The 56,695-nt window shown below is 29.0% G+C and overlaps 3 protein-coding genes and 1 non-coding gene across 12 annotated transcripts; 3 read left to right on the top strand and 1 right to left on the bottom strand.

The window, feature by feature from the left end:
* The first annotated feature begins 5,991 nt into the window (after positions 1–5,991).
* Positions 5,992–9,678, top strand: LOC110673082 (uncharacterized). Of its 7 annotated transcripts, none has more exons than XR_009147539.1 (9): positions 5,992–6,225; positions 6,317–6,495; positions 6,569–6,629; positions 6,756–6,804; positions 7,494–7,548; positions 7,624–7,711; positions 7,911–7,999; positions 9,114–9,235; positions 9,406–9,678. XR_009147539.1 is itself a non-coding variant. In XM_021836107.2 (9 exons), exons 1-9 carry the CDS (start codon positions 6,054–6,056, stop codon positions 9,408–9,410), a joined length of 792 nt encoding a protein of 263 aa, XP_021691799.2. In that variant the 5' UTR covers positions 5,993–6,053; the 3' UTR covers positions 9,411–9,678. The 7 variants fall into 7 exon arrangements, 4 of the variants coding, with proteins under 4 accessions (XP_021691806.2, XP_021691799.2, XP_021691787.2 ...); XR_009147538.1 differs by having other exon boundaries at positions 5,993–6,225; positions 7,881–7,999; XR_002498432.2 differs by having other exon boundaries at positions 5,993–6,225; positions 7,881–7,999; positions 9,172–9,304.
* Positions 9,679–13,561: 3,883 nt separating this feature from the next.
* Positions 13,562–16,137, top strand: LOC110673668 (ent-kaurenoic acid oxidase 1-like). The gene is made up of 8 exons (XM_058131368.1): positions 13,562–13,903; positions 13,997–14,474; positions 14,563–14,826; positions 14,910–14,999; positions 15,089–15,167; positions 15,295–15,401; positions 15,511–15,632; positions 15,791–16,137. The coding sequence occupies exons 1-8, from the start codon at positions 13,671–13,673 to the stop codon at positions 15,906–15,908; spliced, it is 1,491 nt and encodes a 496-aa protein (XP_057987351.1). The 5' UTR covers positions 13,562–13,670; the 3' UTR covers positions 15,909–16,137.
* A 17,612-nt stretch (positions 16,138–33,749) lies between these two features.
* LOC110652612 (ent-kaurenoic acid oxidase 2) lies at positions 33,750–38,510 on the top strand. Of its 3 annotated transcripts, none has more exons than XM_058143693.1 (9): positions 33,750–34,091; positions 34,390–34,765; positions 36,009–36,486; positions 36,609–36,872; positions 37,028–37,117; positions 37,199–37,277; positions 37,575–37,681; positions 37,807–37,928; positions 38,154–38,510. In XM_058143693.1, the coding sequence occupies exons 2-9, from the start codon at positions 34,533–34,535 to the stop codon at positions 38,251–38,253; spliced, it is 1,473 nt and encodes a 490-aa protein (XP_057999676.1). In that variant the 5' UTR covers positions 33,750–34,091; positions 34,390–34,532; the 3' UTR covers positions 38,254–38,510. The 3 variants fall into 3 exon arrangements, with proteins under 3 accessions (XP_057999676.1, XP_057999674.1, XP_021663919.2); XM_058143691.1 differs by having other exon boundaries at positions 33,750–34,060; XM_021808227.2 differs by lacking the exon at positions 33,750–34,091 and having other exon boundaries at positions 34,106–34,765.
* Positions 38,511–49,367: 10,857 nt separating this feature from the next.
* LOC131169517 (small nucleolar RNA R71) lies at positions 49,368–49,474 on the bottom strand. Its single transcript, XR_009140459.1, has one exon. It is a non-coding gene; the product is annotated as a small nucleolar RNA R71 (small nucleolar RNA).
* Positions 49,475–56,695: the final 7,221 nt, after the last annotated feature.

The following is a 56,695-nucleotide window of genomic DNA, read 5'->3' on the forward strand; positions in this document are numbered from 1 at the left end:
CTGCTCCTTCTATTTTTCTTCATTTTTAGGTACTGGAGTTAGCTCGGCCATGAAATTTGTGAGTACATGTGCCTTCAGTGCTGTTCTTGGCACGTATTTGATGTCATACACTCCAAGGATAACAGACCATGTTGCTAATCATTCGAACGCTTCTAGTCTGTGTAAGATTTTTTATAATGGGTAATTTGTTCAGACTTCAATGATGCGGGCTTTAAAGTAAGGCTTTAGTTTAGTTGCTGCTGATAAGATTGCGTAGGTGAGCTTTTCCAAGGTTGGATAATTCAGTTTAGATCCTTTTACTCCTTGGCTTGTGACTATTGGCCTTTGCTCGCCTTCTTCCTCTCTTAAAAGGACTCAGCTAACAGTCTCTTTATCATTGCAAGACAAAGAAACAACATCTCGCTCGGTTTTGGCAAATCAAGTAATGGAGGTAATGATAAGAATTGTTTCAAATAATCAAAAGATGTTTGGCATTCTTTTACCCATTTGAAGTTATTTCTTGCTCTTAAAGCTTAGAAGAAAGGCAAGCATTTTTTAGTTGAGCAGCTTATGAATCTTCTGAGAACTGTGATTTGATCGTTAAGTCAGTGTACCTCTTTTATGTTGCTTGGAGGCTATATATCGAGGATCGCTCAGATTTTCTCAGGATTTGCTTCTATCCCTTGTTTGGATATCATAAAGCCGAGGAATTTCCCTGCTTTCACTCTAAAAGTACATTTGTCTGGGTTCAACTTCATCCCTGCTCTGTCCAATATATTGAATGCTTTAGCTATATCTTTGGCATGGTCTTCTAGCCTCTTTGATTTGATTATCATGTTGTTGACATATACTTCGACTGTTCTCCCTTTTTATTCTCTAAACATTTGATCTACCAGCCTTTGGTATGTGGCTCCAACATTTTTATGACTGAATGGCATGACTCTATAGCAGAATACTTCTGAGTCTATCATGAAGGCAGTTTTCTCTTCGTCTTCTGGATCCATCCTTATCTAGTGGTATCCTAATATAGCATCAACTAATGACACCGCTGCATGTCTGGCTGTTGCATCTACCAACTTGTCGATGTTCAGCAATGGGTAGTGGTCCTTTGCCATTTTCTGTTTGCCTTCTTGACTAAAACAACATTGGCTACTCAAGTTGGGTATCTAACTTCCTTGATCAAACCTACATCAAATAATTTTTTAACTTCACTTTCAATTTCCTGTTGGTGCTCTGATGCAAATTGCCTTTTCCTTTGTTGAATTGGTTTTACTTCTAGATTGACATTCAGCTTATGGGTAATTATTGCTGAGTCTATTCCCTGTATGTCCTCTACTTTCCATGCAAATGTAGTAATTCTGTCTTTTAATGTTTGAATTACTGCTTCTCTTCTCGATCCATTAAGTGTAGTACTGAGGCGAACATTCTTCCCTTCTTCTAACTCCTCCTCCATCACTAAATCAACTAGTTTAGGTGAGATTTGACTTTCTGATTTCTCTAATAGCTCGATTGGCAAGGCTACCTCCATGACCACCTTCGTTGATTTCTTGTAGCATTCCTGTGCTGATTTTTGGCTCCCTCAAACTATTGTTACTCCTCCAAGAGTAAGCAGTTTCATACACAACCATTGCATGCTAATCACTATGCCATTGTCATTTAAGATAGGTTGGCCAAGGATAATATTGTATGATAGGGGAATATCAACCACTATAAACTTTGTGTAAATCTCCCTCTTATATCCTCCGTCATTTAGGACCACTGCCAAATTAATGGTTTCGAGAACTGGCACTATCTTGTTGCCTAGGCTGACCAAATGTGCATGATTTTGGCTAGGTTTTCTAACTTGTGCTCGAGTTTTTCCAAGACTTCTTTCGTTAGGAGGTTCATTGAGTTACCAATGTCGATTAGCACCCATCATATTGTGTACCTGTTCATCTGTGCAGACACAACCAAAGGGTTAGAGTATAGTTATTTTACCTCATGGTCATTGGGACCGATGGTGATTATCTCTTTGCTTAAATCTTTTTTGCCGATTAAGAAGATTGTTTGGCCTCTTGCATTACTCAACTCAACTGGCCTTTTATTGCCCGCCTTGCTTGTGCTTTGTCTACCAGTGATTACATTGATTACACCGATCGAACTTTATTATGATATCCTTACTTATGAAGTGGACGCTTTTCATTCATCCCAACTTTCCCTTGTAAATCTCTTAAGCTGCTCATCTGTAATTAATCATTCTATCTCATCTTTAAGCTATTTGCATTCATCGGTGGTGTGGCCATGATCTTGATGAAACTTGCAAAACTTACTCTTATCCCTCTTCCCTGAGGTATCAAGGTTGACTTTGGCCATTTGACTTGCACGCCATTCTTCTGTATCCACTTCAGGACTTTTGTTCTTGCTTCATTGAATGGCGTGTAGTTATGGAACCTTTCTTTGCTTCGCTCTGGATTTCTATCCAAGCTATACACCTTCCGATCCGAGCTATAATTCTTATTGTTTAGTCTTCTTTCATTATTTTGCGAGGATTTTCTTTCTTCTCTTAGAGCCTGATTCTTATCATCCAGCCTGATATACTTCTAAGCCCTCTCCACTAACTAATAGTAGTCCAATGTCGAGTTTTTTTTATTAAAGAGTTAGAGAACTTAACATTCCTGGTTCCTTTTTTCAAAGCCTCACATGTGGTCTTGTGGTTCAAGTTTTCAACTTGTATTGCTTTGGCATTAAACCGAGCAATATAATCCCTAAGGGACTCTCCTTCCTACTGTTTTATTTTCTGAAGATCCGAAGATAACTTTTTTGGAGGGATGCAGGAAATGAATTTATTCTTGAACTCAGTGGTGAGTTGATAAAAATTTTGAATAGATCCAAGTTTGACGCACTAATACCATTTCTGGGCTAGCCCAGTTAATATCATTGGAAATACCCAGCATAGGTGATAATCATTCACATTTTGTAGCATCATTGTTGTTTGGAAGTTTGCCACACACTTCTCGGGTCTGTCATTCCAGTGTATTTGTCCAGTGCGGGTAGTTTGAACTTTGATGGGAACTATTCGGCTAGGATCAGTTCGGATAGTAGGGACTTGTCTCCAATACCAAAATTTTTTTCTTTCACATGTTTCTAGTATCTCTATACTGCTTTCACCAATCCCAAATTTACCTTTGGTCATGGCAACTCATCAAATTGTTCCTCTGGCTCACTTGCTGTGATTTGTTCGTTCTTTTTTTATCGAGATGTTTATCGATCGAGTAATTTCCTACTTGGTCTCTCTGGATTGGGCTGGATTTGCTACTCTGGAAGGTGTCCTTATGACTACTCCACCTTCTGAGGTAGGTGTCTCTGGGGAAGCGTGCCCCTGGGATCAGTCCCTTAAGGAAGGCAATTTGTGTTTCCATTTCCTGGATGTGTTGGAAAACTTGCTCTAGCGTCATGCCTTGAAATCGACTCTGTTGATCTGTCATGATAGTGTCCTGTGGTGAAATTTGACCGTCAATGGGGACAGTGGGTGTGGTCAAATTCTGGGTCATTGCCATCGCCGATGGTTCTCCTCCTCTCTTGGTACGGAGGTGATGTAGATAATGTTTTTGTTGGAAGTCCTTAAATCTGCAGCCATTGAAATAGCAAAAAACCACAAAAAATAAAAATTACTTAGGACTGGAGATCAAAACTCACTGGTAGTACAGAAAATGAAAAACAAAGAAAAAATAATCTCAGGTGTGGGTTGTCAGCCAGTGAGCTGAGTTCCCACAGATGGCGCCACTAATGCTACCGTGAGCTTCAGGGGTCCAGTCCCAATGCCACGTAGATTAGTAAACAAGGAAAAGGTGAGGTGGGTGGCCCTATAACCAACCACTCCGATGCTTAAGTTAGTGAATTGGATATGAGACAATAGAAAAGATTATAGTTGATTTGAGATGGTGAAAATATGCGTAACTTATTCCCGATTATTCTCTAGTATCTAGTCTTTAGAAAAATAGTCATTGCCTTAATTGCGGAGGTAATCTCAGGAATCTCAAGATTTTCTCCTAAATAACCGGATTTCTTTTTATATTGTTATTGTTCGGCATTGGTTCTACTTGGCTAGATGAGGGAGCAGAAATACTCTTGTTCAGTCTGAGTTTAGACAGGCTTACCTATAATGCTCGGTTTAGGCATCCTTTTGCTCTGCTTTGACTCTATGGACGAGTATTGACATTTTAACTACCACATTGGACTATTTTGCGCAGATTTTGACTATCTCGACTTGGGTAGTATCAACATATCACTCACCTAATAAAATTATAGTAGAGTCCTCAATTGTATTTGTTTGATGAGAAAATATTAGCATATAAACAAATTTAATTAATATTTATTAAACTAATAATTTAATTAATTTAAAAAAATTAATTAACCTAAAAATTTATATTTCTACAATTAGGAATTGCTTATAAGGTTTTATTTCTTTTTTAATAGAAAAAATTTACGGGTAAGAGAGTCCCAGACTAAGAAGAGTCTACAAACTATTGAAAATTTATAATACAAGAGGTAATTGTTACTTTTATAACTTGTAACTCTTATTAAAATTGTTTGGATACTTAAAAGATAATAGGTTAACTTTTCAGCTAATTAATATTTATACCTTCTTAAAAGTTAAATATTAACCTTAAGGGGTCTAGGTTATTCAAACAATTATAAGAATATTGTCCTCCTTAAAAGTTAAAACCTATGAGGATAAAATTTAACCCCGGATTTTTTAACTTTCTATCAAATACACCTTAGATTTATGTATTGCTTACCCATGAAAAGACTCTAATAACAATCGGTGGGATTCGGATTGGTAAATCTTATAAAGTTAGTTTACTCGTTTATTAATAATATAAATTAAAATTCAAACCATTTAAATAGAGATTTAATTGTTGAGTTTTGAAAGTTAAAAAGAGTCTAATTGAACTCAAAAAATTATTAGAGGCTCAATTGAGCATTGTACTATGCAGTCTCGGAGCTTATTATAACCAATTTTCCCCCTTTGAAATGGATATTCAAGTATATTCTGAAATAAAAGAATAATAAATTATAATTTAGTCTCTCAAATTTTCTTAAATTTATAATTTGATTCTTATAATTTTAAAATTAAGTAATTTAGTCTTAACATTTTAATAAAATTATGAGTTAGTTCATACCTTTAAATTTTTAGTTAAATACTGTTAATTCTAGCAAAAAATACTTAACATGCTTTTAATTTTATTTTCAATTTAAAAATAATTTAGTTCTTGAAATTTTATTTTATTAATAATTTAGTCCCTAAGATTTTGTTTTATTAATAATTAAGCCATTCTATTTTTAAAATGTAGTTCCTATTAAATAAAAAATTTTAAATTTAAATTATAATTATTAAAAATATAAACTAATTACTTTAACGTCCTTAAAAATTTTGATTAATTGCAAAATCATCTATATATTTTATAAATTGATTCTTAAATATTATAAATGTTTACAAATAAGCCATTATAAATTTGTAAAATTCTATTTGTCATTATTATTTAAAATATATAAATAAACATATACATATATCAATTTACAATAAAAAGAAAAAATAAATAAAATATGAATCTAAACGCAAATTGTTAATAGAATAAAAATTAGGGACTAGATTATTTTTGGATTAAAAATAAAGTTAAAGACATTTTGATTATTTTTACTAAATTTAATAGATAATTAATAGTGATTCTGATAACAATGACTAATTACTTTATATTAAAATTATAAGGATTAAATTATAGGTTTAAGTCTATAAAATAAAACTTTAAGATTAAATTGTTTCTATATGAAAAATGGAGTTAAGGACATTTTGATATTTTTACTAGAATTAACGGTAACTTAACTAAAATTTTAATTGTATGGATTAACTTGTAATTTTATTAAAATGTCAATAGTTAATTTACTTGGTTTGAAACTTATAAGGATTAAGTTGTAAGTTTAAGTAAATTTGAGGACTAAATTGTAGTTTAACAAAAAATGGAAAAAAGATGTTCAAGTTAGAGGAGCATAGCTGCTTGGCGTAAATTAACAGAGAGAGAGAGTGAAAGGGGAAAATGGAGCAGCCATCTTCTCCAGGAACAAGACCAGTGGAGCTCAGAGACTGTATAGAGGAGCTCATGAAGTTCACTCTCCAGGCCTACACAGATCAAACCTTGGGATTAGATCTTCATCTTTCCAAGGATTTCTGCTTCCAGCTGCTCAATGATTCTTACCACTCCGATTCCGGTAACAAACAAGAATACAATTCTTTTCTTCTATTCTATTGATTTTACTTCATTTTAACTCTGATTTTGTTTCTTTATTCTGAATTGTTTAGAACAAGCCCTTCCACAATCTTTATACCAGCGTCTAGCTTCCATTTTATGCGAATTTATAACTTATGGTTCCTTTTCTGAGACAACCATGTTCATGGAATCATACAATCTAGACAATGACTTGAGAGAAAGAGGAAAATGGGACAAATTGATTCTGGATGAAGGAACTCAATTACTTAATGTATGTTCTTTGTATTTTTAGTAATTTTGCCTCTCTTAATGGTTTGATAACTTATGAGCTTCAGCTTTATCAGATCTTGAAGAGTGTAAACTTTGAAATTGATGTTCAGGAGCCTTTCTTTACACAATTAAGAGGTGCAGACTTTGTTTTTAGATTTTTGTGCCCGCTTGTTAGGGATGAAGATTCCTTCTTGATCTTTTACATGGTTAAAAATCCTTTTCAATCCAAAGATTTTTACTGTTATGTGGTGCTGTTTGTAGATGGCCTGAAAACAGTTGAAGGAAGGTGTGCTGTAGGTGACTATAATCAGTATGGCTTCTATCATGTTGCTAGTTTTATGTGCTCTCTTGTTTGATGTACATTTCCTTGCTTATTTCATTTTCAATTCTTGCTTTTTTCTATGATGTAAGGAATACAACATTAAGTGAAAATCAAAAGCATTAAATCTAAGCTAACAAAAGATTGACATAATAATTTTTATTGGTCAATTTTTTTACTCTTAGTTATCTCAAATTTTAACTTCATTAGCACCCGTTGTGGGTATATTACACTTCTAAGTAGGGAAGGTAATATCTGAGTTCTTTTTTCTTTTTCAGCTTCATGTTCAAACTATGGAAGAAGATCCAATATTGCATGGCTTTCCTTGTCCTCATGAGCTCTCATACTATTGCAAGGATTCTGATTTTTAGCATTATCTTTTGACATGTGCACATTATCTGTGCAAATTTTCCTGCTTGGCTTATCTGCATTGCATAGAGAGCTTTAACTTTATATTGGTCCATTTGTTACGTATCCTGATATATGCCATGTATAACAAGAGTGCTTGCTTTCAAGCATTTGAGTTCTCTCTAAAATGACTAATTGTTCTTTGAACCTTTATCTGCACCTGACATTTAGGTTTTCTTTTTTCTCCATATATTTTACTAATTGCATTTTTCCTTTTCAAAAGTTTTTAGTTGTTTCTTTTACATTTATTCTTTCTCCCGCCTCCTTTTCAGAATTGAATCAGGAGCATTGATCCTCTTTAATAAATGTCTGGTGCTTCAAGTTCAGGTGACAGTAGTTTGATTGGAACTTGCTATGCTTTCTTTTCACTACTTGGCTTTCTCTTAACTTCTTCTTTTGCAGGATATTCACCGGTATGCTTCATTTGCTGAGATGTTGGAAGCAGAGAGTCTTGAAAAAGTCCTTCCTGGAGTAAAAACCATTGATGAAGGTAACAACCTTGCATTTTTTTCACATAAATTTATCAAATGATTAGCACACATTTTAAAAGCCTCTATAATTGAGAAACACTTACAATTTTATGATGCTATATATCTTAGTGTAACTCAAAATCCATTAGTAGTATCTAGTATGTAAAAAATGGAATGCTGCTTTTCCAGGTGTTAAAGTTTACAGAAAGTTTTATACAGAAGCAAAAGAAAGAGCCAATGGTGTACTTGCTATTTGTGTTGCAAAATCATCAGCCCAACCCTACATTCCTTTGGCTGGGATTCTTTCTGTGAGTCTTCTTACTGACATGCCTGTTAAGGTTGCCATGCACTATTGATTTTTCTGAATTCATTTTAGTGGGCTGTGGAGTTAGATGAAATAAGGATTTGTTGAAAAGGAAGAAGTGGAAAACTTAAAGAAGTGTTAAAGAAAGAACTAAACAGACCCAAGGAGAATACGGTAGGAGAATAGTAGTCAATTGCTCGTCTTCTCCTTCTTCTTCTCCTTCTTCTTTCAAGACAGCTCAGCAAACTAGGCTTCAAAGTGGTGTGTGTTTTTGGTTTCACAGTTTCAGTTTTCCTGAAAGAACAAGTGCACAAAGGATGCATGCAAAATGTTGTGTTAAGAGAAAATTTGTAAATTTTGGGGGAGAGAGGATTCCATCTTTGTGGACAGAACACAATATCTAATCCTAAAAATTCATTTTGTCATTTCAAGTGATACAAGAGAGATGGGCAGCACAGAACTCAGGCATACTCTCAGAAAACCCTTATTTTAGTCTCTTAAAAAAACTTAGATATACATATGCAGACCTTGAAACTAAATATTGACTGATATTTGAAGGCAGAATAGTTGCTAGAAGCTTCTAGTTCCTTGGTTAGTTCAGCTGGGGATTTTCACAGCTCAAATTCTGAATAGTTTGATACAGTTTTTCATATTTTGTGTAGATGATATGCTATGCTTTAAAATTTTTCTGTTGGTTAGTTTTTGGTTGTTTTGTTAGCAAGCAGTGTTGCAAATTTAGTTTATTTTCTTTGGATGATGTTACCAGCTGTTCTCTTATGGTCTGGAGTTGTTAGTCACTCTAGGACTTGGACTGAGATTGGATTTGAGTTTTTTCCTTGTAAATATTAGAAAGTCCAAATTTCCCAGACATTCCAAGTGTACCTATTTTCAATCTCTTAGGCTTGGTAAAACATCAAATGTTAGTATTTAACCACTTATTATGTCCATATTCTTAGAGTGTGTCTCACATTTCTTTTGAAAAGGAATCCTATTTGGGAATAACTTGGTCTAATGACAATGCTTAATTGACTTTTTTTTTTCCCATGCATCTGTTTGAAGCATGATTTTATCTGCTATCTCCTCATTTAAACAGTAGTTTTATCTTGTTTATGCTACAGAGGCCAGAAATTATATGCTGAAGTGATCCTAATTTGATTACTTAAACATCTAATATAGGGATTAAGTTATAAAGGGATTGCAAACTATTTGGGTCAGCATTATTTTCCTGGAACAATACCAGGTAAGTAGATATGCCCTCCCTTGCCAAAATCAGTTCATCTTTCTTCATCTGAAGTGCCTTGTAAGCAATGTAAGATATGACATGCTAATAATGCTATGAATTTTTGGCTTGAACTTGTCCCTTTCCAAACTAATAGTGTTGTAACTGAATTCTATATTGTTTCATCTCAGCGTAAATGTATATAATGGAAACAAAAAATATATGGATTCTTGCACTATGGCGAAAGGAAAGATAAATGGCAGTGTATCGAGATCGAAAGGCTGGTTCAGAAGGCAACCACAACCAAACACCAGAAGGAAAGGCTGCTGCTGCAGGGCAGGAAATTTTAGGAACACAAACATATTTGATCTGTGTTTTGTTCCATCCTTTTGAAACTCACTTGAATTGCATCAGACTCTTCCATGGGCACTCCGCAGAATTTGAACTATTATGTCTTCTGATAATTGATACTCTACTGCCACAGCCATAGCCACACAGAATTTAATAATAATAATAATAATAATAATAATAAGCCTGAAGAATTTAATTGAAAATAGAAAAATTAAATGATAATTTAGAATGCAAATTATCAACAACTAATTACAAATTTTGTTAAAAAAAAAGAAAAGAAACTAATCACAAACTCATGTTTCGAGCACATAATAATAATAATAATAATAATAATAATAATAATAATAATAATAATAATAATAATAATAATAATAATTAAATATAGAAAATGTCAAGTATAAATAAATTTTTAAATATTGTTAATTTGGAAAGAAGAGTGCTGTATTAGTTTATTTTTAATTTGAGATTATATAAGTAATTGAGTTATTTTACACTTTAAAATGATTAGTCAAATCAATATTATAACTCATTCACTTATATTCAACATCTAATTTTTCTATATTTTTGATATAGAATATGTAATTCCAACACTCCTCTTAAGTATTCTTAAGTACAATCACATTATTGTCATTTGACAATTAATTAATATTTAACTTAATATTGATTTAATTATATAGTTTTATAAGCGGATGAAATCTACAGTATAAATTAAGCTCTGGAATCATGTTAAATTTGAAAAGAATGTTGAATTATTTATGTATTAATTCATTATTAATTAGGATTTATATAAAGGATTAAGTTATTTTACTTACAAAATGGCTAATCAAATTGATATGCAACTACTTATATTTATCTTTCTTTTAATTTTATTTATTATCTCTTTTATTTGTATTTTAAATTTCTTATTTTAATATGGGAGTGTAATTATAAATAATTAAAATTAAAATAAATAATTTAAAGATTATTTTATACTTAATTGGAGGTGGAGCAAATTTTTTTTTTTTAATTTTTCTCCCTTTTTCTTTCATTCTTGAGTATTTTCACCAGCAAATCACTGATAATAGTAGAACAATTTTGATCTTAAATAGAAAATTCTATACTAATCGGGTCAAATAGTAGAAATCAAGCTCAATAGACAATGCCTAAACACTATAATGGAAAATTGAGCATTATTCAAAATAAATAAATAAATCACTAGCTTGAAGTTCATAATGACCATAAGAAGATTCATCTTTATTAACCAGCAAAAACGCACATACATAACCCCGTTTTGGACATGAGATTAGAAGACTAAAAGGTGCTTTTGAAAAACATCACTTTAAATTTTATTAGAGAAAAGTAATTTAAAAAAGTTATTTAGCTATTTTGATGTTTTTATAATTAAAATATATTAAATTTAATTTTAAATTAATTTTTTAATATCATCGAGACAACGGATTTGATATCTGTGGGCATTTAATTCGGTTCGAATCCTAATAAAATAGTTTTGAGTAGTATATGATTGGGTTTGAAATGAATTTAAATTTGAGAAATAATACTTACAGTGTATTCGGTTCTAAGTAACATATTTAAGATTTATTATTTAAAGGAAAATTTTGTATTTTTTTCCCTTTATTTTTAACTCGTAATTAAATTGTTTATTCCTTCTATTAACTTTTTTTATTAATCAAATTAGTCTAAGAAGATAAAAATAGAGATCCTTCTATTAACTTTAATAAAATACAAAGACTAAATAGAAAATTAAACTGAAAACTTTTTGTGATAAATTTTTTGGTAATTATAGTATTAGTAATAAAAGTGGTTGTATTTTATCATTAATAATTAATATTATTGATAAAAAAAGGAAAGAAATTAGATTTTTTTTATTAATAGAGTTCCATCAATATAAAAGGAAATGAATTTGATATTTATTATTAATTAACGTACCAAATGAATCAAATAAGATATTTTTTATTTCCTTATAAAAAGATATTTTTTTGAAAAATTAATTAAGGAAATTTTTACTATAATGCTTAAAAATTAATTTATTAGTTAAAGAAGGAACATAAATTAACCTAAATTAATAAAGAAATTTACTATCACCACAAGTGAGAATTAATTTATTAATTAAAAAAAATTTCAATGAAAATTATTGGCTTGTTCATTTAGTAATATAGATTATGCATATCAAATTTTAAAGAAATTAAATTAAATATGCACATCTATGATTGAGCTTTAGCATTATTGCATTGAAATCGTGCTTAAAACTGTGAGATTTTTTTATTTTAAATATAAAAATAAAAAAAATTATTAATTAAATTTTTATAAAATTATATGTTTTAAATAGGGATAAATTTTTCGATTTTTAGTAGACTCTAGGGTTAAGGAAGCTTGAATAGGTGACGAAAGGTTATGTGGCGTTAATTAGAAATGGTTGAAATAAGGTTTTTAATCTCAGCTTGGTTATTGAATGAATAAAAAAGGACATGAGATTAATGATTTAAAGTTTAATTAAGGTTGAATTAATATATTATTAAATAAATATTAGTTATATATTATAAAATTAAAAATCTCTTAAAATTAACAATGGTGTATTCTTATAATCAAAATTTTAACTTTTTTTTATATAAATAACTGAATTTTAATATGTAATATTTTTAAAATTTTATTTTAAAATATTTGATTAAAATTTTAAATTATAAATAATAATATTTTAGAATAAAATAAATATTTAGAATAAAATTTCCATAATAATAAATTTATTTATATCAATAGAAAACAAATTTGGATAAATTAAAATTTGAGATTTGTTGTTTTTTTCTTTTATAAAAAAAATGATTCATTCTTTTTTAAAAAAAAAAACTTAATAAATTAATAATATTTATTTTTTTTCTTAAAAGATTTCATTTTCAAGCTTTAATACTTTTAGTAAAAATTAAATAAAGAGATAAAAGAGTTTAACTATTAATATATCTAAAGTGATCATTTAAAATTTTAGAAAAAAAATAAAAAAAACATTGAATTTAATGAAATTAAGATAACAAAATAACTTGAAATTAAGAGGGTTTTTAGTTTGACTATTCACTTTTACTTTTAACTTAAAATATATTTTTTTATTTATAAATTAATTTAAAAATATTTGGTTACTACTTAAAATTAACTTTTAATTAAGTAATTCAAGTATTTAGTTAAAATATACATAACATTAACTTAATTTATTAAAATGATAAAAAATGATATATAATTAAGTGTTATAATTATTAAAATGAGGATAATATTAATAATTTTAAAAATTATTAGAATAATATAGTATTTTGCATGATCAATGAATAATTTTAAAATAAGTAAATAAGTTACAAATAAGTGTATCTTATGATTTTTTATTTATTTTAAATTATTTTTTTAACTTATAAATTAGACCAAATATTAATCTATTTATAACTTTCTAATTAAGTAACTTTAATTGATTTATAAGCCATATTAAATATTTTTTAAGAGGTTAATTTTATCATTTATTTTAAAATAAATATTCTTTGATTACTTTATGAAATTAAATGAACAAACTAGAAATAAAGTAGATTAAAAAATCTTAAAAAAAAGGTATATTTAAAACCACCCTAGAAGGTACCTATGTAGAGAGATTCATTGGTTAAATGTATGCAATATTGTTATTTAATTTTTCTTAATTTAAATATTTTGCTATTGGGGCTAATTAATTACCATAACTTTATCATTTTATTTGTCTTTTAATGAAATTAAATTTTAGATAAAATTATATTATAAAAGGAAAAAATTTCCAACCTCCTATATATAATAATAAAATAAAATAAAATAAAATTATATAGAAAATACTTGTTATAAAAGGAAAAAAAATCCAAAAAAATTGAATTTTAAAGAAAATGTCTTATAAAAGGAAACAAAAATCATAGCAAATAAATGAGAAATAAATGCATGCACAGTGGGGCGATGGTGTATTTGGAAAAGAAAGATTAGTGTGAAGTTGTATTAGGTGACGATGGAAGGCCTAACCTCCTGAATTAAGAAATATAAATATTAGAGACGAGGACTCTGCTACCACACAGTAATTAAGAGACTGAAATTTGAGTTCTTGTCCAAAAGCAAAGCCATGGATCTGGGTTCCAGTTGGGTGATCCTAATATGCGTCGTGGGTGCTTTGGTGGCTCTGAAACGAGTTCTACAGAGAGCAAATTGGTGGCTCTACGAAGCCAAACTGGGTGAACTTCAGTATGCACTGCCCCCAGGTGACCTTGGCTGGCCTTTCATTGGCAATATGTGGTCATTTCTCAAAGCTTTCAAGTCTACTGACCCTGATTCTTTCATGCGCTCCATTACTACCAGGTCATCTCTCTTTCTATCTTTTTTATTTTTCTTTTTTATTCAGAACCCTGAAAATGATTCCAGATCACTGAATGATTAAAGCAATTGATGCAGATATGGACGTTGTGGAATCTACAAGGGCTTCATGTTTGGGAAACCTAGTGTATTCGTGACATCGCCTGAAGCATGTAGAAGAGTATTAAATGATGATGAAGCATTTCAGCCTGGCTGGCCTAAATCCACCATGGAGCTCATTGGAAACAAGTCATTCATTGGTATTTCTTATGAAGAACACAAGCGTCTTCGGCGGCTCACTGCAGCTCCTGTCAATGGTCATGAAGCTCTCTCTGTATATGTGAATTACATTGAAGAAATTGTGATTTCTGCCTTGGAAAAATGGTCCACTATGGGAGAGATCGAGTTCTTAACTCAACTAAGGAAGCTAACCTTCAGAATCATAATGTATATCTTCCTTGGCTCCGAAAGCGAGCCTGTCATGGAGGCTTTGGAGAGAGAATATACAGCACTTAACTATGGGGTCAGAGCCATGGCAGTTAATCTTCCTGGATTTGCATACCACAAAGCACTCAAGGTGATGTTTCTTTTTAACCTTTATATGTACATCTTCTTGGAGGTTGAAAATATAAGTTGACTCAACAAACAATCTGATAAAATTTCAGGCGCGCAAAAACCTTGTGGCTGCATTACAATCTGCAATAGATGAGCGCAGAAAACAAAGGAAGGAAAATATTTCATCAAAGAAGAAAGATATGATGGATGCTCTGATAGATGTTCAAGATGAAAATGGTAGAAAATTGGACGATGAAGAAATCATTGATGTTCTGTTGATGTACTTGAATGCAGGTCATGAATCTTCTGGCCATACCGCTATGTGGGCTGCTGTTTTTCTTGAGCGGCACCCAGAATTTCTCAAAAGGGCTAAGGTTCCAGGACAACTCTGTTTCATTACATCTCTTAATTCTTTTATTTTGGCTTAATTAATTTTTGCTTAATTACAATATTATAGGAAGAGCAGGAGGAGATCATCAGAAGGAGGCCACCAACACAAAAGGGATTGACACTTAAGGAAATTAGAGAGATGAATTATCTTTCCAACGTAACTCACATATTATACTGTTGTTTGGTTAATGAGAAAATCAATTTCTAGTATTAGTTCTCCATCCATTTTTATTATAATCGTTACAGGTCATTGATGAAACACTTCGTTTGGTTACATTCTCACTCACCGTTTTCCGAGAGGCAAAAGTAGATGTCAAGTTGAATGGTGAGTTCATGCTTTTGCATGTTATTTTTTTATCCTTAAGTTTCCTCATCTTATCTACAGATCATGTGCTGTAAAATCAATTATTTTACCTCCGGACAGTCTTTGATTTAATTGACTTGGAATTCAGGATATATTATTCCCAAGGGTTGGAAAGTTCTTGTGTGGTTCAGAAGTGTTCACTTGGATCCTGAAATCTATCCAAATCCAACGGAATTCAATCCTTCTCGTTGGGATGTAAGCCTGTTAATTTTAATCTAATTACATATATGGATCTTAGCTAGCCTAGCCATGTTTGTATACAAGTTCAGCATGTTAATGTGTTTTAACTCGGATGTTATTGTAGAATTTTACACCCAAAGCAGGAAGTTTCCTTCCCTTTGGAGCAGGAAGTCGTCTGTGCCCTGGAAATGATCTAGCAAAACTTGAAATCTCCATCTTCCTTCATCATTTTCTCCTCAATTATGAGTGAGTTCTAGCCCCTACTCTCACCTATCAGGAAATAACAAAGTAGACCTTCTTGGAATATTTAAACAAAAGTTATAGCCAAATCAATGAAAAAAATAAATAAACAAACAAAACTAGCATATTATCATTGTTTTAAACTTGGTTTTCTGATGTTACAGGCTCGAACGACTCAACCCTGAATGTTCACTGATGTATTTGCCTCATTCAAGACCTAAAGATAACTGCGTGGCCAAAGTCAAGAAAATTCCATATTCGACCGTGAAGAAACAGGAATGATTGCACACCACCTACAATAGGTCTATATATATATAGGACAAACCTACATTCATACACAATGATGGTTGCTTATATAAGGAGGAAGGAGTTGAATCTGAGTTCAGTGACAGAGTTAGGGGGGCTGAATATAAAATGTTACTCATATGTTTTTATGAATATAAAATATATATATTATAAGTCGATATATATATTAAGTGCTGTTTTGATTCTCCTGAAAATAAATTTCGATGTGGTCAATATATTAGTTTATCGAATTTAATATATATAATTACCATTAGAGACATCTACTTCTTTCAATAATATAATAATGATGTGCCATATTATCAAAATATAGTGATATGATATATAAAGGCCTACTGATCAGGTTTAAAAATAAGCTTATCATTTTACTTGTTTATATTCAGAATTTTCCATCTCAAGGCGCATCAAATAATAATAATAATGGTAAGAGCCTCTTTTCCTATTTCCAAGTTTTATTTTACTGCAATTTAGATGTATAAAATTATGATGGGTATCTTAGTTTAATTAATGGGAAAAAAAATGAAATTATTTAATAATGAGTATCACATTCAGGAGGTAAAATGAAACTATTTAATAAAACATAGAAAAAGAAAGGTTCCTCATGCAACGTTAAAGGGAGATACACTAAAAACAAAGATACAATCGTTCGACAGAACAACGATGAGGGTCGGGAAATTATTAGATATACATTTTACTCGGTCGACATTTAAATTCGTGATTTTATAATTAGAAAAATTAATAAATTAAAATTTAAATATTTATAAAAAATAAAAAAATAATTTACGTGTACATGAATATTAAAAAAATATTATTTCAAATATATTAAAATATTTAATAATATTTTAAAATTTTTATTTATTTATTTATAAATTTCATAAGTTAGAGTAATTTTTATAATTATAAATTTTGAATTTAGATCATAATTAAAATTAAATAAAAATAAATGAGTTTAGGCTGAGGAAAAAAAAGATAATTTCTATTTGTTAAGGAGTACTAGTAAATTTATATTAAGATTTTTCACGGTTCTTAGTTGTTGAGGTAGTGAGTGTAAAATAGGTTTTGAAGCGTAATGAATCACTTTTTTAAAGTATTAATTGCCTCCACTAAATTATTATAAAATTATGACAATATACCTCTAGGATACAACAAAGCCTGAAACCTGCATATAGCAACTTCTGAAAATTTCTCTTAAAAACTCTTTATACTAACTGAATTTAGAGAGATTAAAAGAGAAGAAGAAGAAAAAATAGAAGTAATATATATCTGAATTGAAAGCTCATCCATATTTATTGAAGATGAAAAGTCATGGTATGTATTCTAGACAAACATATTTGTCTATTTCCAACAGATATGACTGTTTATTTAAATCGGTATATCTTTTAACAGATGTGATTATATTCGTTTATTAAAAGATACATCTTCTAACAGTTATAACTATTTGTGTGTAATAGATATATTTATTTATTAACAGACACATCTACTTGTTAACTAACACATATGTTCATAATTTATTTATGAGAATTAAAATAAGAAAATTATTTTATTTCGCACACATATGTGCCAAGTGCCATAATAGAATAATATATATATATATATATATATATATATATATATCTTTTTATTTCTTCCTTTTCATGTATTTCAACAATGTGAGAATTCTTTCTCTCTCTATTATCTAACATACAAGCTATTTATAACAATCCCCCTCTTAGCTTGTATTGTTAGATCCCATTGTTTCATGCATAATGAAAAGTATCTTTCGATTTAAATTTTTTCATAGTGTAAGTATTTTAAAGTTCTAAAGAAATTATGATGGCCTTAGCTTAAACCTAGATTCCTATTAAATAGAATCAGAAATACTACACACATGAACCAATTAGTTCGAATTAAAAATTTATCAAAATTTTAGCACGAATATTGCCTTGTGGTACCTCCTGTTTTCATGAATATTTATAAAAATTATTCTCACTTTTTGTTGAAGCGGCACCACTTCCTATGTTCATATAGGTGAAATTTCTTTTGTAATAATAGTAAACTTCATTAAGAGTATAAATACTCATCCTCATTCCATTAACTTAGTATACTAAGTACTTAATTACAACATTTACTAATGACTTATTGTTACCCTTTAAACTTTATTTAATAATAATACTATAAAGTTGGATTCTCATTACTAGTAAATTTAATAGAATATTTTTAACCCTAATCCAGCATATGTATTTTTTATCAAATCTCTCGAGAGCTTTTTTGTAAACGAATCTGTCAAATTATTACAAAACTTGACATAAGTAATAGTAATAATTCTAGCAGAAATTAATTGTCTCACATACTTATGTCTTAAGATATGTCTAGGCTTTCCATTATAAATTTTACTATAAGCTCTAGACATTGTTGCTTGACTATCACAGCATAAGAAAACAGTAGACATCAGTTGTGGCCACAACTTGATATCCAGTAAAAAATTTCTCAACCATTCTACCTCCTTACCAGCTGCTACTAGAGCTATAAATTCTGATTCTATTGTAGAATGAGTTATACAAATTTGTTTCTTTGATAATCAAGAAATAACACATCCTCCTAAGGTAAAAACCCAACTGGAAGTTGATTGATTATCATTAATACTAGTTATCCAACTAGCATCTATATAATCTTCTAATACAATAAGAAATTTATTATAAAATAAACCAAAGTTTATATTTCTTTCTAAATAACTAAGAACTCTTGAAATTGCTTTCCAATGTTCAATACTAGGCTTATTAGTGTATCTTGATAATTTACATACTGCAAAAATAATACCAGGTCTAGTGCAATTCATAGCATACATTAAGCTACCAATAGAACTAGCATACTCAATTTGAGCAATTGCCCTATCAGAATTTTCAGTTAATTTCGAAGAAACATCATATGGAGTTTTTGCTTCCTTGACTTTTGAATGATTAAATTTATTTAATATTTTCTCAATATAATAAGATTAGCAAAGAGCAAAACCCCCACTATGTTTCTTTACTTTGATACTTAAGATTGTATCTACCTCCTTTAAGTCTTTCATTTTAAATTTTGAGGTTAGATACTTCTTTGTATCATTTACATCTTCCATATTTGTTCCAATTATAAGCATGTCATCAATATAAAGATAAATTATCATACCAAAATCATCTGTAAACTTTGAATAAATACATTTATCAGCATTATTATGTTTAAAGCCATATTCCAAAATTGCAGAATCAAACTTCTTATGCCATTGCTTAGGTGCTTATTTTAAACCATACAAAGATTTAATTAATTTTCAAACTTTTCTTTCATTCCCTGGTAGAATAAAACCTTCAGGTTGCTCCACATATACTTTCTCTTCTAAGTCACCATTTAGAAAGGCTGTCTTAATATCCATTTGATGTATATATAAATTATATATTGATGCTAAAGATAAAAATACTCTAATAGATGTTATTCTAGCCACTGGTGCATATGTATCAAAGCAGCCAATTTCCTCTTTTTGTTTAAAATCTTTGCAACCAATCTAGCTTTAAAAGTTTGAATCAATCCATCTGTGTTATATTTTCTTCTGAAAATCCATTTACATCCTATTGATTTGGAACCAGGTGGCAAATCAACTAGAACCCAAGCATTATTAAATAATAATGAATCCATTTCATCTGATTGCCTCCTTCCAAAAAGCCGCATCCCTTAAAGTCATTGCCTCTTGGAACGTTTTAGAATCTTCTTCTACATTTAACAAAATTGGTATTGCCTTCTACTAGAAAGAAAATAGCTTGAGAAGATATAAAATTTGGATGTAAATTCTTTTCTTTTCTAGAACGTTGATTTTATCTAATTTCATTAGAAGAATCTAACTTTCTTTTGCTGTTAGAAGCCGATTCAAAATTAACATCAATACTAGAATCATTGCCTTGACTTATCTAAAATCTAACTTATCTAATTTCCTCTTTTTGTTTAAAATGTTTGCAACCAATCTAGCTTTAAAAGTTTGAATCAATCCATCTGTGTTATATTTTCTTCTGAAAACCCATTTATATCCTATTGATTTGGAGCTAGGTGGCAAATCAACTAGAAACCAAGCATTATTAAATAATAATGAATTAATTTCATCATTGATTGCCTCCTTCCAAAAAGCTGCATCCCTTAAAGTCATTGCCTCTTGGAACGTTTTAGAATCATCTTCTACATTTAACAAAATTGGTATTGCCTTCTACTAGAAAGACAATAGCTTGAGAAGATATAAAATCTGGATGTAAATTTTTTTTCTTTTCTAGAATGTTGATTTTATCTAATTTCATTAGAAAAATCTAACTTTCTTTTGTTGTTAGAAGCCGATTCAAAATTAACATCAATACTAGAATCATTGCCTTGACTTGAACTATTCATGAGCTAACCTATAGAATCATTATGAAATTTATTTTCAATAAATTCAATATCTCTAAATTCTATAATTATATTAGAGTCTAAATTCAAAATTCTATAAGCTTTGAAATTTTCAGTATAACCAACAAAAAACTCCTTTCAAAGCTCTAGGACCTAATTTAGTCCTTTTAGGATTCAGAACTCTATAGTATGCTAAACAACCCCATACTCTTAGATAGTTCAAGTTTGGTTTTCTATTTTTTCATAATTCATATGGAGAAACCTTAAATTTTCTAAAGGAATTCTATTATGTAAGTGACAAGCAGTAACTAAAGCTTGTCCTCACAAATTTGTTGGCAAATTAGAGTTCACAAGCATAGAATTAAGCATATCCACTAAGGTTTTATTCTTTTTTCTGCCAACCCATTTTGTTGTGGTGTATATGGTGCACTGGTTTGATGTATAATTTCATTTTCTTCACAAAATAAAGAAAATTCAATGGGAAAATATTCACAACCTCTGTCACTTCTCAATATTTTGATCTTTTTTCCTTTTTGATTCTCAACTTCAGATTTATAAATCTGAAACATTTGGAATGCCTGATCTTTATTATTTATTAAATAAACATAAGTATATTTGGAGAAATCATCTATGAAAGTTATAAAATACCTATTTCCTCCTTTAGTCAATATTCTATTTTATTCACAAACATCAGAATGCACAAGTTCTAATAATTTAAAAGATCTTTTAACTTTTGGAAAAGATTTCATAATCATTTTTGCTTGTATACAAATTTCACAAGATTTTTTTATTGTCATCTATATATGAAATTAAACCATGTTTAGCCATAAATTTTAAAGATCTAAAACTAATATGTGCTAAATGATCATGTCACAAAGATAAAGATAACTTAATAGTATAAACAGAAATATTTATATTATTAATTATACTTAGTTTAAACATTCCATCACATGAGTAACCCTTTCTCACAAATAGTTCATTTACGGATAAAATTATTTTATCAGACTCCAAAATAGCCTAATAACCTTTCTTACACAACAGACTAGTAGATACAAGATTTTTCCTTATTTATGGCACATATAGTGCATTTACTAATAATAGCTTCTTTCCATAAGTGAAGTTTAATTCAACACTTCCTTTTCTCACCACTTTAGCAGAATCATGATTGCCCATTAGAACTTTCTGCCCATCTACGACATCTTCATAATTTTTAAATTGAGTTTTGTCATTATAAACATGAACAATAGCCCAGAATCATATCACCAGTTATTGGATTTGGTTGTTGTAGCCATATTGAGTTCTGTTACCATTCTAATATGCAAATCTAATATCATTGCAATTAATTCAGTAGTTTGTTCAACTATATTTGCTTTATTGGAATTCTGAGTACTATTATTCGTATCTTCTTTGTTATGTTTCTTTAGAAGCCTGCATTCACGTTTATAATGCCATTTCTTGCCACAATTGTAACAAGTTCTTCCTTTCTTTGATTTGCTATTGCTGCCATAGCTAGTACTGTTGCCTACTGCTTCGAAAAACTTTCTTTTATTTCTAGAATTTTTCTTTTGAAAATTTTGACTTCCTTGCACAAAATTAACTTTTGTGGTAGATTCAGATACAAATTTCATATCATGATTTCTTGTTTCTTTTTTAATGCACAAGTGTTTCTAAATCTGTTCAAGAGAAAAATCTTCTATGTTGTGCAGTAATTTCTTCCTATAATCATTACAACTCGGAGGAAGTTTTGCTATTATTCCTCCTACTTTCAATGATTCAGGAACTATCACTTTCAAATATTTAAGTTTTGAAACAAGAATATGCAACTTATGGATTTGATCCATAATAGACATATTATCAACCATTTGGAATTCAAAATATTTCATGATGAGAAATTTTATCCACACCTTGTTTTTCTAAGTTATTTTTGAACTCCAGTGATTTCTAGTATCACATCTTACCCCTTTGTAAGGCATAACATGATCCCGTAGAATACCTAATGAACTACCGAACTTCACCTTCCGATAACTCATTAAGCACCCTATAAGGGATTTTAAAACAATTTTCTTACTTTTGTTGAGTGGTGAGCATTTTTCTAATAGGTGTTTAAAACATTTAATTGAAATTAAAAACTAGTTAAAACTTTTGGCCCATTTTATTTTTCCGCAAATTTTATAAAAATTTTGTACTTCTAAAATTTTTCTCAACCACTACTTCAATTTCACAATCAATCTCAAATCTCAAGATTTCACAATCAACATTTCTCAATTTCCAAAATTTCAATAATCCTCAAAATACTAGCAATTCATCTAATTCAAATTAAATAAAATAGTTCCACTCATATTTCATTGAAAAGAAAATAATTTATATATACATCATTACAAAATTTACATCAAAGGAAATTCAAACTAAATTTTTATTACAAACTTCATACAAACTTAATTTACATGTCCATACATTTATGTGCAATATATACATCAAAATAAATATTTACAGTGGTATAAATTAGATAAATCCTCAATCACAACATACTAAAATAGTCTTTATGCATAATTTAAATCACATTTAATAAAAAAATTGAACTAAACATGAGAATTAAATATAAAACATGAATTATGAGATTTTGATATAAACAATTTCATTTCAAAGTGCCGAAACACATTTCATAAAACCCACAGTTAGATCATGCCATTCGAAACAAATATAATCTTAATAGCTAAAGGCTAAGGAGAATCACATCACAAGGCTAGCTAGCTCAAATATATGGATATCCATTCACATCCTCTAGGTGTTCAAATATATGGTCATGACACTATCATTTCAAAACTTATCTCAACAATTTGCTAAACATTGTCATTTCAAATATACACAATAACTTTCACAATTTAAATCAAAACATCATAAATAAGGTCACAATAAACTTTCAACAATTCAAAGCAAAAGTAAAATGCATATTTCATTCACTTTATCAATGAATTTTAAAGCATAGTGATATTGTGCACAAACCTCAAGTGATATTCTTTAAACACATAATTTGATAGTATTAAAATAAATTTAACTTCACTTTTACTTAACTCTAATGTGCTAAACTCGACGTTTCTTAAATTTTTGTGTTTTGAGTTACTATTCACTACACTATTCATGTCAAATTGTTGACTTTCTAAGGCTTAATAGGTATGGGAATTTCAACTTCACCCACATACCACATTTTGGTCACTAAATTTGTTGGTTTTGGTTGTTTATTCAAATTCTAAGTCTTTTAGGTAAATTTGAAAATTTTTAGTTTTGGAGTCTAAGGTTTCATTGCTCCATTGGTCACTTTTCTGTTAGAATTTGACAAAACTTTCTTCACAGAAAATGTTCCCTATTGTCTTCAGTTTATTCTCCTTTTTGAATCGCTCCAATTGGAGTTTTGTAGCTCAAGTTATACTTAAATTACAAAATTTATTGATCAATTTGATCAAGTTAAGTCCATAATTTGGTCTAATTTTCTTCATATGAAATGTTCTATTATATCTTAGGTTTCCATCGGTTCAAGAATCACCTAAATCGGAGTTTTCTAGAGAGAGTTATACCCATTGAAACTTCTCAACTTTGCTTAATAATTTGATTGGGTTAATGGCATAATTTAGGTTTGTGTTCTTCATGAAAGTTTTAGGTCTATATCTCATCTAACCATTGGTAAAATTTCAGGTCATTTTGACCTTCCTAGCTTGAGTTATGACCAAATGAACAAATACTATTCATTTGATTTCTCAACTTTGGTCAATTTGTTCACTAGGTTTTAGTCACTTTTTGGGTATGCTTCCTAAATGAAAATTGTGTCATTTAGTGCCTATTTTCATTCCCAATTGGTCTCATACCAATTGGACTTGTAAAATTCCATTTTGGGTCCCTCAAAATTGACTTTTAATTTGGCTTTGATTCAAGCACTTCACACTTAATTATAGTCACAAATGACCATTTCTCTCCTTACACTATGTCAAAGACATCATTTAGCACTTCTTCACATTTTTGATCCCCAAACCCTAATTCACACTAATTTTTGTATTTACTTGATTCCATGCCTTTAACCATAATCATTCAACTAACTAAGGTTTATATACCCCTTTCAAACCATTCAATTCATGCAAATCATCCTCATAACCAAGCTGGCTGAAAATCAGTTTAGTCCCTCAACCAAATTTTCTTTTCATTTTAAGTTTGTTTCTATGTTCTTGATGCTATATATACACTAATTAAACTAAAAACTTGAAGTTTGCATTACTAACCTTATTAGGTGTCTTTGAACTTTCACTTTCTCTCAATTTTCTTCAATTCTTTGATGATCAATCTTCCTCTCAAGTGATTAAATCAAGTTTTTGTGAAGCAAGTATGGGAGGATTTAGGGTTTAATGATGGTTTCAAAGCTTGAAGCAAGCATTAAATGAGATTTGCAATGGTGAGGGAGAGAGAAGGATGGGAGGTGGCACTTTGAGGAAGATGAGGCTTCTAATTTTTTTTTCTTTTCTTTTCTTTTGTCTTTTATCTCTTTAGGAAGACCAAAAATCCAAATAAGTAAATAAATTAATTTTATTCTTTATGGCATCATGCATGAGATCATGCATGATGTCATGACTTTTCCATTTTCTCTTTCTTTTTTTCTATTTATTTTTCTATTAGTTCTTTAATTTAATTAATTAATTCAATATTTCTTTCTTAATAGTTCTTTTTCATAATTTTAAATTTGAGTTTAAAATAACTTATTTATACTTAAATAATTGAACTTTACTAAGTCTTTGAGTTTATGGGTTGTCTTTTTATGTTAGATGTGATTCTAATCCTCTTAATTGTTACATCTAGATTTTCATTGGAGGCTTGACAGAAGTAAATAGATCATATAGCCTATCTAATAAGTTGTTGAGAATATGACCTCTGTATAACAATTCATCTTCTTCATGTTTTTCCCGATCTGCTTTTACTTGTTCAAAATCTTCTAGTGTTGGTGGCGAAATGACAGGCAGACTTGGATCAAGTATATAAGAAATCTTCAATGTAGTAAGTAAGAATAGCATCTTGTCTTTCCAGCGAACATAGTTTGTCCCATCAAAATGATCAAGTTTCACAAACTCTTGATTCATCACGGAAACAGCCTTGGACTCCATTGAGATTAATACCTTAAAATTGTTGAGGCAGTGGGTGTAGAATAGGCTTTGAGGCTTGATGAATCACTATTTTTAAGGTATTAATTACCCCCACTAGATTGCTGCAAGGTTATGACAACATACCTCCAGGATACAACAAAGTCTGAAATCTGCAGATAGCAACTTCTGAAGATTTTCCTTAAGAACTTTTTATACGAACCGAATTTAGAGAGATTAGAAGAGAAGAAAAAGAAGAAATAGAAGTAGTATTTATCTGAATTGAAAGGTCATCAATATTTATAGATGATGAAAAGTCATGGCACGTATTCTAAATAAACATATCTGTCTATTTCCAATAGACATGATTATTTATTTAAATTGGTATATCTTTTAACAGATGTGATTATATTCATTTATTAAAAGATACATCTTCTAACAGTCATAATTGTTTATGTGTAATAGAAATATCTGTTTATTAATAGGCACATCTACTTGTTAATTAATAAACACATATGTTCGTAATTTATTTACGATAATTAAAATAAGATAATTAATTTATTTTACACACATACATGCCAAATGTCATAATAGAATGATTAATATATATATATATTTTCACTTCTTTCTTTTTATGTATTTCAATAATGTGAGAATTTTTTCTTTCTCTATTATCTAACATACAAGTTATTTATAACATTAGGTATTTTGCATTGAACTCAAAAATTTTAAAATAAAAAAATGACATTATAAAAATTAAATTAAATTTATATTATTATTTTGATTTGGTTTTAAATTTTTATTAAAATTCAAATTAAATGTTATTAATAAATTTGAATTGATAAAAATTAATAAATTTAAATATTAAAAAAATTAGGTAAATTAAAATAAAAATTTTAAAAAATTTAATGGAACTAAAATTTTTTACTATATTTATCATTGCTTTCCTTTTTTTCCCTATTTGTATAAACAAAAATTAGCTTTAAATAATTAGGGATAAGAATTTTGTGAGTTATCGCCGCCACCTAACATTCCATTATGTGACGGTAAATCTTTCTTCTGGAAGAAGAAGACACTTCCTCTTTGGTCCTTTTGGCACAAAAGCCATCCTCAACTGCAGCTTCTCTTCCTTTTTTTTTTCATTTTTTTTAATTATAAAAATATCATTAACATTGAATAAAATTTACACTTATATTCTCATTTAAAAAAAAAATTCTTAAATTTTAAAAAATATCCACTATAAATTTTGCATTAAGAATCATCCAAAATTAAAGATAGAAAACTATTGAGTTTGAATCTTTTAGGGGTGGTGAAATTTTCATATGATAAATCTATCAAGACAAAGAAATGTTAGATTTAATATCAACTATTTTTATCTTAAGTTTATGATAATAATATATGAATTATTATATATTACTACAATAAAATTGTGATAATATATATTTTATAATAAAATTATGATTACAAAAAAAATAGTTATTAGCAGTAATAATTATTGTTGCAAAAACTTTTAATAATAATAATAATAATAATTGATGTCATATCTTTTTAATATAGTAACAATAATGATAATTACTATCACATCTTTTTTATATAATAACAATTACTCATTTTGCTGCCGTATATTAATTTTATAAATAATAAAATTATTATTAATATAAAATTTTTACTGTCACAAAAATAATTTGTTGACTAAATATTATGCAAGCTAAATTTTTAGGACTTAGCATATGACAATTTAACCGGAGAATGGAAGTGTAGTGAAATAAAAATTTGAAAATACTTTTTTTTTAGGAAAAAAAAGGATTAAATGTTAATTTTGTCACATGTGAAGAGGCTTTTTGTAATTTACCTTTTTTCTCATGGAATTAAGAATTTTTCTTTTTTTAGAAATATGAATTTAAATGAACACCACTTTAAGTTTTTTTTTTACTATTATAAAAAATATACCTACGACGCCAATTAAGGTAATTTTATTAGTTTTCTTGAGAGATATTGAATCCAAATTCAAATCTTTTCATCTACCTGGTATGAGATTATTCACTTTTATATCGTAAAAAGAAAATAATTATCTTATTCTATGTAATCCACTAATTATTATTTGATCCACTTTATCTCATTTAATATATATATATATATATATATAGTTATTAAGAAACTAATATTTAAATTTTAAAAATTAAAATACAATGAAAGATTTGAAATTAAAAGAGAAAAAGTGATGAGAATTTTACTATATTATTATTAAAAAAGAAAATAGAGAGGGGAGAGGTAATGGGGGAGACTGAGAGATGTTGGAATAGAAAAGAAAAGAAAAGAAAAGAAAAGAAAAGAAAAGAACACAAGAATTTTAACGTAGTTTGGCTGTGCCTACGTCCACGAATATTTTTCAGGTCACCCCTTTTTCCATTAGTTTAAGGGATATATAGACAAGAGTAGAGAAACCCTATCCACAAATACAATACTAAAATAGGAAAATATATATACTTCACGTTCAATCCATACAAATAAGGAATCAATTCCCTATGTATTAGGAATCAAATCCTTCCAACAAGAGAGAACACAATGATGGAGAGAAAGAGAGAGAAAGAGCTGGTGTGATATTTACTTTTAATTAAAGAGTTTTTTATTTTATTTTATTTAGGGTTAGATTAGTTTTGAATAAAATATAAAAGATTAATTTATTTATTAACAGAACTAAATGTGAAGAATGTAATTATTAGAATTTTAAAACGTTTATTGTTTTATAAAATATAGTAATTTTTCTATTTTACTAAATTTTAAGAATTAAATTAAAATTTTTTTAAACATTTGAGAGAGACTGCTCCTCTCTAGAAAATTCTCTTTTTTTTTTTTCTTTTTTTATCTGTTCCTTCAATCCCTCTTCTTTTTGTCCCTTTTAATTTCTTTTAGTGATCACTCGTAAGTATTTTCACATATAGTTTGATTATATTATTTACTTTTTTATATTTTTTTAATAATTTTTAGATAGATACCGTCTAAAATAAATTTTAATATATGTACTCAAATCTATTATTATTGATTTCCTTCTTAGTTAGGGTTTATTCTGTTTTATCTCTACTTTTATAGAGTTGCTCTTTTTTAGTTGATTTTTTTTATTTCTATTTTATAATATGTTTGAATGTGCTATTTTTTTATTTGAAAAAAAAAAAGCCCTTATCCTTTCAGTAGATGGTCAAATAAAGCCATTATTGAGTTTTGGGTCAAATAAACTCATGTACTTTTTAATAAATTCACATTTAAAAAAATTATTTTTTAATAATAAATTTTTTTCATCATTTTAAATATTAAAAATTATTTATTAATTTTAATTAAAATAAAATTTAAAAAAATTTGAAAACATGATGAACAAAAATTATTTAATATTAAAGTTATTTTTTTAATATTTTATTATTTAAAAATAATATTTTATTACATATAAATTTATTTGGCCTAGGATTTATTTGATTTTTTTTCTTTTATTACTTAGAAAAAAATCAATACAAATTACAAATTTTTTCTCTAACAAGGGGTTAAAATTTGAACATTATATATTGAATTTACTCACAAATGATAATGAAGCAATCCTTAATTTGATTTATTAAAATAAATTTGATTTATGATATGACTTGCATATAAGATGGATTATTAATTAATAAATATTTAAAGATGCTAATGTGATAGTTTGCGTTGTCATGTTTAATGCATCAAAATATTTAATGTTTACGTAAGATTTTTTTAATCCTTTAATTGGATGCATGCTTCATACGTAAGTGTCGTTACTAATAGCTATATTCAATTTTGCACAGTTGGCATTATCTTATCTTATAGAATAATTAATTAATTAATTAATTAAAAATTCAACATCATTCAATTAAATACAATAAAATATTTTCAATAAAAATATAATATCTAATTACTTATTCATCATTAATTTTAAGACGTGTGCGTTGCATATAAACTTGTAATTTTTTTTTCTAATTATATATAAATAAATATTGAATAATTATTACAAATTAAAATTAAGTTTTTAAATATATATAGATTTTGTAATAATTAAAAACATATAATAATCTATCTTTTAGAGCATACGATGATTCTCTCGCCATTTGAAGCGTTAATTTACCTATTAAAATATCACTCGTTTCTACTTAAGATTCTGGTTTCACAATTTCATTTAGTTTTCAAAATTTTATTAAATACAATTTATCATTAATCAATCCAATTTTTTTCATTTGATTATAGAAATAAATAAATTAATTACTATATGTACAGCTATTTTATTAATCTCATCCTTTTTAAAAAGGCATTTAAATTTTTTTTTAAATAATTATGAATAGAATTAAAAATATATTATTTAAATAATTATGGATAGAATTAAAAATATATTAATAGATTTTCAATGAATATTTTTTTATTTATAATTTTAATATTAAAAATAAGATCTTTTTGAATCTTTAAGTGACTCTATAGAAGACGAATATGTGAAATGTAAAAATGCATTGATAAGGGAGCGTTTCACCTTATAGTGAAGCACCTGCATGAATAGTGGTGGAGGAAGTGAAAGCGCGTATGTCTTGTATATAAATTTTATTAAAGAAATTATTTTATAGGGCACTCAATCTAGTATTTAAAAATAATATCTAAAAGCTTTTATTAGTTTAGAACTTTAATTATAAATTTTGAAAAAATAAATAGAAATTTTAATTATTTTAAGAGAATATTAGTATAATTAATTAATTAATTAATATTATATTTAAAATACATATTTGTAAGAAAAAATTAATCGTACTTAGCATTATTTTTCAGAATAAATTATAATTTTGTCTTCATAATAATACAATATTAATAGGATCATTTATTTATATTATTTTATAATTGACTTCAACTAGAATTTTAACTATATATATAATTTTTAATAATCTCTAAATATGTTTAGCCTTCCTCTCACTTTATTTTTATCGTTTCTTTCATCCCATATGAATGGACTTAATTTGCTCAAATTTGAAGTATTCTTTTGGCCAATTTGGAGCTAATCATTATTGCAATTGATTGATTAGAATAATTTATGTTTATTTATTTTAATTAGAATTAAAATTTCTTATATTTTATTTTATTCTATTGTTAATGTCAGCATTTATTTATTAAAATTTTCTTATTGAGAAGAAGCACATTTTTCTTTAGTTATTAATTCAACTAAGTAATTCACATTTGCAAGTAATTAATATATTTCATATGAAAGGAAAAAAAAATATTCAACCTTTTTAAGAATTCTGCTGTCTTCATACTTACCTATTCTTTAGCACTAGTAACAGTTCCGAATTTGGGTCATTAAATTCTCAGCTTAGAGCAATAATCCTTGAACTCTGAGGTTTAGTGATAAAGCCATAACCAATTCATTGGCCTAAAGTCTTTTATGGGAAATTGGCCGACCTCTAACATAGCCTTGGCATGCAACAGTGTACGTATATATGTTAAGCAAAAGAAAAGTTGTAAGATCATGGAATTCTGATTAAGCAGGAGTTCTATTAGCTAGGAAACTGTTTCGCTTATTATAATAATCTCTCGAACTTTTTTTTTTTATTTTTTATCTTTTTTCTTTCTGATCTTGGTGATCACCCATTTCCTAACATCCAAACGTTAGTCCAAAATCCTTGTTACGCTTCCAAAAGTGTTGCAAACATCCTTGGCTTTCAAAGGTTAGTAGAGACCTTCATAGCGGCCTCCCCAAGGTGCTGCAGAATTCATCAGCTTACAAAGGTTGATGAAGACCTTTGTTGTGCTTCTAAAGGTGTCACAAGCATTTCATGACTTCCTAAGATCAGTGAAGGCCCTCACAGAGGCTTCTTTAAGGTTTTAAAGATTGATGAAGACCTTTGCAAAGGCTTCTTTAAGAGCTTGTTTGGATTGGAGGAAAAGAGGGAGGAAGGAAAATAAACTATGGAAAATATTTATGATGTGACATTTTTTCCTGGTTGGAAAATAGAGGGAAAATGAGGATTGAAAGGAAAATATTAGATATTTTCTTTTAAGCTCGTTCTCTCCGATTTAGAGAGAAAAGAAATAGTATTGGGTAAAATCACCTTTTTTACTTATAAAATTACATAATAATCTTTTTACTTTTATATTCATTTATGTCTTTTAATTATTTACATTTTTTTTAATATTTTTAACATCAATGATAAAATAGTGGAGTAATATTTTATGAACCTTTTTTCATAATTATATATTTAATATAGTGTTTATTAAATTGAAATCTTTATTCACATAAAAAAATAATTTATAAGATAAGGATAAAATAGTAATTTTAATTATTTTATTTTATTTTTTTATAAAAGAAAATAAATTTATTTTCTCCCTTTCTCAAACACAAAAAAAAAAAATAAAAGATGAAAAATAAAAAAAATTTTCCTCCTTTATTTTCCTTCTCCGCCTATAATTTATCCAAACATAGCATAAGGGTTTTGCAAATCGTCTTATTTTTTGCTGCTTTTAAGCAAAGGTGAGACATTCATCCATCTTAGAGATTTTTATTGTCGCAAATAGTCAATATGGACCTGACACATATCTTATAGTACTCATTCATTGACATGACCACAATCCACACACACACACACTTAACAACAACATCATCATGTGCCCAAGTCAAAGTACAAGAAGTGAGGCATAACCTTACAGCCATATTTAGTGCTGGTGGGGTGAAAGGATTTGAGGGGTGTCACTAGGACAGCCACGATTTGATTATGAGTTGAAACTAAAATCGAACCAAGTGTTTTGATTCAAAGGCCAGGGGGACCAAAATTGAACTGAAGGATCCTCTGATTTTGATTTTAGTTTTAGTTTCAATTTTGGTTTCGATTTTAATTTTAATTTGATATAGTTTTCATCAAATCTAATGATTAAAATTTTTTAATTTTTTAAAACAAAAGAAATAAATTTTAACTCGAAACTTGACTGATTAGTTTTGATTTGGTTTAAATTACGTTCAATTAATATAAATTTAATTTATTTCAATTCGATTCAATCCTAGATAGGCGAATTTCAATTTAAATCCAAACCATAATTACCTTTAAGCTTCACTAATATATTTTGTTGGGTGGTTGTGTCACAAATGTAAACCCAGATTGCACCAAAGGTGATAGAATAATGATGTGAAATTGTTGGCACCTTTATATCTTGTCTATAATGTTTTCTCTACCACTGAAGTCAAACACTCCCATATTCCTATAAGCTATATCCTATAGCAATTTCTCTTAATTAATCTCTCTCAACATAAATTTTAATACAAGAATTTAATGTTTCACGTAGGTATGATAACGGATAGAGTACCTGTGAAAATCACCTTATCTGAATTTAAACCTAGTTAATATTTTCAAAATTTTAACTCATCATAAACTTGATTAAAATTTACTCTTAACTACCAGAACTCATCCTAAACTTAACTATTATTATAAAAAAAAAATCCAAACCCATTTAATTGTTTATGTTTTAATTAATAATTTACATAAAAAATTATTTTGATTAATAATTTATATTTTAAAAATTTAATAATTTCATAAAATATTTAAATTTCATTTTATGTAAAATAAAAAATATAAAAATTTATAGATATTATTATAAAAAATATATATTTTATATTTAATTAAAATATTTATATAAATAAATTCAAATAACAGATACTCAATATATAAAATTTAAATCCGATCAAAACTATCACAGGTATTAAATATTAAATTTAAACCTATCCCAAATCTAATTATACTATCCAAATTCGTCCTATTAAGATTTCAGATCCCATAAAAATTTGACCCGTTGTCCTCCCTAGTTTCATGATAGAAATTTATGATCAAATTTTGGCAACTTTACTAATAGGCTTTGTTGTGTTCTTGGTGCAATTGAGTTATTTTTTTAGACTTTTCTAATTTTAAATTAAATTATTATTATTTTTTTATATAGATTTCACATATCTATAATTAATAATGTATCTGAATTGAATTTAATTGAATTAAAATTAAGATGTATAGAATTTATTTAACTACAATTAAAATGTAAGGGTCCTATTATATGATGAACTAATATGGCTATTGATAATAAATTAAAGGCCTATTGATTAAAAAAATGTCAATTATTTTGATAATTTTATTTAATACTTTTAATATTTAAAAAAATGGCTATTGAAATTTGAAAATGATAATTTGGCAGGGTGATGACATAGAGAAGACAGGTGAAGACAAACCGGAAACGCAAGACAAAACGACAAACGACATATAAATAGGCCGGCAACCTCAGCCTATCTCCTACTCCTGATTGCGATATCTCTCTCTCCCGGTCTCAGAAAAATGGAAAAAGTTAACAAAACTCCATCTTGACCGTCCCCTCCATTTCTCAACTTCACGTTCAACCGTCAGATTACTCCGTCTCTGCCCATCACTTTCAGCTACAGTGGGGCCTCTCCTTCGTTTTTTAGCAACCGTTTTGGAGAGGAGAAATGAGCTAGCCCCAGCTCTTTCCAACAAGAACTTCGAAGCTCGGAGGCTATAGAGACTGAGGTTTCTTTACCCTTTATTCCGGTTGCACTCCAGCGAACTTCAGGCGAAGAGCCAACTAGTAACAGTTTCCAGAATCTCTTCTTGGGTTAGTTTCTGAGAAATAAAATTTCCAGTCGGTAAATTCTTGTTTTCTTATTTAATATCATTTTATGTTCTCACTCTTTTCAAAAATAAAATGTTTTCAGAATTTAAAAAAGAATAAAAAGGCAACTTTTTAAGGAATAATAATTTTTAATTAATGTACTTGACATTATAATCAGTTTGGCTGTATAGGGAAAATGACTTAATATGGCAATTCTATCAGTATAATTGGTTATCATGTGAGCTGCTTTTGGATACATCTTCGTAGCTTCTAATATTTTCGTACATTTTCTTGTCATCCCACTCTATAACTACTGCTTTTTCTCTTTTGAGGTTGGGAGAGATGGCACACAGGAAGAGAATGAGACAGGTATCTGGGAATCTCTAAAACTGAAAATTTGAGTTTTTTGTCTCTCTTTTTTTATCATCAAAATATAAGCAGTTTGGAGAGGTTGTTGGCCCACCCCTTCAAAGCTATGGAGGTGGGTTCCATTTGGATGGTCCTGCTATGCATATTAGGTGCTTTGGTTGCTCTGAAAAGGATTCTAAAGAGAGCTAATGGGTGGCTCTATGAAGCCAAACTGGGTGAAATACAGTATTCTCTGCCTCCAGGTGATCTGGGTTGGCCCTTCATTGGTAATATGTGGTCATTTCTCAGAGCTTTCAAGTCCACTGATCCTGATTCTTTTATGCGCTCTTTTACCACCAGGTCATTTCTCTTACCTTTCTTCATTTATTTTGTTCTTTTTTACATATTATCGTAGTTCCTACATGATAATCATTTCCTCTTCATCTAATTAACTAGATCATATCAATGCATAAGTTTCTTCTGAATTTGGTAATTTAATTCTAAAGTAGTTAGCTGACAAATGAATTCTTCAGGGTGGGAGAGCTGGCCTTTTGTCATTTTCATTGCCCTTGTTAATTTTATCTTTTAAGCTTTTGCTATTATTGCTTGGACTAAAAATCTGAACTCTGGTCTGTGTATCTTTTCCTTCCCTTCCTGTGACTCATAATTAGGTGACCAGATATTGTTTATGCCTGTCAATGCATACTTCTCAGTTCTTTGCTCATCTCAATTCTGGACCTAATCTCTAATCTCCTTAGCACTCGTTGATGTCTAAAAATAAATTAAAAACCAAAATGTTGAATTATGAGAGGCATGGGAATTGATAAAATTGCCCAGGCAAGGCATTTTTATGTAACCTGGTCTTACACAGTTACTGGCAAGGGAAAATATAACATGAGATGATTACTGTAGTGTCAAATTACAAAAATTGATAAGCCCCACATAGTAGTCTATACCTAATGTTTGGTGGTGGAATTGATTTAAATAGGGTGTTCCTGTTAAACTGCCTATGCCAAGAAGGAGAGAAAATATAGATGCCAATTGTTGTTACTTTAACTTGAGGAAATGGTAATGGAATTACTGTGTGTACTATAAATTCTGTTTCTTCATAAGTGAAGTTTAGTGGTTGTCAAATCATGATTCTATACAATTAAAACACAATCCAAAAATATATATTCATATATAAAATGCTGTAAATAAATCACGTGGAGATAGATTAGTGGGCTGTTAACCATTTTGATATTAAAGATTTTGTGGCGTGGATTATAACCGACTAATGTTGTCCTGTATGCATGTTATATTTGGAATGATTTAAGAATAGAGACTTATTAGCAAGTAGCAATTAGTAAAGCAAGATATGAAATGAATGGTTATTATAATCACATGAACTGTTTCAATTATTATTCATAATATCCAAGGGAATGTGGATCCAATCTATGATCTATCCAGAGATTTCCTTGCCCCACCCTCCATTCCTTCATGCCTCATTGTGTGCAGCAAAAAGTATTGGGCTCAATGATGGGCTTTCCAGCCCCAAGTTTGGAAAAGAAGTAGGGATATGTATGCAACTGATTGAGGTGAATGATCAAAACAATTAATGCAGATATGGACGTACTGGAATCTACAAGGCCTTCATGTTTGGGAGGCCCAGTGTGTTTGTGACAACGCCTGAAACCTGCAAAAGAGTATTAATTGATGATGATGCATTTAAGCCTGGTTGGCCAAGCTCCACCATGGAGCTCATTGGAAAGAAATCCTTCATAGGTATTTCTTATGAAGAGCACAAGCGTCTCCGCCGGCTGACTGCATCTCCTGTCAATGGTCATGAGGCTCTGTCTGTCTATCTGCATTACATTGAAGAAAATGTGATATCTGCTTTGGAAAAATGGTCAAACATGGGACAAATTGAGTTCTTGACTGAACTCAGGAAAGTTACTTTCAGGATCATAATGTATATCTTCCTTAGCTCTGAAAGTGAGCCTGTCATGGAGGCTTTGGAGAGGGAATATACAGCACTTAACTATGGGGTCAGAGCCATGGCAATCAATCTTCCAGGATTTGCTTACCACAAAGCACTCAAGGTGATGTTCCTTTTGCCGTATACATACATACAAAGTAGAAAGTTGCTTCTTTTTTTTTTATAATTTATTTTCTTTAATTACCCTTAAAAACATTACTCAACAACAATATCATTAAATTTCAGGCTCGCAAAAACCTTGTGGCTGCATTACAATCTGTAGTAGATGAGCGCAGAAATCAAAGGAAGGGTGGTATTTCATCAAAGAAGAAAGACATGATGGATGCTCTGATGGATGTTGAAGACGAAAATGGTAGAAAATTGAGTGATGAAGAAATAATTGATGTTCTGTTGATGTACTTGAATGCAGGCCACGAATCTTCTGGCCATGTCACAATGTGGGCTACTATTTTCCTTCAGGAGCACCCCGAATTTCTCCAAAAGGCTAAGGTACCAGTTCAACTCAATTTCATTTGCCCCTGTACATAGGCTAGTCATAGATTGATTTGTCATACCTGTTGCACCTGTCATTTCTTAATAATTTATTTTGGATTTGTTTCTGAGTCAAATCCTGCTTTTCATTGACTTGCTTAATTACAATACAGGACGAGCAGAAGGAAATCTTAAAAAGGAGGCCACTAACACAAAAGGGATTGACACTTAAAGAAGTTCGAGACATGGAATACCTTTCTAAGGTAATTCATATTGATATTTGGCGGATTGGCCTATCAGCATTCAGTATTATTTCTCCATCTGTTTTATTTTAATCATTGTAGGTGATTGATGAAACACTTCGTTTGGTAACATTCTCACTTGTGGTCTTCCGAGAGGCAAAAGCAGATGTTAATTTAAATGGTGAGTTCATGCTTTTTTGCCTTTGCATTTTATTGTTTTTTTCTTATCTACCTCATCTTATCTACAAAGTACAGATATGAATTCATTATACTTAGAAAACAACAATAGGATTTTGAAATGTGATCACAACTACAAGAAAAAAAAGGTTCTTTGCAATTGCAACCAGAACAATTCTTCATATCATAATATTAATCACATAACTTTCGCGAGAAAAAAACTTGAACCTTCTGAATAAATTAAAGATGTGTTTGATTGGAGCAATTACACTGTTTGATTTGAAATTTGCTTGGAATTCAGGATATGTCATTCCCAAAGGCTGGAAAGTTCTCGTCTGGTTCAGAAGTGTTCACTTGGATCCTGAAGTCTATCCAAATCCAAAGGAATTTAATCCTTCTCGATGGGATGTAAGTGCATTAGCTTTTGCACTTATTTTTTCCTGTAATTAATTACATAAGGATCTTAGGCTTGTTTGTACATTTGTTCTTATCTTTATAACGTGTTGATATGCTTTAATTTGGATGTAATGTAGAATCATACAGCCAAAGCAGGAACTTTCCTTCCCTTCGGAGCCGGAAGCAGGACGTGCCCTGGAAACGATCTAGCAAAGCTTGAAATCTCCATCTTTCTGCACCATTTTCTCCTTTATTATGAGTGAGTCCTTTCCCCTACTCTAACCTACATGAAATATCAATGACATATGAAATGTGGCCAATCAGAAAGATGGATTAAAAAAAATGGAACAAAACAGAAGAGGAAATAGAAGAATTTATCTGGCTTCTTTAAGCCCCAGTCACTTGCTAGACTTACTTCACTTTACTTTCTCTGGCTTCTTTGCATGAATCATTTTTTTTTTCGCTTCATTTTCTGATATTACAGGCTCGAACGTCTCAATCCTGGATGTTCATTAATGTACTTACCTCATTCAAGACCAAAAGACAACTGCTTGTCTAGAATTAAGAAAACTCCTTGCTCATGAAGAAACAGAAATGAATGAACAGCAGACATTAAAATCCACACATACAGGACAAACCAACATGCAAACACAAGGAAGGTTGGTTGGTTGCTTACACTGTTGTATCCACACCATGAAATTTTTAATATCAAAATGGTTTAGAGCTTTCTAATCTATTTCCGGCGATTTCTTTACTGCTCTTTTTGTTTTCCTTTCTGTATGTATAATATTTCTTTCTGGGTTGTGTAATTTTTAATCAAATTGAATCATTATTTTGACAAGCCACCACACTTGACTTAAGGAGCTGAAATTATTGAGCACCACATTAGCTCCACTAGCCGGCTTTTGTGGCTTTTTTTTATGTAGTGCCTGTTTGGCATTGAAATTTTAATGTCAAAACTGCAAAACTACTTTTCAAGAAAAACAAATTGCTGTTAAAATAAAAAGTTGTTTTATTATTTTAGTATTCTAATAATTAAAATTTATTAAATTTATATTTAAATTATTTTTAATATTTTCTAATTAATATATTTAAAAAATATTTTTGTAAACAGCAATTTCAGCAATAATATTAAACAGACCCATTTTAAGAGAAAGCTTCATTTTTCAATTAGCATTGCCAGTTTAAGAGAAATGTCCCATCTAAATCTACACCATCTTTTTGGTAATCATATCATTTTATTTTATACAATGCCAGTATCCATTACCACGCCTATCCACAAAAACAATAAAGAGGTTTGGTATAAGGTCAATAAGGAGATAATTATTACTATTATAACTCATTAATGTTGTCAAATTTTTAAAGAAACTAAATTAACTTTTAATTTTATTAATATTTATGCTCTCTTAAAGGGTTAAATGTTAATTTTAAAATCTTCATAATTAAGTCTTTAATTACATGGGTTAAAATAATTTATGTAAAACCTTAAAGTTTCTAAATTTATTTTATAATTCAATTCTATTTGATTTTGTTCACATCTTAATTTCTCACATATAATTTCTTATATGTATATTCCATTAAGTCCCTAAAGAGCTTAGGGGAAAAAGGGAGAAAAGGAAATATGTTTTTATTAGAATGAGAAGTTTAGCCCAAGGCATTGATGCAAGAAACTATTTCTCATTGAAGGGTGTTATAATAAGGAGGAAAAAATAGAAATGGAGGTTGAAGAGGTGTCTTCCAAGTGTGGCTTCAGGAATCACCTTGAGGGCAAGTGTGCTCTTTAAGAGGGAAGAAATATTATGCGCTTTGCCGTGCGTCATTTGTTTTGAATTTTTTAGTTGACAAGTCCATGTTCTCATAGTCAAAATATATATATATATATATATATATATATATATATATATATATATATATATATATATATATATTTTAATAGAGAATTGGGGAGAATTGAGGAGTAGACATTTGTTAGTCACTAATCAATCCAAGCATTAAAATAGTTGGCTAATGACTTTGTCATGTGGTATTTTAAGAAGACCATTATTTTCTTGCAATTACGTGCATGATTGTTTTTGTTGTATTAGTTTGTATGATAACGAGGATAACTTTTAATAATTATCCTTAAACTTATGTGGTTGTAATACTATGATCCTTCAAATTTGAAATGTATCATAAAACCACATAAACTTTTAAATTTTGCACAGTAAAATTTATCTGACTTTTAATTATTAATTTTCCAGTTAGAAACTGACGTGAATAGCTTCTACATGGTGCTTAGTCAATATTTCTCTCTTCTCTCTTATGCAAAATGTAAAATTATTCACACTACACATGAAAAATTTTTCTATCTATAGAGAGAAAAATGATTTAATTTACACATGGCTTGATAGAGAAAAGAGAAATATTGATTATGCTCCATGCTGAAACTATTCAGATCAGCGTCTAATTGAAAAACTGATAATTAGATATTAGAGGGATTTTACTGTATAAAATATGAAAGTTGATAGGGTTTTATGTTATATTTTTAAGTTGAGAGACTGCAATATTACAACTAGATAAGTTCAGGGACGGTTGTTAAAATTTACCCATGATAACGACTATTAGTTTAAGATTCGCTATTATTTACTAACTAGTTGCTGAAATGTTGTGAGAAGTTTTAGGGAGTATTTAGCTTAACTTATGAAAATTAACTTATAAATATTTAGTGTTTATAAATTAATTTGAGTTTACAAGCATTTAAAATTTTAAACAGTTAGTTATTTGATTAAAGTGCTTTTAAGTAATTGATAAGTAGTTAATATGTTTAATAAAAATGAGATTTTTCATAAAATTTTAAAAATTAAATGAGGAAAATATGATAAAATACTTAGTTAAATTCACTTATAAATCTTATGAGTACCAAATTAAAAACTGGTCTTTTCCAATTTATTTTTTTTTTAATTTATAAACTTAACTTACAAGTTCAAAATTTATTCTAAACAAATAAGTCAGTCTATTTTTAAAGTTTATAAGCTGGTTTGATAGTTTATAAGTTGGTTTAACTAGTTTATAAGATAAAACAAATACTCTCTTAAATTTTTTAAATTATAATTATATAAAATTATAGAGTATTATTTTGTTTTTTATTTTATTTTTTTATTATTTATATTTATTGATACTACACAATTATTAACAAACGAAAAGAGTGAAAAATAACATTAGTTAGACAAGTTATGTTTGGGAAAATTATCTAAAAAATGAATGGTATTGTAATTTGATATTGAAAATTTTTTATATGAATTTTCATTGTTATCTAGAATATGTATAAATAAAATGAGTGAAATGTACATAAGAGATTTAACTCTTATTCTTTTTTTCTCAGAAAATCCAAAAAAAAAAAAAATTGGATGGGCATGCACATAAAATATATTTAGTGCTTTTTTTTTAAAACTATTATTAAACTGTTATTTTAAATATTAGAAAATTAAACAGTTTGGTAATAATAAAACTAATGAATTTTATTTAAGATATATATTAATTATTATTAATGATAAAAATATAACTTAAAAAATAGAAATAATTATTAAGTTAATGTGAATAAATTTTTATATGATTTTTTATATAAAAAATCATATAAAAAATTTACTCATTTTATTTATACATATTCTAGATAACAATGAAAAATCATATAAAAAATTTACTCATTTCAAATTACAATACCATTATTAACATGTTATGTTATGTATTACAAAATTAAAAGTTTCAATAATAAAATCAATAAATTTTATTGAATATTTACATATTAATCGTAATTAATGGTAAAAAAAAACTAAAATATTAAATAAAATGTATTAAAGTTTAAGTTTGCTATATGGCATTCTCATGATTAAGAATATGGATATATAAAATTAGAAACTTAAGTATGCTACTTGACATATGCTCATGGCTAAGAAAATGGACATATGGAAATTTTAATAAATAAAATTAAGTAATTGCTCATGATTTGACACATGGTTATTAATAATTTTAATAAATAAATACTTTTATTTTATATATTTAATTTATAATTTTAATATAAGAAGTAAGATAATATTTTAAATTGGTTATTAATTACTTCTTATTATTTTATTATTTTTGAACTAAATTTCTCATTTCATACTTTTTTTAATTAAGATTTTGTAATATTATAAAAAATTATTATTAATAAAAAAATAAAATAAAAATACATATTAAAGGTATAAAATAATTTGAAATTTGTTAAATTATATATTTTTATTATTTTAAAATATTAAAATTTTTATATTCTCTTAATATATTAAAAAATATTTAAATATTAATTATATTAATATTATTAAAAAATATTAATAATCTGAAAAGCGTATTTTTCCCATAGAAACAAAGCTAAATATATTTTCTTTTGAATTTCATTCAATTTCACTAACAATAACTTATAAATAAATTATGAAACCGATCATTTATTTTAGGCTAACTTACTTAAAAAAATGAAAACCTTTATAAGGTTTTTTAATTTTAGCTAAACTTTTTAATTTTATCAATCTAATCTCAAACTTTCACATTAACTTAGTAATTAACCTGATTCAATTATTTATTATTTAATTGATAAAAGTAATTTAAATATTTATCTACGTTATTAATATTACTTATATTCTTTTATTTTTATATCAATTTTATCCATTATTTTCAAATTGATAAAAATATCATTTTAATTAATTTATTTATCATTTTAAAAATTATAATTACATTTATTTTGGTTATATTAATTGTTTATATTTTATGGTTAAATATTTTATTTTTCCTTAAATTTGAAATAAAATAATGAGAAAGATATGAATTAAAATATAAATAGAAAGACAGAGAAAAAAATTAAAAATTAAGATAATAATATTAGTTATATTATTTATTTATTATATATTTTTTTATCAATATGAAGTTTGTTAAAATTAATAAAAATATTAAAATTACTGAATAAATTAATAAAATTAAAAAAAGCAGTTAAAATTTATAATAAATGAAAAAAATTTTAAATCATTTTTATTAATGGATGAGTTCAATTATTTTTAATTAAATTTATTGTTAAAATTAAAAACAATTGGAAAGGCTTATTATCAAATAAATGGATATAATTAAAAGTTTGACTAAAATATTACCATAAAGGTTTGGAACTTTTTTTTGTCATTTAATTTTTATTTTACTGTAAATTTGTGTGGGATTTATTAATTCCTATATCATTATTCTTATTAAAAATTGTAAGTAAATGAAAAAATTAATAAAGATTTTCATTATGCCATAATTACTTATATCATAATTACAAAAAAACAAAAAAAAATTATAATACTATATGGCACAATTAAATAAATTATATTTTTAAGTAAATTATCATTTGACATAAATTTATAATTTCGTGTGGTAACATCAAGGAAATATATAATAACAATAAAAGTTATTTTTTATGGAAATAATAATAAATAAATGAACATAAATTATAAATAAAATTATTTTTTATATTTATTATAAAATTATTATCACTTAAATGAGCACAAAAAATTGCAAAGATTATTGCTATACAAAGTTGAAAATTTCTAATTCAATGCATTATAGTTGTTTTGGAATCTCAATCGTAGTTAAATTGATAAATAAACTTAAAAATTTCTAGCAAATATAATTAAGAAAAAATTTTGACAATTAATAATTCGTAATATAATTATATTCAATTTATAATTTTAAATTATTTAATTAATTCATATTTTTTGACAAAATAAATATACACTAGTATGAATTAAAAATCGGATAACTTTAGAAGTTGTTCACCCTTTATAACATTTCAGCAAGCCTATTTAATTAATATCTTAAAAAATCATATATTCTTTAAAAAAAAAAAGTTATCTATTGGAAGGAATTTTCATAGATTAAATTTTATATCTTTTGTCACAACTTTAAATGTCTTTTCACATTATTAAAAATAATTATAAAAAATTAATAATTTTATAAATTTATCTTTTACAATTAAAAATAATAATGATTTAAATTATAGATTTATTACTATTAATTAAATAATTATTAATTAACATATTAATTTTTTTATTAATTAGCTAATATATTATTCTTTTCATAAAAATTATTATGAGCAACACTATAGATATACATATTCAGGTTTTTGTGTTTGATATATATATATATATATATATATATATATATATATATATATATATATATATATATATATATATATATATATATATATATATATATATATATAATGGTTGGATCTAAATATCATGTATATTCTTAATTTTTTATATATAATTTCAATATGAATTTTTTAAACTCTAAGATTTAATAATAATAATAATAATAATATGTGCAATTGATTGAAAAATCACAATTAAACAATAATGATGAAGATAACCCTTGTATAATTGTGATGATTTTTTTTTTTCATGGTTATAATTGTGATGAAAACTATTCTTAAAAGTTGGATCATATACATGAATTCATTAAAAAACAAAAATAGTTTTGCAATTAATTAGTGCAACCAGTTGAAATTAGTTATTAGTAGCAACCAATTTTATAATTGATTTGTGCATCAGTTTTTTTTAGAAAATAGTTAATTTTTAAAAATTTAGCAAATCAGTTACTAAATCAATTGTTATTAACAATCGATTTATAATGGATTGTTAAAATTGATTACTATATCTATTACTAAATTAATTGCTAATTGATATTAAAAAAAATTTAAATATGCGATTAGCAATCAATTTTAAAATTGATTGTCATTAGCAACTGATTAAGAAATCGATTGTTAAAATTTATTGTTAATAGTAATCAATTTTAAAATTAGTTGCTAATAGCAATCAATTTTAAAATTAGTTACTAAAAATAACCAATTTATAGAATCTGTTACTAAATTAAAGAATTATTTATATTGGTTCTAATAAAGTTAGTAATCGATTTATAATTGATTGCTAATAGCAACTAATTTACAATTTTGTTGTTATTTGTAATCGATCACTTGTTGATTGCTAAATTTTTCACCTAAAAATTTCCACCATTTTTTTTTTTATTTTGCAATCGATTTACAAATGGATTATTTATAGTAACAGATTAAAATTGATTGTTATTAGTAATCAATTTTGTAATAAATTTTTTTTCTCCTAAAAATTTCCACTTAACTTTTTATTTTCTTTTATTAGTTTGCGAATTGATTGCTAACAGTAATTGATTTTGAAATTGATTAAAATTGATTGCTAATAGCAATTAATTTTTCCTAAAAAAATTTCTTGTCAATTTTTTTTATTTTTTTATTTTGATTTGCAATCGATTTGTAAATTGATTGCTAACAACAATAAATTTTTGAAACTAATTTTTTCCCCCAAAAAATTTTTGTCATTTTTTTATATTGATTTGCAATCAATTGCAAATTATTGTAAAATTTTTTTTTCAAAAATTTATGTCTAATTTTTAATAGAAATTAGCAGCCAACAATCGGTTGTTAAAATTAGTTGCTAATTCACTGTATAAACTACTATTCATTTTTTTTCTCACTAATTTTTTCTCTTCTCTCATTTTCTTCATTATCTTTTTCATTCTCATGCATTTTATTAATCATCTTTTCCTTTCTAACATATTTTCTTCATTATCTTTTTTTATCCATTTTTTTATCATTTTTTTATTTATTTTCTTTTTCATTTTTTTTCATCTTCAACTTTTTCTTTTTTTATATTTTTTCTTCTTCATCATCTTTTTCTTTCTTATCTATTTTCTTTCTAATCATATTTTTCTTTATCATCTATTTCTTTATCATCTTTTTTCTTTTTCATCATCTTTTTTTTAATCTTTTTTATTTAATTTGTTTTTTTAGCATAAAATAAAAATTTTATACAAATATTTTTTTTGTTAGTACATTATTTATAGTATTAATTTTTAGTAATTTTTTGTTATAATATATATATATATGGTAACATATTTTTAGTAATTTATCTTATAAATATCATTTATATTTAATTTTTTGTTAATATTTTTTATAATTATTATTATTAGTAAATTTTTTGCAATATTTTTATATTAATTTTTTTTATTATTTATTAATTTTTTGAAAATTTTATTTATTTGAATTTTTATTTATTATTTAAAAATTTATTTTTTTAAAATTAACAACTATCTTTTCGATTGCTAAATTAGTTGTAAATAACAATTGATTTATAAAATAGTTACAAAATTACAAAATTAAAGACACCAAATTTTTTGCAAATAACTGATTTCAGTTGCTAAATTAGTTATTATTAGCAACCGATTTCAATTGCTAAAATAGTCGCTGCTAACGAGAGGTTTTTATTAAAAATTTTATTTTTTTAAATTTAATTAATTTAGCAATCGATTTGATTATCAGTTGCTATTTATAATCGATTTAACTATCGTTGCTATTTATAATCGATTTAACTATCGATTGCTATTTACAATCAGTTTTATTGTAACCAACTGAATCAATTAGCAATTAATTTTAATAAATTACCAATTGATTTGATTAATTGCTAATTTTTTTAAGTAATTCATACATATTTTTAATTTGTTGAATATAGTATTTGTTCTGTGATTTAAAGATGAGAAGTTGAAATTTAATAACTTCATCGTCATTCATGATAAAGAACGCAAGAGAGGCTGCAAATGGTTTGAAGGTTACGGATATTTTAAGATGGGTTCGGATTTGATATACTAGCGATTATATACTAAGTAATTATTCAATAATTAAAGAAAGTATTATTAGGAATAACAGTCACCAATTTTAAAAGAATTAATTTTTTATGAACCACGTAGAAATTATTTTGATATTAAAAAATAATTTTAATTTAATTCATGGATTATAAATTATTTTAAATAAAAATATTAATTTTATTAGAAAAATGAATTTTACTAATTTAATTTTTGAATTAAAATTAAAATTAATTAGATGAATTCAAATTAATTAATTTTGAATCATGTTATTTAAATTATTAAATTAATTCTTATTTATTAAATCTTCAATTTTATGAATTATAAATGATTTTAAATTTTACATAAATTAAAATAAATTTCAAATCAATTTAAATACACTGAAATACAAATAAAATAAAAATTCATATTTTTTTTTCTAAGTAGAAGGATTAAGAGAATGAAGATTTAAACCTGAGACAAAACTGTACATGGATCAATTTGGGCAAGTTCACTGTATTTTGTTAAACCAAACCGACAAAATCAATTTTAATATATACCATTCAAATGGGTTAGATTTAATTTGGATAGTTTTTACTTCTTTTAACAATTTTTAGACTTTTGTAATTTAATTCTTATTAAACTTTTCATATATATATATATATATTGATGCATACATTTTGCATAATTATTTAGGTTTAATTTCATAGCCATTTTATTTGATTATTAGTCACTTTTAGCTAATTTCATTAGTTATTTAGTTAGTTTTTCATAATTGTCAATTTTGTATTAATTTATAATTTTTACTTTGTTTTGTAGGAAAAATGGTATTTTTGATGGTCTAAAAAGAAATTTTGCCATTGAGGAGTGATCTCTACAGCCCAAGATGCCAAAAACAAGTTTCAAAGTTGAAATATGCATTGGCCAAATTGCGCATAACTTGCCGCATAAGCCATGCAGATCTGCATAAGGAGAAAATTTACTGTTCCAATACCTGCCGAATTGTGCATAAGGAGAGTGCATGGCTTATGCAGATTCACGCCCCCTTATGCAATCTCATGGAATTGTGCATAAGCCATGCACCTAGTCATGCAGTTTCGCATAAGTGAGCCAGAAACCAGCTGAAAACTGCATAAGGGACTGCATGACTTATGCAGTCCACTTATGCAGTCCCACAAAGATTTCATTAATGAGCTGGCAAAAGATTCCCTTAGAAAATCCCTCCTAAAACACACCATTTTAGGGCTCCATGTCAGAAAATGCTATAAATAGCCTTATTTCCCATTTTAGGGAGGAAGAAGAAAAGGAAGAAAAGGGAGAGGAGAGGCAGCAGCTGAAGAGTCACAATCACCTCCCACACCATTTCCAACCAGATTTGGAGATTTTTTTCTTTTCTTACATTTTTCCTACATTTCTAGTGTTGAGCTTTTTGTTTCTTAGCTTAGATTAAAGCTTTATTTCTATATAAACTCAGAATATCTTGTAAATATTATGGGTAGTGAGTAGTTTTAATTAGATTCTGGAGTAAGGGTTGTAATATTTGAGATATTTTGTGGATTTTGATTGGGTAATCCATATTTTGTGGTCTTAATGAGTTTTATTCATTTCTTGTGTGCTTAATGACATGCTTAGTGTAGGATCCCATTAAGTGATGTTCTTAATCCATGGTTGAGACACCGAAAGGAGAAGGCCTTGTGATAGATAATCAAGGAATTTGACTTAATTAACTTAGATCTAGAAATAGACTAAGGATTAAGAGGATTCACAGATTAATTAAAGAACCTAATGAGTCTTAATTAACTCTAACTCCACGAAAGTAAGATTAGATTGATTAAGGCACTCTTTGTGTCACTCGAAAGGGTATTCAAAGGATTTAAGAATTAATCTCCTTAAAACCCGTAAGTTCCACAAGATTGGATAACCAATTTGAAATCCCAAAATAGCTCGAATATGAAATCCCGAACTCCAGAATCGCCTTTTTATCATTGTTAATTTCTAATCAAATTTAATTGCTTGCCATTTTAAATTTTGCCATATTTTAACTTGCTTATTTCAAATTGATGCAATTTTAGTTTAATTAATACATTGTTAGATAGATTATTAATTTTGCACATATAGATTTCATACTCCAATACCCATCAATTTATTGCTTTGATTTCAAAAATAGTTCAATTTAGTCAACTTTTTATATGAAAAATTCAATCATTAACACAACTCCTCGTGGGAACGATATCTTTTCTATATTACTTGTACGACCCGTGCACTTGTGGTTGGGCACATCAAGTTTTTGGCGCCGTTGCCGGGGAGTTGTTTGTTTAAGATTGAATTCTTGATTATTTTAGTTGTTTATAGTTTTATCTCTGTTATCTGTTCATTTTGTGTTTGTTTGTTCTTTTTCAGGTACTTTTAATCTTTTATGAGAAGAGCTAGAAGCACAAGTGACACATCATTATTGTTCAATCCTGAAATAGAGAAATTTTGTAAAGCCAACAAGAAAGAAACCAGAAAAAGAAAAGAAGCTTTGAGAGAAACTGAATTAGAAGCAGACATGGCTGATGAAAGAAGTAGAATTGGTGGTAATGTTGGAAATGATCGAAACAATGAAAATGCAGCCCAAGGTGAAGAGATTATAAATGCTAATGTACCTAGAGGAAGTATGATGGATCATACTTTTCCTCATTTTGATGACTTGAGAGAGAGCATAGAAAGACCAAGAATTGATGCAAATAGTTACAAGATAGATTTTGGAGTACTTCAAATGATTAAGAATTCTCAATTTGGAGGACATCCTTTTGAAAATCCACACACACATCTGAAGAAATTTGCTATGATCTATGATATGCAAAAACAACCTGGAGTGTCTGATGATGCAGCAAGATTGAAGCTATTCCCATTCTCTTTGAAAGATAGAGCATTGGATTGGCTTGATTCTTTACCTCACAACTCCATTACAAATTGGGAGCAACTCACTGATGCATTTCTTGCACAATATTTTCCACCTGGAAAAACTCAAGAATTGAGGAATCAAATGACAGCTTTTAGACCAAGAGAAGATGAAACTCTCTATGAATCATGGATGAGATGGAAGGAATTAGAGAGACAATGCCCACATCATGCCATTCCAAAATGGATGATAAATCAGAATTTTTACACCAATGTCACTCTTGCAATTAGAGGGATTATTGATGCTCAAACAGGAGGAGAATTTATTATGAAGCATGAAGATGAAGCTTATGAGCTATTGGAGAAAATTGCAAAGAATACTCATCTTTGGAGTAGTCCAAGAGGACCAGCTTCAACTCAAAAGAGGCAAGCTGCTGGAATGTATGATCTTGATCCATTCAACATGATTAATGCAAAGTTTGATGCACTTACAAATGTCTTGGCTAAGAAGATGGAAGATTTAAGTATGTTGGTTAGTTCATCATCATCATCTGGAAGTTCACAACAAGTGGCTTATGTAGAGGGAACTACCAGCTGTGGAGTAGACTATGGAGAGCAAGCTGCATATGTTGGTAATTATGGAAACAAGCAAATGGGGAATCCTTACTCTCAAACTTATAATCCAACTTGGAGGAATCATTCTAACTTTTCATGGGGAAATCAGCAAAGTCAAGTTCCAAATCAGAATTTTCAACCACAACAGCAACAAGGAATTCCATATCATCAAAATAGGCAACTATTGCCTAATTTTCAGCAGAAAAATATGAATCCTCCACCAAAACAGCAAGAACAAAGTTCCACCACAGAAGCTTTATTACAACAGATTCTTGCTAACCAAACTAAGCACGATGAGGAGATGAGAGAGATGAAAGCAAGGCTAGAACAGATGCAAACACATAACAGAATGTTGGAAAATCAGATTGCACAACAAGCATCTTCCTCAAGTACTAAGACTTTTGGAAAGCTTCCAAGTCAACCAGAAAACCCAAGAGAGCAGTGTCAAGCTATTACTTTAAGAAGTGGGAAAGTTGTAAATAATGAGAAGAGTGAAAAAAACGAGAAAAGTGAAAATAGTGAGAGGAGAGAAAATGAGAAAGAAACTGATGAGGGTGAAAAACAAGAAAGTGAGAAAGAAAGTGTAGAAAAATGTAAAGAGAAAATTGAAGAGAAGGAAGAGAAGTATGTACCTCCAGAGCCTTACAAGCCACAACTTCCCTTTCCACAAAGATTTCAAAAAGCCAAGCTTGATAAGCAATTTGGGAAGTTCTTAGAGGTTTTGAAGAAGCTATACATAAATGTGCCTTTTATTGATGCTCTTTCACAAATGCCCTCTTATGCAAAATTCTTAAAAGAAATTCTCTCAAACAAGAGGAGACTTGAAGACCATGAAACTGTAGCTTTAACTGAGGAATGTAGTGCTATCCTCCAAAGGAAACTTCCTCCAAAGCTCAAGGATCCAGGGAGTTTTTCAATTCCATGCCACATTGGGGAATCATGTTCTATAAAAGCTTTATGTGATTTAGGGGCTAGTGTAAGCCTTATGCCCCTCTCCATCTATGAGAAGCTCAACATGGGAGATCTTAAGCTAACCCACATTTCTCTTCAGTTAGCTGATAGATCAATTAAGTATCCTGAAGGGATTTTAGAGAATGTGCCTCTGAAGGTTGGGAAATTCTATATACCTGTTGACTTTGTCATCTTGGACATGGAAGAGGATTCTAATATCCCAATCATTTTGGGGAGGCCTTTCCTAGCTACAGCTGGTGCTTTGATTGACGTGAAAGGTGAAAAGCTTACTCTCAGAGTCGGAGAGGATCATTTAGTCTTCAACATTGGCAATGATAAGAAGAAGCAACATGAAGATGTAGACTCTTGTTTGAGAATTGATATAGTTAATGACTTAGTAAAAGAGCACTTTAGAAAGAGCTATCCGAAGGCTTCTCTTGAAAGTTTTCTTATCCATGAAGGGAGTATCAATGATGAAAATCCAAAAGAGGCTGCATTTGCACAACATTTAAAGAGTAATCCATCTTGTCCTATGGCACCAATCTTTCAAGTTGAGCAAGTAGAGAAAAGTGAAGTAAAACAACCATCTCTAAAAAAAAAAGATGCACCAAAGGTTGTCAAGAAAGAAATGGTCAGATTTTTAGACAAAGCAACAAGGATCTTCTCATGTGATGGAAAGAAAATGAAGTATAGATTCATTGAAGCACCTGTTGGAAACAGAGGCAATAAATTCCAATTTCAGCCACCATGAAACATGAAAAGAGTCCAGCTAAGGACTATAAATTAGCGCTCTTGGGAGGCACCCCAAGTTCTTTTATTTTGCTTTTGTTGATTTACTTTTATTTACATTGCTTTTGTTTTTATCTTAAATCTCCCTAAATTCAATTTTTGACATTGTTGAATCTTGTCCCTTGTAGATGTATTTCAATGGAGGAAGGTTGGTGAACTGCTGGAGAGTGACCCTTAACTGATATTTTGTCCTTCAACTCTCCCAAAATTGATTGATTTTTGCTGCATAACCTGTGTAGGTTTGCTACTTGGTTTATGCAGAAAAATGAAATTTGCAGCAAAGAAGGGTCTGCAGCACATGGCTTATGTTTTTTGGTGAGGTTGGGTGTGTAACTTTTAAGTATTTGTGCTTATAATGTTAATATGGTGGTAAGTGAGTCATTTTTGCAGTTTTGAGCCTATTTGGGTTGTGAGATTCAAGGTGGACATATTGCATTTTCTTGGCAAAACTTGGGGAGTCCATTCTCATTTGTAGATAGATGCAGCTTTATGCAGATTTTTATTGAGTTTTAATGTGCTAAATGTTGATTTGCAGAATTTGAGTCAAAATGGCATGGTTCACAAAGGCCTTTTATGCAGGATTCATTTCTACAAGCTTGTGTGATGCAATTTTGATGGACTTTGTATATATTGATGTGTTTTTGGTGAAAATTTCTCATGGTTTATGCTTCATGGAATTATATTTCTTCATTCTAGGGTATTTTTCACACTTGCAAATCATTTTCAATTGTAATCTCAATCTTGTTGAATTGTGCATAAGCAATTGCATAGCTTATGCAGCTTTTAGATCACAAATTTTGCCATTTTCTCATCTTGCTAAAAACTGCATAAGGATGTGCATAGCTTATGCAATCCTGCATAACCACAATTCTTGCCATTTTTCACCTCTGTTGCAAACTGCATAAGGGATGAGCATAGCTTATGCAACTCTTCATAGCCACATTTTGTCAAATTTCATATCTGCTGAGACTTGCATAAGAAGAGTGCATGACTTATGCACTTCTGCATGACTTCAAATCCTGCATTTTCTCTTTCTGCTGAAATCTGCATAAGGGGAGTGCATAACTTATGCACCTTCGCATGACCGAACTCTCCAAAAAATTAAAACCTGCCGAGACTTGCATAAGCAGGGTGCATAACTTATGCACTTCCGCATGACCAAAAACTCTGAAACCCAAAACTTGCCAAGACTTGCATAAGCAGGGTGCATGACTTATGCACTTCCGCATAACCACCAACTCTGAATTCCAAAACCTGCCGAGAGGTGCATAAGCAGGGTGCATGACTTATGCACTTCTGCATGACCACACTCCTCAAAAGCCAAAACCTGCCGAGACCTGCATAAGGAGAGTGCATAACTTATGCACTTCTGCATGACCTATTTCTCTGAAATCCAAAACAGGCCGAAACTTGCATAAGTTAGCGCATAAGCTATGCACTCTTGCATAATCAGTTTTTCACACTTTTTTATCACCCACCGAAACATGCATAAGAGAGTGCATAAGTTATGCACACTCACTTTTCACTTATGCAGCCTTAATACATGCCCTGTTCATATCAAAATTTGTTTTCGGCACCATTTTCCCACCTCCACTTCCCGATATTCCTATTCACTTTTTTTCCCCCCACGACCTTTATTCCGGCATAACTCTTCCTCTCCCCTTCTTCTCCACTCCTATTTTCGCCACATTTGCCCTAACTTCTCCCTGCATCTTTCACTTTCCTCCTTACCTCCTCCTTTCTCACCATCGACGACCATGGAATCGCCTCCTCATTCCCCTCAAACTTCCCCTCTCCAAGTTTTGCCCCTGTCAATGCGGCCTCCTAAACCCGATTCTCCTCCACAAGAAACCCCTCCACCACCTCCCACAGCCACTTACAAGAGAAAAATCAGGTCGAAATCTACCCGACCTATAGCTTCTGCACCTCCTCTCTCAAAATGCAAAGAACCACCCACCACCCCAATGTCAGAGCCTCTACCCAAAAACCCAAAAACTTCAGCCTCCACACAAGCCAAATCACCCTCTTTCAGCAAAAAGCAAACATCAGTAGCATCACTGGTATCAAAACTACCTTGGGCTCTTCCTGATGCAACTCACAAGGCCACCTTTAAGAGACTTAAGGAAAGGAGGGTGCAACCCACTAGGTATATTTCTGCAGATTCTCTCCAATCACTTGGTTTATTTGATAATGTGGTTGCATACCTTGATGGTATGGGTTGGATGGAATTTGTGCATAAGCAAGAAATAGTTTATCCAGCTTTAGTTTTGGAATTTATTTCCTCATTCTCTGCCACCCTGAAATTGCATGATGTAGATTTTAAGCCAACTATGAAATTTAGATGTTTGGTGCAAAATAAAGAGTTATCATTAGACCAATTTCATAGCATTCTTGGGTTTGCAATTGATGGGCTATTTAGAGTACCATATACAGGGGTAGAGGTAGCAAACAAAGGTATTTGGAATGCTGCTCAGTTTTGGAGAATTATCACAAACCAACCTCAGACCTTTTCTGCTGGCAGATCCAAAACTTCTTAAATACTAGACCCTGCACTTAGGTTTATCCATAGGCTTATTGCTAGCACTATCTTGGGCAGAGGGACTAGTTCTGGTGTTGTTGGGAAATCTGAATTATTCATGTTATGGTGTGCTTTTCACAAGGTCAAGGTTTCTCCTGGTTACTTCTTTTGTGAGCATGTATTGCATATTACCACCAAATCCATAGGTGACATTGTCTTGGGTGGGCTCATAACTGTCATAGCTAAGCATTTTGGTTTTAATCCGGAATTGCATCCAATACCAGCACTTGTAGACACCCTATATTTTGATGCTTCACACCTATCCAAAACTGGATTCAGCTTGCCACCTTCTGACACTGCACAACCAGCATGACCAGAACCCTTTGCACAACGGAGGGACAATCTGTCCCACCAACCCAACAGCACTCTACTGAACCTACACCACCCCCTCAGTCTGCACAGGACACCCCAGCAGCTTCTGCACAGCCCACACCTTCTGCAGCTGAACCCTCTTCATCCACAGCCCCTCCTGCATTCAACACTAAAGCCTTATTCACCTATCTTGAAAGGCTTAGTGATGATATATATTTTGTGGATAGGAAGCTTGACACTGGTCTTGATACCCTCAAGGATCGTCATGATCAACTATTTGACTTTGTCATGGAAACCAGAGACAAGCAGAAAGAATTAAAGGAGATGATGAAGCAGCTCATGATTTTTCTGGGAATGCCTCCTCCACCTCCATCACCTCCTCCAGCACCATCATTTCGACAGCAATCAGCAGCAACCAGCCCCTTAGCAACTTCTTTGGACAAAGGCAAAACAATAGAATTAGATTAGTTTCTGTTTTACTTTTGTTCAAACTTGTAGGACTTTTTCTTTGTAGATATGTTGAAACAATTTTAATTTGTTTTGAATTCTGTTTTTCTTGAAGTTTTATTGGATGGCTATTACATTAGTTTTTCATTGATTTTCATTGCCTTTACTGCCCTTTTGTGCATCTTTGTCCATACTCTGTATATATTTGTATGCTTCTACTGGTGGTTGCACATTTTTCCCTTGCTCATCATCATGCAGCAGCTTTTGAATATACTGTATAGGCTATGAATACTCTTATACAAATGTTCTGCATAGCCTGTGCAGTCCTTATTGCCCCTCATGCGAGCCTTGACTTATGCACCTTCCTTATGCACTGCAGGCTGACACTTTACTCTGCATAACCTGTGCAGCTTCTTATGCATCCCCATTACTTCTTGACTTCTCATCTGCTCTATACCAGGTAACTCTTTCCTTTTGCTCTTAAATCTCACAATTCCTGGTAACTTTGAGTTTTTATAATACACTGCTTGAGACATTGAGGACAATGTCTAATTTTGAGTTTGGGGGTGCACATTTTGATTTTTGCTTCATTTTTCACATTTTGAGTATAGGAGCATCTCATCCCATTCCATTTACATATATTGTAAATATTTTACATATACATCCTTACACACATATACATAACACATTTACACACACATTATACATCACTTAGAAATTGTACACATTGCACACAAATACACAAATAGATTTTCTCCATTTAGTTAATGCATTGCTCATTTTTAGGAATCATGCATCATGCATTAAAATCTTTTGCCAAATCCCTTGAGTATTGAAAAGTTGACTATGAGAGTGATTTGACTTACCTTTAGTTGGGTTTGTGGATTGAAAGTTTCCTAAGAGGTGCAAGGTTTTGAAGTGTCTATCCCTTGCCTATATCTTCTTAGCCAAAAAGCCACCCAACTAGTCCTTTAGAGATTGGAATGTTTAGAGGGAGTTATTGGATATAAGGTAGTCAAATGATGTCTCACTAATCCTAGAACAAATTTTCTAAACCTTTCAAGGTGAAATACCAGCTTGTACTTGAAAAGAGAGATGATTAGGCATTCTTTGATTTTAAACCTTCTCATTTTAAACCTTTGGCCCTTTTCTTAATTAAAATTGACCCTTGCAAACCCCTTTGAGCCTTTTTATCCCTAATTTTTCTTGAAATCCTTATTGTTACCTAGCCAATGAACCAAACACTCCAACCCTTTTCATGAGAATAATTATTTATAACATTAGGTACATAAAAAAATAATAAAATAAAAAAAAAAAAGAGAAAAGAAAAAATTCAATAAAAGGGAGAAGAAATGCTTGTCATCTTGTAAAAGTGCTAGTATATGTGCTTTTCACTATTGTCATACAAATTGAAAGAAATCCACCCAAAGTATTAAAAGAAATGAGTTTGGGGGTGGCAAATTTTAGGGACAATCATCAAAAGAAAATGCAATATACAAGTTTAAAGTATCAAAATGTCCCTCCATTTTTATGTGTTTTGTAAAATATGCTAGCACTTGACAATCCTCATTGTGTATTTCTCTCCCCCATATAAATATATAAAAATATAAAAAAATATAATAAAATAAGAAGTGTACTTTATGTTTCAAAATTGAAAATATTCCCATGCTTTGAACCCTTTTTATCCATTTTTCTTCTTAGCCTCATTTTGAACCCCATAGCCCCATCACATCCCTAAAAAGACCTTTGATCTCTTGATAGTACTT

The sequence above is a fragment of the Hevea brasiliensis genome, chromosome 1 (assembly GCF_030052815.1).
Source record: "Hevea brasiliensis isolate MT/VB/25A 57/8 chromosome 1, ASM3005281v1, whole genome shotgun sequence".
Classification (NCBI taxonomy): domain Eukaryota; kingdom Viridiplantae; phylum Streptophyta; class Magnoliopsida; order Malpighiales; family Euphorbiaceae; genus Hevea; species Hevea brasiliensis.

Excerpts from the sequence above, each read along its gene's own strand:
- LOC110673082 (XM_021836095.2), top strand. The coding sequence starts at position 6,054 with ATGGAGCAGCCATCTTCTCCAGGAACAAGACCAGTGGAGCTCAGAGAC. Across the intron at positions 6,226-6,316 it reads TTCTTACCACTCCGATTCCG|AACAAGCCCTTCCACAATCT; the intron begins GTAACAAACAAG and ends TGAATTGTTTAG. Across the intron at positions 7,549-7,623 it reads GTCTGGTGCTTCAAGTTCAG|GATATTCACCGGTATGCTTC; the intron begins GTGACAGTAGTT and ends CTTCTTTTGCAG.
- LOC110673668 (XM_058131368.1), top strand. The coding sequence starts at position 13,671 with ATGGATCTGGGTTCCAGTTGGGTGATCCTAATATGCGTCGTGGGTGCT. Across the intron at positions 13,904-13,996 it reads ATGCGCTCCATTACTACCAG|ATATGGACGTTGTGGAATCT; the intron begins GTCATCTCTCTT and ends CAATTGATGCAG. Across the intron at positions 14,827-14,909 it reads AATTTCTCAAAAGGGCTAAG|GAAGAGCAGGAGGAGATCAT; the intron begins GTTCCAGGACAA and ends ACAATATTATAG.
- LOC110652612 (XM_058143693.1), top strand. The coding sequence starts at position 34,533 with ATGGAGGTGGGTTCCATTTGGATGGTCCTGCTATGCATATTAGGTGCT. Across the intron at positions 36,487-36,608 it reads CTTACCACAAAGCACTCAAG|GCTCGCAAAAACCTTGTGGC; the intron begins GTGATGTTCCTT and ends ATTAAATTTCAG. Across the intron at positions 37,929-38,153 it reads CATTTTCTCCTTTATTATGA|GCTCGAACGTCTCAATCCTG; the intron begins GTGAGTCCTTTC and ends CTGATATTACAG.